This window comes from Platichthys flesus, chromosome 4 (assembly GCF_949316205.1).
Source record: "Platichthys flesus chromosome 4, fPlaFle2.1, whole genome shotgun sequence".
NCBI lineage: Eukaryota > Metazoa > Chordata > Actinopteri > Pleuronectiformes > Pleuronectidae > Platichthys > Platichthys flesus.
Window position 1 is genome coordinate 6,283,685 of NC_084948.1, and position 72,089 is coordinate 6,355,773.

The 72,089-nt window shown below is 41.8% G+C and overlaps 3 protein-coding genes across 3 annotated transcripts; 1 reads left to right on the plus strand and 2 right to left on the minus strand.

Moving 5' to 3' along the window:
• The first annotated feature begins 35,399 nt into the window (after positions 1-35,399).
• Positions 35,400-40,624, plus strand: mrps22 (mitochondrial ribosomal protein S22). The gene is made up of 8 exons (XM_062385510.1): positions 35,400-35,547; positions 36,504-36,652; positions 36,747-36,911; positions 37,242-37,385; positions 38,129-38,212; positions 38,452-38,597; positions 39,360-39,468; positions 40,054-40,624. Exons 1-8 carry the CDS (start codon positions 35,421-35,423, stop codon positions 40,144-40,146), a joined length of 1,017 nt encoding a protein of 338 aa, XP_062241494.1. The 5' UTR covers positions 35,400-35,420; the 3' UTR covers positions 40,147-40,624.
• Positions 40,625-40,662: 38 nt separating this feature from the next.
• LOC133951519 (coatomer subunit beta'-like) lies at positions 40,663-54,451 on the minus strand. The gene is made up of 22 exons (XM_062385508.1): positions 54,342-54,451; positions 53,504-53,641; positions 53,235-53,321; positions 52,014-52,140; positions 51,717-51,865; positions 51,146-51,292; positions 49,748-49,847; positions 49,496-49,638; positions 48,496-48,695; positions 48,004-48,114; positions 47,618-47,706; positions 47,429-47,535; positions 47,196-47,339; positions 46,434-46,564; positions 45,971-46,178; positions 45,484-45,594; positions 44,413-44,627; positions 44,199-44,291; positions 43,808-43,988; positions 43,565-43,636; positions 41,831-42,922; positions 40,663-41,737 (listed from the first exon to the last, which is right to left on the minus strand). Exons 1-22 carry the CDS (start codon positions 54,342-54,344, stop codon positions 41,648-41,650), a joined length of 3,738 nt encoding a protein of 1,245 aa, XP_062241492.1. The 5' UTR covers positions 54,345-54,451; the 3' UTR covers positions 40,663-41,647.
• Positions 54,452-56,192: 1,741 nt separating this feature from the next.
• On the minus strand, positions 56,193-58,599 carry LOC133951978 (retinol-binding protein 2-like). The gene is made up of 4 exons (XM_062386247.1): positions 58,472-58,599; positions 57,153-57,331; positions 56,684-56,785; positions 56,193-56,383 (listed from the first exon to the last, which is right to left on the minus strand). Exons 1-4 carry the CDS (start codon positions 58,542-58,544, stop codon positions 56,330-56,332), a joined length of 408 nt encoding a protein of 135 aa, XP_062242231.1. The 5' UTR covers positions 58,545-58,599; the 3' UTR covers positions 56,193-56,329.
• Between the last annotated feature and the right edge of the window lie 13,490 nt (positions 58,600-72,089).

The window sequence follows — 72,089 nt, forward strand, 5'->3', positions numbered from 1 at the left end:
AGGTTTTTAACTGAGAAAGTTCTTAATGTTAAGTGACAAATTGTTCCTCTAATTGCTTGTTTTGGCTGAAGGCTCAGAAAAAGAGGAGGACCTGAAACTGTTAAACATCTGTGGATCAGCCGAAGTTCCTGTTTCAGCCCCTGACTGAACCCCAGACTGTCAACAGGAGCCTGATACGGGTAAAAGTTTCACTCCATCACTACGAGCCTGCTTGAAATGACAGTAGACCAGTATCCAGACTGTACCATTGTTCATAAACGGTTAATTTTTGCCATTTGTGTGTTCCAAGTAGGATGTTGCAGAATCACCTGGAAGTAGGTTCTAGATGGAGCAACAGTATACAGCTATCCTGAAGCTAATTTCATCTGTATATTCACAAGATGTATCAAAAAATATAATATAGACATTTGTTAAATATTTTGAGCAATCAAAATTTTTGTCAAGTTAACAGGCGTTTCTGTTTGGTCACCTTTTAATTGCCCCAGATCCACTTTACCCTTGGCTTTGGATGTCTCTGCTTTAACTTCAGGGGCAATCGATGTACGACTGCTTGTATCAGTCAATCCTAATGGTTCATGATTATTCATTGCTTTTACTGCACAACATGAATAAAGGTTTAATACTTTACCTCATCCGTGAGGGTCTGAGTCGTGATAGGTAGATTTTCTTCCATGATCCCTCGTTGCTTCACGACATCATCAAACTAGGTCTTTTGTCAAGTGTTTCATTGAGAAATTGGCTCAGGCCGAAGTATGTTTTGCAAATTTTCCGGTATATTTTTAAGTAATGAGACCATAGTTTTAGTGAAACCACATTAATGTCAGGTAGTTGTACTTCAATCCTTCTGCTAGAGGGAAAATAAAGCAGTCCAAGTTAAGGTTGCTACAGAAGAAATAGGGACAGGAGTGTGTGACAGAGAGGCTTATCTGTTACTCATGTGCTGTTGATATATAAACGGTAACCACTGCTCCATGCTAACAGCAAAGCCTAACACCTTACCCAAAGGTCACTTGATGCATTTCCAGCACTTGAACCCTGCAGTGACAGGGAGACATGCTGACGGAGTGGAGGAATAAAACAATCCAGTCTCCTGAGTCATCGTGACGCTGTGAGCAGTGCTAATTAAGACAAACAGGAACTGGGCAGATGGATGGTGGGGGATGGAGGGGTGAAATTAAAGAAGGGAACACAAGGACACTCCTCTCTGGCTCCACACCGAGTGCTTAACAATCTCTCCATCATTGTCATGTCATCACTCAATTAAAAGGTTAGGCCATGTTTATTCTTTCTATTAGCGAGGTTTGGAAAATATCAACAAGCACTTATTACCAAGACTCACCGCCTCCGGGCTAGGCCTCGGCTAATTGTAGTGTGTGTGTGTGCGTGTGTAAGAGAGAGAGGGAGGAGGGATGATTATCTGGAGACAATTCGCTGTTTGCTTTTCTACATTTTACATCACAAAGAATTTCACTTTTAACAATTTATTTAATCATTAAACAGTGAAAAACTGCCAGCTACACATCAATTCATTTTTTATTTGTGTGTGATTAATTAACACACTGAGATAAGCTTTGTCGATCTAAATACCCATGAAATGGTATTACACAGTCTGACAGTATTAAAGGAATAGATTGACTTTTTGGAAAATACTCTCACTAGCTCCAGCAAGGCGACAAATTAGCTTAGCTTAGCACAAAGACTGAAAGCAAGGGGGAAATGTTTCTAACTGAGTAGTAAGTTTATAAACTTTCTGTTGGACTGGTCTCTAAACATCAATGATTTAGTGCATCATTCTATTAGACCCTGAGGCATCTCACTTTTTACGCCTCCACTTATGTTTTCAGGTTGTCCAACCCTGAGAATGTCCACTCTCAAGAACACATGTAGGGAATTTTGTTGTATTAAATACAAGTGTTTTATTTATATTAAAGATGAAATGAATCGATTTTGGGGGTCCAAGGTCAAGGTCATGGTGACCTTATATTATTTCATTACATCGGACATAAACATTCATTTGGGGGCAGACCTGATTATAATTTTCAGGTCCAAGGTCAAGGTCACTGTGACCTCAGAAAACAAAACAGTTTTGCGTGAATGCTTTATCTTATGCCATGTGGAATCCTTTGCGCCTACTTTACTCCATACTGAGCGGTGTAACTTACTGTTCAGAAACATCCTGTTGTAACCGACTGTGAATATATGTGGCTGGTCTTTTCTATAGCTGCAAACATAACGTGACTTTCAACTGTGTTTTCCAAAGATAGTCAATGCGCCAGAATGAGACCGGTGATTGGCCTGGTCATGTGTCACTCAAAGTGCAGTGAGCCAATCAGAGACGGGCTCAAGAGGCAGGCGAAAACAGTCTGCAGCTCCAGAGAGGCAGAAGAGAGGACATGGAGATACACATTGCAGCAGTTTTTTCATCTTTAAACCCCTAATATATAATACCATCTTAGTGGACTAATACCTGAAATTAAATTCCAGAAAGGTGTAAGATATGGGGCCTTTAACACTTTTGACCAGTTGTCACATGGACTCAAAGATGAATTGTTTCGATTTCAGTTGACAGATTCAACCTTGACCAAATATAGTCTTGTTAGTGGAGGTAGGAAACCGTAATTCAATATTTCAATTCTTTTTGTGAAATGCTGAAGCAACGGTGTGTCAGACTGTCTATATATACAATTTGAGACAGGGCAGAGTGACTTGTTTCTTTTGGCTACTTATTTATTTAAGGCCGTACTCAGCTCTGGTGTTCACCCAACACTGCTGTCGGCCGCTTGGCAGAACAGACACTCTGCAGTGCATTAGGATTTCATAACCTATTTGTAGAAAATACACCAGTAAAAATGTTGAGTGTGTAAAAAAACTAAAAAATTTAGAAAAAAGAGCAAAAACCAAACCACAATACACTGGAGATGTCATTATCTTGAGAGCAGTTATGTCTGGTTGCTTTGGGAAGACAAGTGACATGTGGAAACAGATCAGATTATGTAGGAATGTTTGACTCCTTGTTGTGTGACTAACTGGGGCATTGTGATAAGCCTACATTCTGTGGTTAACTGCATATTCCTGTGACACCTCATATCACATCATCATTTAAGGTAGCAGATTGAGAACCAGCTTTCTGGCCAAGACTTGGATGAAATGATGGCTGCCACTGATCCAATCTAAGAAGAGCCCTGCATGAAATCACAACTTGTCACTTTTAAAGTTTTTAATTAAAACTTGAAATTAAACAAACTAACAAACCAAATCCAATAGAATTCCAGGAATCTCTGTCTGTCTATATGTGGCACTCATATCTCGAGAACCATTCATCTTATTGGCTCCAGGGTCAACGTGAGTGCAGTGTCAAGTATGGCCCTCTTTGGAGACGTGCTATGTTCAATACAGATAGATAGATAGATAGAGTACTTTATTCATCCCCAAAGGGAAATTAAGTCGTCATAGCAGCGGGTATATTTGAATACAATAAAACACAATACAATAGAATAAAATAAAAAATATTGAGGTAGACAGAATAAAAACAGAAACACAAGATAAATAGGTACATAAGGTGCAGTGGCAAGATGATGGTAATAGTACTGATGATATGATGGTAATGTTATTGTTAGACAGTATATAAAAATAGTACAGTATATATAGTATATAATATAACATAATATATATGATAACAGTATGGTAATAATTATACCAATATAACAGCAGTATATAGTAATAATGGCAGCAACAGTATAAATAATAATATTAGTAAATATAATAATAATAACATGTACACATATTTAAATATGTGTATGTAGACTTATATATACAAAAAATATACAAAGAGTATGATATAATATGATATGATATATAGTAGAGGTATAAATATAAGTATTTGACTATACAATAGATAATATAATATACTATGAGTGTAAGAATATGTAGAAAGAGTGTGCAAAAGACAATATTATTGTATAAAATGATGAATTGAGACAGGTATATTTAGTGCAGTTCTGTGATGGTGGCTCTGACAGAGGTTGAATGAGTCTGTGGCTGAAACAGGCAACCATTGCTCTATAACAGCAGTGGCAGGGGATCATCAACATCAGCAGTTACTCCTCCAGACAGACAAAGACATAATAGTACACAAATTTGTCAATCCAGGCAGTTTGTGTGTGTGCTTGTGTGTGCGTGTGTGTGTGTGTGTGACAATGTGAGGATATCAACATTACAGGTAAATTTGGAAGCAGACCCTCAGCCCGCCTCCCTCTCTGACTCACTACTCTATCTTTCTATCTCCCTGTCCTCTCTTCCCATCTGCTGTCTGCTTAAATCATCCTGTAGGGTCCAGATAGGCATCTCCAGCAAATCTCAGACAGGGCACACGCACGCACACACGCACGCACACACGCACACACACACATACACCCCTTAACTTACTGCAGTGTATGCCTATGTCTGAGGCTTGTGTGTCACAGTGTGTGGCTGCAGTTATGTGAGATTGAATCTCAGTAGGTGAAATAAGGTTGGTACTGCGAGGATGCTGCTGTTTGTGTGAAAGTCGAAGAATGCGTTGGTGTGTGTGCAATAGTTTGCAAGTAAATATGTGTGTGTGTGTGTGTTTTTGTGTGTGTGCGTGTGTGTGTGTGTGTGTGTGAGCTAAGCAGGAAGCGAACAACTCGGCAGCACAATGCTGGCGATAAGGGCGGGTGCCTGAATGTGTGTGTGCTTGTGCGTTACCAGGGAGGTGGGTCGGGGTTCAGTGGTAGGACATGCTCGACCATGCTGGTATTCGTGAGAGGCTCCCAAATACCAGGGTGGGATGTGGAGGAGGGAGGCGGTGGGGTGGTGGTGAGGAGCTGTGGAAGGGAAAATGCCCAAATCCTGTTCTTTATCTCTCCAGACATAAATGAGGCAGACTCATGACAAACAGTGCAACACAATTAGAAATTACTTCACTGTCTACCTGAGAGCAGACAAACCCATATGGCAGGTTTGCAAGTCCCTAAGTATTTGTCCTGATTTGATTATCAAGCAGAAGTTCAGTACCACCACAATAGAATACATTGATATTCATCTTGATACAATTAAACATGCATATATTGTACATTTTGGTACAGCCAGGGTATGTGAGATTTTTTTATGCAGTTAGATACTTCAAACTGAGCACTTTTCATGAGTCAGTGCCTACCTGTTATTGTCTATGTGCTTGTTTTGACTATCATCTGTAGAGGTTTATCTTTCTCAGTGAGTGTGGGCTTGTCGGGGCTGTCGCAACAGGGTGGGCACAGAGGCTATGGCTTGGGGCTCTGGGCCGAATGGGACCCCAAGAAGACTTCATTAAGTTAGTCCACAGCAATGACAATTCCAATCAAGCAAAACAATGCCCATTTTTGCCCACAGTTTTAGATGCAGCGACCATAACAGCAAGAGCTAGGAGTTAACAGCTAGCGGTAAGAAAAACTTAGCTTGGTATATACATCATAAGAGCCATTGAAGGATCTGAAGACGACGTTTGTTTGAAGAATGGATGAAGCGGAAAGTAGAATTACTGAAATGGTTTGTATCTCAACATAGTTCTCTGTTTTGAGTTATCTAAAATAGTGAATTATGTATCCCACCTGTAGTGGCATAATTGCTCCTGTTTAGCCAGCTATGTAACAACATTAGGGTGTATGTGTGTGTACGTGTGTGTGTGTGTGTGTGTGTGTGTGTGTGTGTGTCTGTGTGTGTGTGTGTGTGGTGCAGCAGGTGTCAGTAGTAACAGGGTGGAATGTCTGAGCAGACTTTGGCTCAGAGCTGAAGTGTGAAGTGACATTTTGTACTAACTAACACTCTCAACATAATTGCTGTTGTGTGCAGCTGTTCTTCATCACACATGCATACATAACACACATACTGCACTGTATTGTATTGTGCTCCTCTAATCATCCAGTTCAACAGTGGATTTGCTTCTACACTGTATACTTTTCACCAAAACCACCAGACACAAAAACAGTTTCTTACAACTCGCTGCTCACTTCTGAACAGCCAACCCACTGTGGTACTGTGCAATAACTCTGGATCCTTATAATAACCACTGTACAGTTACTCCCGAAATTATATTATATTATACATAATATATATTATATTTATATTTAATTATGTTTACTTATTTCACCCTCACTGGATAATTGTAATATGCACACCTGCACTTCTTTTCTTAGACCGTCGCACTGTTCGGACTGGTGTATTGTTTTGTTGTGTTATGTTTGTTTTGTGATGTGTAGTCTTTGTAAGCAACTGAGAGCCACTTTACCAGGTCAAATTCCCTGTTTGTGCAAACTAACTTGGCCAATAAACCTGATTCTTATTCTGATCAATGTGAAGTGTCGTCACATTCACGGGCCACCTGATTCCTTTGACTCAAGGTTTTGTTGTGCCCAAATGTCCCTTCCTGCCCTAAACCAGCTCCTGTTATTCATTGTCAGAGCGAGGAAATCAAGTCTGTGTACTGACCAAGTTAGGGGAAGGGTTGTGATTGGCCGGTGAGCCAATCAACCTCACTTCTCAGTCACGACCAACTTTCAAACCATATACCCACCTCGCAAAAACCGCCAAAAACCACAGGATCACAACATTTGTTGCGGCTTTGGCTCAGGAGGTAGAGGTGGTTGTCCGGGTTTGATCCCCTCCTCCCCTCATTTTGCATGCTGAAGTGTCCTTAAGCAAGACACTGTACGCCAAATTTCCCCCTGACGGCTGCAGTGTGTGAATGATGTCTGATAGATTTGTATGACTGTGCGTGCCAATGGGTGAATGTCAAAACTGTACTGTAAAGTGTTTTGAATGGTTATCAAGAAAAATGTGCTATATAAATACTGACCACTAACAACCACGAGATCCAGCCCTCTTCAAAGAGACAGGATTTTCATCACTAGATTATAAAGCACTACTTTTTGAGAATTGCAGAAAAGAAGAATACATAAACCAGCTTTGGTGGAGGCTGTAAACACTTACATTTGAATTGAGTAAAAGTACCAACATCTGGACAAGTACCACTCTAATTTTTTACTTCTATTAAGCACCTTCTTTTAAATATACTTGTAGTATTAATAAAGCCACCTATTCCCTAATGCAACAGTCTCCTACATCTTTATGACTGAGACTGGGTGTCAGGGATGTAATAATGTAATGGACAAGAAAGTAGATATTTGCATTTATATATATATAGTGGAGTAAAGAGAAAAGTACATGAAAATAAATCTACTTAAGTAAAATATAGATACATGAAAAAAATACTGGAGTCAGTGACAACATCCCAGCACTTCAAGCAAGTGTCACTACTGTGTATTTGCATCATGGTGCATAATGCTTTGCACATTCGACTGCCAAGTAAACAGGGCACCAACACAGACACAAACTCTATCGAGTAATTCATCACACAGATTACGAGCTGGTCCCACTGAACTGCCGCACACCCATTGCTGTATGACAACTGTGCACCTCCTCCAAATTTGTATGCACACAGCAGAGCCCTGTGACACACATCAAAGACACACACAAATACACACACACACAGACGTGGCACAGGAAGAGAATGATGAGGCGGCTGACAGGAGCAAACAAAAGCTGTGCCCCTAAAAAAACACACAAACACAATGAGCATTGAGTGAGCAAGTTGTCCCAGTGTGGAATCAGCTTATCAGCCACTTTGTGCTTACATGTGGATCTGTGCATTGGGCATTTAAAACCACTGCATATCCTTCCTTGTTCCACTTTCTTCTGACAAGCAAGTGTGTGTGTCTGTGTGTGTGAAACAGAGAGAGAGAGAGAGAGAGAAAGAGAGAGAGAGAGAGAGACAGAGAGAGAGAGGTAGAGAGGTAGAGAGGTAGAGAGAGAGATAGAGAGAGAGAGAGTAGGAGGGATAGTTATGTTTTATTATTTTTGAACCAAGTATGAAAACAAACAATCCAGTGATTCCGGGGAATTGTGTGTTTGTGTGTGCGTGGTGTGTGTGTGTGTAGTAGTAGTAGTAGTAGACAAGACCATTATCATATTATATGTGCAAAGTGCAGTACATGTGTGTATATGTGTGTATGTGCACGGGTGTGCAAGAGAGGGTTCATTCATTATTTTGGAAATGAATATGAAAACAAACTATTACAGCAAGCTGTTTAAGGCTTAAGAATGTGAATGAGTGTGTAAGTGTGTGTGTGTGTGTGTGTGTTCGCACCTCTTTGTCATGCATTTTTAATACTTGCTTATACATGCTTAAATGACGACTGCTGACAGTTATTAATCCGCTCACACACAGACACGGACAAAAGCTTGATCCTAAACACTGGGGGCTCTTTATATTTGGACCAAATTCTTGATACAGTGAGTGTGTGATATCCATCTGCCGGCGTGTGGCAAACTGCAAGGTAAAGGAGAAAATGAAACAGAGTGATGAACAGGGGCAAAAGGTAAATATTTGGTCTAGTCAAAGTGCTGGCGTTAAGAGTCGTGAGGCTGTTTGTTTGAAGCCTCTCTCCCCTCGCAGTGTGTAAACTTGGCTACCAGATAAAGACTTGGCCCCGCTCGCCTCCGAGAGATGAAGAGAAGGAGAGTGAGGGAAGGATAACAAAATAAACACAAAACAAATAAAGGAGTGCTTTTCCAGCGGCTGCTATCTGTATCAGAAACATTTACTGTGCCGTGGCACAACAAATAATGAGGTGACAAGTGAACAAAATATAAATAGCTCTGCAACGGCGTGGGCCCTCACGGAAGACAAAGAGGAAACAAAAAATGACGCAGAAGGGGGCGAGCACAATGATGAAGAGATCAGCTGGAGAAAATAGGTCAAGCTCTGTGAAAGTCCACATCTACATCATCTTGAAAAAAAATTTGGCTGAGGAGGAAATGCAGGAAAAGGCGATACAATTTGGTGGCTGTGGGAACAAAATTATGCAGGGATAGATGAGGACAGAAAAATGGGGTGAGAGAGAAGCAAAGAGACGGAGATGTAAAGATTGAGTGCTGGCCAGAAAGTGGAGAGGTTCAGCAAGGCCAAAGATGAAGAGATTACTCCGCCAGTAAAGATCCAGAGTGGGAAAGAAAGAGACTTTCTGTCCAGTTCAGACAGGCTGTCGATCCAAAAGAGTCCAGCAGAATATTTAATCAGCAAACAACTTAAAAAGAGATAGAGGTATAGTTTATATTTATTTTTGTATGTACTAGTGCTGCACAATATGAGGAGTATATACATAATATCTTATTAAGCAATAACCTGATGTTTAATTGCATGACATCCATTGGAAGAAGCTTCAGTTTAGTGGTAACAAATAAGTATGCAGGAGTTTCCCCTTTTACAATTCTTAGAAACTCTGGTGCCCTATGCAGTGTTTGTGTGTGTGTGTGTGTGTGTGTGTGTATCATGTGTCATGTAAATTCACTTTTGGATAATTGTTCCAACTTATATACAGTACACCCACTGAGCACATTGTTGTGAACAGCTGTACACCCTCACCTGTACTGCATTCATGCAAATATCCCATACATCAGTGCAGTGCATTAAATCCTGCAGCTACAGGTCAGGCCATTCTGCTGCACACATCTGAACTGGGGGAAATTAGACATTGGTGACATTCAGCATGGCGTTACTGTTGCTGTCAGATAGGTTGGTTTTCTGTAGATGCTTTTCTCCAGTTTATCAGAATGGTGTGGGGGAAATGAGCAGCCACCCTGTGGACAGTAACGACTTCATTGTTAACGCCTAGAAAAACAGTCTTTCACAGTGATGAGCAGAATGAAACTGACAATACACACAACATGTTGGACTTGTGGTGGATGATCTAGAGACCTGTACCATACTCCCCTCCTGTTGGCTAGAGAGAAACCATTTTAAACTCAACACTGGACAGTTGAAGGCTGCTGTGAAGAATCAGGATTCCTGCTGAGGCTGCAGGTGGCAGGTTAGAGTTGGACATCTTCAAATGTCTCCTCCCCATTCCTCATGCCTGAGTCAATGCCTTTATATAAGTCAATATACATTTTATTGAATAGTTTGAAAACAAAAGTGTAAGCTAAGTAAACTCCTTCATTTTTTCGCACTCAACACTAAAGTAAAGAAAATATTTTTGGCAAATGCTACTGGTAAATTATTTTTTCTTTTTACTAAAAACATTGTGTGGGCTGTAGCTTTTTTCAGCCCTGAGTAGTGTCTGCAGATATTTCTCTCAGGCTGCACACAGCCCCTATACCCAACACCAATAGAAATGACCTGAGAGGCAAAATCCAGGGCAAAAGTGTGTTTGGCATTATTGAAAACACCAGAATATTTCCAACCCTCTAAGCAAATCTACAAACATTGCAATGATCTCACAGATGTGGAGATGAAATACACAGCTACAGCTCAACAAGTTCATTATAATCGCCAGTGTCAATAATCATCAATCAATATAAATATTGCAAAGTCTCTTCAATAGTCAATTTACTCCCCTCAGTATTAAGTCAATGAGAGATCAGCCACTTGTTTAAAGTGGCAGCTTTAACTCTTCTCCGGCTTTATTAGAGGCTCTTTGATGCTGATGTATTTTGATTGGGAATTAGTCCCCCCCCCCCCCCCCCCCCCCCTCAGAGTGAACCAGCTAAACAAGAGCCAGCTGTACAAGCCTGTGATTACATCTCATCTCCCCACTGTTTGCCCCAAATACCCCCCCTCACACACACACACACACAAACACACACAGTAGACTTGTTGCTCCCTTTATCCGCAAATACCAGCAGAGTCGCATGCAAACAGAAGTGTACTGTGGATCAAAAAAAGGGCTTGTTATCTGAACAGGCATTTGGTGTGTGTATCTGTAGTGCGCGTGTGTTTGTGTGTGTGCCAAGAACCATATTGGTAGATGAAAAGGTGAGCAGAGAGGGCGGTTCTGTCAAAGCATGGCTGTGTGTTGAAAAAAAAGGAAGAAGAGAAAGACGCACAGTTAGAGATTCAGCAGATGCCAGAGCCGTCTCTACCTAAATAGACCTATATATTATATATATATATATATATATATATATATATATTATGTATATATTTACACAGACTAGGCAGAGGAGAGAGTATGAGCTGCAGCTTTCACCCTGAGCGAGCCTACACATTCTCCAGATAGCTGGGTAGCTCATATGAAAGGCCCTTGCGTGGTGGGACAGCACGCTGATTCAGCTGCAGGTTATTGTCCCTCAAAGACGCTTTCTTACAGGGAAAATATTATGATACATCTGCACATATTTAGCTCTAGAGGAGACACACACACACGCGCGCACACACGCACACAGGCGCACGCACGCACACACACACACACCCACAGTCCTACCTCACTGTCAAAGAGAGGAGTCCTGGAGAGCTGTCAGACATGCCAAGATGTTGGTGGGCACACAAAGCATTAAAAAGACTCATATCTGCATGTCATCAACAGTCCATCAGCCGGGGGGAGTTTGACGGGGTGGAAGGGGGGGAAGCTACTGATCAATATGGCGGCTAATCTGAAACGGACTAACCCCCCGGTGAAGTCCTTCCTTCCTCGACACAGCCTTCTCTCGTCGGAACCGCAAGCTTTTTAAGGCCTTCTGTCATCCCAAAACAAAACTCACTAAACGTCTAATAGTGCTGGTGGTGGAAATGAGAAGCGACTCTCGATGGGGCTGGAGTTCTTTGAAGTGCACTTGACAGGAGTTCAAGGTTTCTAGACATACTCACAAACACGCGTGCACACACACACACACTCGCGCGCACACATTCTTGATTTGCTAGACAAATTCTCGACTCACATTGTCTCTTTAATCTCTGAACATGACAGCGGGCCAGCACTGACCTTAACCCTTTCCTTCTTTTACCTCATTTTAACCTAAATTCAGATGCATTGGATAAAAATAGCCTCCTGACTGATGTGGTCATCATCAGAATTCAACAAAATTGAACACTTACTGGTTTCTGTGGATGATTGGACCCCATGGAAGAACAAAAAAGATATCTTTAACTGCTCTCTGAGCCACAAATACACACACAGACGAAGCCCTTTGGGAACAGTTAGAGATCTGTAAGCTGAGAGACAAGGGCCTTAAAACATCCAAGCAGCATCATAATACAATGATACACTTCAGTGCATCTACTGAAACTGTATGTGGGGCGAGACCTCGGGATAACCCTGCATGACCCCCATGGCCTTCAGACTGAGGCGCCATCAAAACAAGGCTTCACCAGTCGCCCTTCTCTCCCTCTCCTCTCTTGTTATTTGTTCAGTATGTAGTACAAATTTCCCCCGTGTTGCAGGCATATAGGGATCAGTGCGGCGAACTGTGCCCAACCTCGGCTTACCTTATGGAGCTTGTTACGATGCCACAGAGTTCAGGCCTGACAGATCCAATAACCCCTCCACCGTCGTTCAGGGGAGAAATTGCTCCGAGCGATCCACGCCGAAAAACGCCCCGTGTCTCACCCCGCGTTTAAAGTTATGATCCTTATCATAATTAATTCAATAAAGCGGTAATGTGCTGCAAACCCGGCAACCCCCCCCTGCCTTGTCCAGCGTGCAGGGGGATATAGTCTTTCAGGTCCGGGCTCTCTCACTGACTTCAGTGTCGGAGGTAATAGGGAGCAGACAGGAGTTATTCAGCGATAGGTATGTCTGCACCGGTGTGAGTAAAGAGGCCTAATCGAATTTGTTTTAGACTTTAAAAAGATACTTTCAGGGGTTTGTGTTAATAACCTAATAATAATAAGAAATGGAAAGCTGATCCAAGGTCAACAGTGGAAGGAGACCATTTTTAATTTGGAAAACTGAAGCGGGCTCCAAATAATTGGCTACCATCCTGTGGATGCACACACCGGCTTCCAGGGTTGCAACAACATCACACAGCAGATGGAATATGACCTCAATTACTAAGAGATCTGAAGGTCCACGTTGATACAAACACATCAAATGTAGATTCAGACGGGAAACGGTGACAATCGTTTAAATGAAAGATTGATAAAAAAATTCAAGACTTAAACAAATAGAATCAGAGTTATTTAACTCCAGCATCACGGATTTTGTAGAATTAGAAACAAATATTGGGCGAACTAAACCTATTTAGGTTTAGACTTAGTTAAGTCTTAAACTTAAATCCAAACTCCTGTTAAGTCTGACCATCTCATCCACTTCCTGTGTCGGGACACATTACCTGGAATAATATCAATATTTTCAGTGAAAACACAGAGCATGTCCACGCAACATTTTAGAGTAATTGGGGAACGCGACCTGGCTTTAGATGAAAAATACTAGGCAGTCGTGTGTATTGTTTTACTCAAGCCTTAATTATTTCAACAGACTTCTGGCGATTGAAACACTGATCCGAGCTGTTTTCTCACTGCGAGTCGGGTGTGTGTGTAATGGTGACGTTGATGCATGAGATGCTGATACATTTATCTTATAACTGCTGCAGTGGAGCTGCTGAGTGCTGCTCTCCAAAGTGGCCACAATCTGCTGAGTGATTTATGGTTTTTTATTTCAGATTCACATAACCACAGAGGTTAGTAGTTCCTGCTTCTCTTGCTGTGTATTTGATGTGTAACAACGGACCATCGCACTGCCTGAGCTACACTCACCTCTCTGAACCAGTAGTTGAGGGCTCCAGCATTTCACTTCAATTCAAGATGGAGCATAGATAAGTAAGTGTCTCATAACTAGAGCTCATAACTCCGCCAGTGCCCAACAGTCCCTTTAAATTCATTCAAGCTGCACCAAATTTCCCACTCTAATAGATATCAGTTCCCTAACCATGCCAGATACATATTTTTTAATCTATAGATCTCTGAAGTTTGCCCCAGCAAATTGGTGAAAACATAAAAAAAACCTGCAATGTTAAAAAAGTGAAAAAAATGGGTTCTTTACTGACCCTGAACCGCATCATTTCACCAAGTTTCACAGTAATCAGTCCAAGGTTTATTATGTTTTTGCTAAATAACAGACAACAACAAACATAAACACAAACAAACATGGCCCAAGGGGATTTGATCAAGCTGCACCAAATTGCACACACCCATAGATATTAGTCCCCTAAATATGCCAACGGTTTTCTTTAATATCACTACGCTACTCCTTGTGAAATAGATACGTAATAAAAGATGCCCCTTTTCACAATTCGAAAGAGGGTACAAAAAAAAAATCCTGGGCCCACCCTTTTGTCTGGAACCATGCTTTGTCCCATAATTTTAGTTTTGTGTAAAATTCACCAAAAAACACCTGCACAGACATGCAAAGGCACACTCATGCAGGTAGGGAAATTTAACTTCTGCTTTTGACCCATCTGTTGCAGGACACACAGAGCAGTGAGCGACCATGTACGGCGCTCAGGGAGCAGATGTTGGGGGAGTAAGGTGCCTTGCTCAGGGGCACTAGACAGGGTAGGGAGACTCTTGGATTTTTGGACAGATCAGTCCAGGTTCGTCTTTTGTTGTCTCTCCGTGGAGTCGAACCAGAGACGAACCAGAGACCTTCTCTGCCCATAGTCCAAGTTTCTGCAACTAGACAACACCACCTCTCCAACTACCAACTACCGAGGCAGAGGTATTAATTGTTGGCAGGCATTAGGGGAAATATTCAAACCTCCATGCTTTAAACATTATTATCTGCATAATTTAATCCAGTTGTCTACACAGGTATTGTGATTCAAATGTGACTATTTTCACACTAGATGTCCAGTCCACTGAGTCTGTGTTGAGGGTTCAGACATCAGGACCTAGGGCTGAGGAAGTAAATATACAGTAAAGACCCTAGAAGCAGGAGTGGCCTCTGGATTCCTTTAAATGTTTGCTGAGTTCTTTAAAAGTTCCCGCAGTCGAAACAGTGTCTATTTTTTGACTGAGCAGCTAAATGGTGTGAATGTGTGTCACTGGGATGTGGAGCAGCACTTGTACTCTACTCGTGGTATGCTTTAATAATGTTGGAACAACAGTGTGTAGCTGGACCACCTTGGAACACGGGGGGGGGGGCAGTGTCCAAATACGGAGCCTGAGTGAGATCCAACGCCTCAGGGCACGGAGCTGTGTTTCCCCTGATGGATCTTCAGAGGAGGAAATCGTGGAAAGAGATGATGCGGGAAAATAGAGGAAAACACTTTTAAACAATATGAATTCCTCCATCGTTTACTGATTATTTTCATTTCCCGGTAATCCTCTCCCTGGAGATGGAACACGTGTTTGTGATATCGCAGTTTAAGCAAATATAAGATGGCTATTTGGGAATATTGGACACAAGTTCAGTGATCCATGGAGAAGGATCTGTGACAACATGGGGGTGAGGGGGTATGAAGTGAGGGGGGGTTGTTAGCGGATGGGTGGCGGTGGGGTCAACAGCTCCTCAGTCAGCTCAGGATATTTGACCAACGTTTGCACCCGCCAGCTACTCCGCACCCCCCCACCCCCACCTCCCCTCGCCGAGTCTCCCCTCAGATTGATTAAATTGGATCAAGATGACACCAATAATTGGCTCAAGCTGGGGCCGGTGTGCAGACCCAATGATCCATATCTAACTCCTTTTGTTGCGACGGTGTCCCTTTTCCCGCGCCGCGCTCCATTTGGAATGGTTTACCTTGGCTCCGTCACAAATGTTTTAGCCCCAATCCCCCGCTGAACACAACAGCCCGCTGACATCATGAGAGCGACGGAAAGGTTACATTTTTCGCAGATGTCTGGGAAATGATCAGCACGCTGGCTTTTTATGGTCACCCCATTCATCCCCTTTTGTTCCACGTCCCCCGGGGGGGGACACACAGAGAGCGGATGAGGTGTTTCAGTGTGAAATGTTCCCGTTTGATATCAACGTCCACGATCCCAGGGGGGAAAAATAGATTCATAACCCAAGGAGATTTTTTATCTGAGTGTCTGTGCTTGATCAACGTATAGATAAAAAAAAAAAGGAAACAGTAAACTGGAGGCCTTACAGCAAGAGTATAATTTTGGCCAGAGTAAAAAGAACAAATTAACGTTATCTTCATGCTTTCACAATCTATTGGAAACTTTCTTCTGGTGAGAAAAAATGGCGGATGGTTCAGCGAGCTAATCATCCCTCCACTTCGCTCCCGCCACAAAGCTGATTTATTTTTTATGGAGATGGCAAAGCAAAATGTTTGAGGCTCTAATGAATTGAAAGTAAATTGTTACAAAGTGCAGCAACATGAGCGTAGAAAAGCTTAATCAGAAACAATATACACCACACATCTCTTTCCAGTGACCTGCCGGTTGCCTGCTAAATAGGTCTGACATGTTTGTTATCCTTAGAAATTCCTGACTACTGGAATCTAAATTCATCCTTCAGGTTGCTGATTTTCCTGGCCACTGCGTTCTCCTGGCCCCGCTCCCTCTGCACCCTTTAGAGTCACATAAACATCTCATGACCCCTGTAAAAAAATGTTTGATATTTGGAGCCACAGATATCCAATCATCTGTTGCTGTTACACCGATGAGGCATTAAATGACATGTAGGGCACCGGGGACAGTAAAATCAGGTGAATGGTGCAGGTTATCAGGGCAAGGCCCGCGTCTCGTCAGCTGATGCATTCAATTAGTCTTTCTGGCACTTTATCTAATGATCCAACTCGGCCGCACAGGCTCGAGTAATTGTGCTGCGCTGGAGCCGTAGACAAAAAACTCAGCCTGTCACATCTGATTGAAGCAAAGCCCCGAGGATCCCATCGCTTCATCACCAAGGTTACTAATCAGATTTCCATCCAGTACAGCCACATGCAGGATTTCCTGATCAAACGCTGCAACTTGGCCCCACCGGCCGGCCCCGACCCATTATCTAACATGTTTTCTATGCGCCGGGGTCAAGCACAGTGTAAAGCTCGAGGAGAAACACTATACCTGTCTTTTGGAGCCGGCTGGAGGTATAGAGCCACCGACAGGTTAAAAAGGAAAGGAACTGATCTCAGGAGGGTCAGCGTCAGGGCTCACATTGGCAGAAAAACACTGGAAAATATGAAAAGCTCTACGAATCTGGAAGTTTCAGAAACAATAGACGATTGTTAACCCCTTCAGATCTGCTTAATTCACTGGCCTTCTTCTAATTATTCCTCTTAATTATGTGTATACAGTCCAATCACCCTGGAGATTGAGTAGAATTATAATATATGATATAGGACTCAGATTAATGGAAAAACAAAATGTTTTGCAAACCTCACCAACTTAAAGGTAACTTCTAATAGCCTGGGTATAAAACAATCAGAGAAGGCTACAGTAATGCTTTGAGTCACTGTGGAGTCAATCACATGTCTCCTGTTTATGGACACAGAGTTGACCTCTGAACCCAGCCTGTGCCTGCCAAGAGCTGCAGTATTAGTCATGGTAAATCGAGCGAGTGTGTGTGTCTGTGTGTGTGTGTGTGTGTGTTGAGCGACTGAATATAAGGTACAGCCGTGTGTGTGTGTGTGTGTGTGTGTGTGTGTGAGGGAGAGAGAGGGATAGTTGGCCGTGGCTGAGCCTCCTTCAACAGCAGCCAACAGCAATACCTGTCTAATTTTTCCAGATCCTGGGAATCAGTGGAGGTGTAAACACTCAGGAGTGAAATTATCAACAGATTAAAACAGTGAGAAAGATGCTACAGGCTGAGAGACAACCATCTGCAGCAGGAAGAATCAGATCTTTATCCCTCTCCTCCAGAAAGTATGAGGTGCTGGATAACACTGTCGTTTCTGTCTGTTCAATATGAAGCTAAAGACGAGATCTGTCTAATTGAGCTGAGCTGAAAGACTGGAAACGAGCCGGGAACAGCTGGTTCTCTATGAAGGTCACAATGAGCAGAACCTAAAGCTCATTAATTAGCATGGGCAAGCTACTTATGTAATGGTTATTACTCCTTACATATATCTTAATTATGTTGCTTTACTAAAAACCCAACACTAAAGGTTACATCACATTTGTAACTCATAAATGTTGAGTGTACTAATTGTATGTCGCTTTGGACAAAAGCGTCAGCCAAATGACATGTAATGTAATGTAATGTAATAAATTTGTTCCTCGGACCTACATCGACAAGGGTGACTGTAAAAAACTCCCACACTCACATGTTCTGTGTATAACACAACTGTGGTTGGACAAAAAGTCCTTCTACAGTTTGGAGTTTTTTCTGGGGACCATATCAGGCCTAACGTAGTCTTTCCACTTGCTAATGACAGCAAGGCAGCTAAGAAGACAATGTGTAGATTACTGGAAGTCACGTTCATCCTCTTTGGTTTAAGTTTGAACAAGTAAGTGCATTGCATTTCTTATTGTCCTTACAGAACCAGCATACAGAGTATGCATACCAGTTTCTAGTGGCTAAAAGTTGAAGACAGGATGGCTGCTGCACTTCTTTTATCAACATGGCGACTCTTGCTGTCTAAAACACCAGCAGATCAGTATAGGCAACTAAATGAAAATGTAGCCTCACATAACTATGCCACTAGATGAGCAATAGAAGGTAGGTTTAAACTCCCAAGAACTAAAACCAATTTTCTTAAACACACCGTGGGAGACAGAGCCATGAAGTCATGGAACCTACTACCAACAAAAATTATTAACGTGAATCGTAAATATAGGTTCAAAAAGCAAATAATGAAACACTTGGGTAGAAGCATACTTGTGACCATAGATGGTGAGGTACTGTACATAAAGGAGTAGTACTCTCTTACATGGTTTGCAGTTTTCAATTCTATGGAATTATATATATCAGTGTTTTATATCATGACAAAGGTAATATTGCATAACCACTCAATTTATTTTTGATATCTGCAATATTATATGATCACTATTTTTATGTATATTAACTTTTGATATCTATAATGTAACATATATTTATAATGTAACGTATGTTTTAAATGTTTGATATTGGTATTTAATGTTTGTTTTAAAATGTTTGATATCTGTATGTATGTCTTAAATCTGGAACCCACTAAAAGTAGCTCTGTCCTAGGATAGAGCTAATGGGGATCCTTCTAAATAAACAAATTGTATTCATTTATTTGAGTTGTCATTTTTACAACATAATTAGTTCAACGTGTTACTAACCTTTGCATTACTGGCCGACAGTGTTAATTATAAAATTGTACTTATAGATTTTAATCCCTCACTAATCACTACGTACACTAGTTAGTTTGTCATTTTGTCGAGTATTTCTTTGCCTGGTGCTACGACTTCCTGGACTCAGGTGGTTGCCTGGTATCCTCATAATAATAACCAGCGCTTTAGAGATGCTTTTAGAGGCAGGTTGTCTTTTCTGCAAACTTAAGCAAATGTGTTGACTTATGCTTCATATTTCCTGAACACACATGAGTCAACCCACGAAAAGAAAGCAAATATAAAAGCTGAGCAGTTATTTTTAAGATATAATTTATAACAATTCTTAAACTAGACCCATGCTATGCTATTTATTTATTTTAAGGATAAATTATTTTATTCAAGGTAACAGTACATGTAATGTTGATCACCTTTAATTGTGTGACAAAGAACAAACACACTGCTAGCAAGTGAGCCAGTTAGACAGTCAACTATTTTTTACATTTAATTATTTATATTGGTCAATCGTAATGGTTCGTAACATCAATAAAGATTTAATACGTCACCTCATGAACATGATTTGCACCTGAGGTGAAGACAACAACTCCCAAGATTCTGCACTGGGAAGAAAACAATAATCTTTTGTTATTGTTTTCATTGAGAGATCCTAGTGGCTGAAGTTAGAAATTACACTTTTACATTTCTATCAGAAAAGGGGATGTGTCTTTGAGCTGCAGGATGAAGATGCAGGGTGAATGCAGATGAAAAGCAAAAGTGAAAAAGAAAAAGGTGGAGGTGTGGCGCTCCTGACTCCTGCCAGATGTTGCAGTACTGGGTTCGGACTGCAGGGGAGAGTGGCAGGGAGCCAGAGGAAGGATGCCTGTTTTACCAGTGACAGATGTGATGGTGCCTAAAACAGTTCGGTTGTTTTGAAAGCTCGCTCCACAAGGACTGTTCGAGTTTGTACAGTGGCCCGTTGCTGCTCGAGGGTGATGAGGTTACCACCATCCGCCAGAGAAGGAGCGGCCTGGAGAGCGAGGAAGAGGAAATGGAATTGGCGTCCAAATGATGGTGCGATGCCTGGGTGACTTTGGAGAGCATGATGAAGACTGATCACGGAAAAAGTGTGAGAGAAGGAGGCAGACGGACAAACTGTTGGGACGGAGGAGAAGACAGAGACAGAGAGTGTTGAGTGGTGCGGGTTAGACCGATTCTGTTTCACTTAATGTAACCATGGAGGCCTGGGAGCCCCAGTGCTGCCCGCTCTGGGCTCTTTAATGTAAATAGCTGTCGCTGCCCCAACGCTGAGGCGCATGTGAACGCACCGTAGCCATGTTATATGACTCTGTTTAACTGAACAGCACTCACAGACACAGAAATTCCTGCTCCAGCTCTTTTCCCATCACTAAGGAGTGAGACGAGGGGAGAAAGGGTGGGTGGGGGGCAGACGGACAGAAAAAAGAGAGAGAGGGGGGGGATATGAATGCGGTGAGAGAAGAAACATTTTTTTGGCATGAGGCAAAATACAATTACCAGGGAGACGCAGTTCTCTACGACAGAAGAAAAGCAATTTATGGAAGGAGAGAAGGAAGCAGAGATCTCCTGGAGTGAAAAGTTCATGATCTCTTCAGAAATGTCCTCTGCGCTGAGTTCAGTGGTCTCTCTGGGACCTGTAGTGCCATGACCTGATTGGCTGTCAGCCTGAGATTGAGGCGCCTGATTGGCTGTGGCACATTCCACATTCAAACCCACTCCAACTTACATTCCCATTCATGTCGCCCTATCAAATTATACACGGCTGCTGAAGACAGTTGAAATGTGCTAAATTTAAGTTCAGGAGGATCGAAGCCGCAAAATTGTAACAAAAAAAAAAGTGCCACGGTCAAACACATCTTGGCAGCATCTGCTCAATATTTCACTCTCATAACTTTTTATCCTTTTCCTTCCTGACTTTATTATATCACTGATGACATAACTGATAACAAGCTCACTGTACCGGTCTACTTCCACATGCACATAGTAGGTTCAGCTCCTACTGCCATCAGTCATCGGCCTCATCACATGTGTCAAACCATGATGCTCGCCCTTGGCAGCCCTCGCCCCAATGCCCCATGGCCCAACACAATACTCCACATCCTACCATTGTGCCCAGCGCGCCTGCCCGGGCAACCGTCTGCCCTCCTGCATCACGCCTCCCTCTGCTGTGCCCTGGTGATGTGGGCATATGAGCGGGTGCCCATCCTGCCCCCCCTGGTGCGATGCGTGTGCATGGTCACGCGTGTCTCCGCGGCCGGGCCAGCGGCGAAGGGAAGCGGACGTTCACACATGCATGCATAAGCGGGAATCCATTAAGCCCCATGTAAAACAAACTCAACATGTGCTGCTTCCTTTTCCTATAGTGGAGAGCTTTTATCCACACTGACCCAGGGACCGGCAGCTCCAGGGCCTGGACCTGCGCTGGCAGTTGAAAGACGAGGGCAGACCCCGAGGTCACTCCATGTAGGTGAGAGGTCAAAGACGATGCCACTGCAAATTAGGACTGCTCAAAGTTTGGTGATGTGATAGACAGACGGGTGACGATGGAGTCAAGCAGCGCAGGGGGGGGGGGGGGGGGGGGGTTGGTAACAGAGACAAGAAGTATCTGGTATTTAAAAACTTGCTTCATATACAGTGAATACATCTTTTTCATAAAACCTTTGTTGAAATAGTGAAATAATTAATTTCATAACTCACTATTAACTTTAATAATGTCTAACCTTGTGAATATGGGGTATTGAAATACATTTTTATTTCTGATTGAATATCAGTTATCTGTCAATTATCATGGTGCTGTATGATGTTACAAAAGAATATGTAACGTTAATAATAATAATAATAATCAAACTTTATTTATATAACACTTTTCAAAAACAAGTTTACAAAGTTCTTTACAGACATTGAAACAGAAAAATGACATACACACAAATACACAAGAACTCAAGGGAGAAGCCATATAATAAAATGAGTCTGTAAACGAGATTTAAAAAAGACACGTCCCAGTGGACAGTTATTCCACAGTCGTCGAGCCCTTACAGAAAAGTTCCTAAATGTTAATTGATGCTTTCAGATAATTTTGATCTGGATGCAAGATTATTTTACACATAATATTTTTTTTAGCATCAAGTAATTATAAAAGATTAAATAAAATAAAAGATTATTATGACATTACCTATTTCCACCAGTTGTTTTTCAGTGCAGGTTACATGAGCATGTGTGGACTTACTTAAGCTGCTTCCACATGTGAAGGGAAATTTCCTGGAAATTCACAGAGAGCGAGTGGGCATGTTGATGAGCTTTCTAACGCTTGACAGACTTGAAACTGGAAGAATAGAAATATCTCAGGATGAAAAAAAATTCACGTAGAAGATGCCAAGGAAGTTGTTATCGTTTTGTTCCTGGTGTTTTGAAAACGTCTAAATGGGAAAATCTCCTGTTGCATTCTTCATAGTGACACAGAGACAAACTGGGAGTGAAAAGCTCAGCTTTAATCTGGTGGAGTTATCCTCACAAGGCAAAGAATGACAAAGTCCACTGGGCATTAACACAAATATAAACACTCACACAGGCACTAGCTGTGCTTGAACAAACTCTACTGGTGGAGCTTTAAGAGCTTTGCTATGCAAATGTATTTCTAAATATATCTGCTCTGATCACACCAGCTCCCAGGTGAAGCTCCACTCTGCTCCGTTCTGCCTGACGTCCTCTCTGGAGCCGCAGCGTGGCTGTCGAGGCGCCATGAATCCTGTCCTCTCTTGTTTATCAAACTCCAGCATCAGCAGTTATCCGGCTGCTCATGTAAATTTCCAACTGATCCTCAAGTACCATACGTTGAGGCGCTGGCAGAGCACCAGCAGGGGAGGATGGGCATGGACAGAGGCCAGTCACAGAGGTAGATGGACAAATGAGCTCATGCACGGAGGAAAGTGATGAGAATGAAAGGAGCCCCATGTGGAAGGAAGAGAGTGTGAACGAGGAAACAATGTCTTCCATGAGTCAGGGGTAATGTCAAGGGTAGAGTGCAGCAACACCTTTTTCGGACTGCCCCGCGCCGAACATGCAACTTGTCAAAACTTCACCTTAACAATGGGCCGGTCGGAGCTTTGGTTGCAATCAGAGAGAACATAAACCCCTTCATATTACATCATGACAAGAGGATGAAGAGGTTTAGTGCACCGCCTTCCGCCAGGTTATGAGGAACAGAAACAAATGAAACCCAATAGAAACAAAATGATCTCCACCGCACACTTCCACCATCAGCTTTTGGAAAATTGGGAAAACACTGTTTTACCGAAACCCACTTATGCTAACATCCACATCACAACAAAGAAGCTGTCCACAGAACCCGACTGAGCGTTATTCATAACAGTCCCGAGCTGGAGACTGCGCCTCGCTTGTGAACTGGCCGAGCACAAATTTCCAAAACAGATATGGATCTTATCTATTCCACATTTTGGAATTTGAAAATTCGGAATGCCCGGGAATTTTTTGTCTCTTTAAATAAACACTCGGCAAGCGTCAAGTGAATCCCACTATGTGTGCATGTTACAGTGTGAACTATTAACAAGGCATTTAAAGTGCAGTTATACACTGTGTAGTACTATAGTGCTGTCTCTGTGGTAATCTGAGACCAGAGGGGACTTTTCAGAGGAAAGCAGCTCAAAGCTAAGTGAGAGCAGCTGATGTTGCATCATACTTCAAACATTCTTCAAATTAACAATATGTCAAAGGCTATGGAGCGCTCTCCGGTACACACACACATGCACAAACACTCCGAGCCGCTTTGAGATAAGGAATAACCCGCAAGATAAGTCCACACAGTTCGTCAGGCTGAAATGATGAGGGGCTCTTAAAAACATCTCCCACAACCTTTGGAAATGCATCATGGGATGCAAGGGCAATGGATACTGCAGATGAGAAAAAAAAGAAGGGATGAGAGGGTGAAGGGGGCGGGGGGTCAATATCATTCCTAATCCGGCACCTCTATTATCATAAGGTTATGTTCCGAAGCGGCGAAGGGAGGGTGGGGGGGTTCTCACCAGCGGCGGACGTTGCAGATGTTTCTGGAACAGTCCGAGGCCAGCTGTTGGAATGTTTTCCCACCGCATGAGGAGGCGAGGGCAGCAACACTATTGGCTGCCCCTGCTGGGTCACGTGACCTGGGTCATGTGACCAAGGAGAACCCAAGCGGCGGGCTTGGCAACTGACCTTTCTGCCTCTGCGGTCCATGGCTGCTGATCTCAGGCCAGTGGTAGAGATGACTGTCAGCCACATCAAACGCCCGGAGCCTCCCACTCACATGGGGACGGACACACAATCTGCAGGGCTGGAGATACATCCTGGTGGACCGGCTGAGGTCACACACACACAGATGGACACACACACACACACACACACACACACACACACACACACACACACACACTGTACATTGAGGTCCAGCTTACCAAATTACTTTTTGTAATATGTACATTTCAAAGTTTAGTATTATTCTGCATCACGTTCATGTCCATGCTCCTATCACTTCCTGTCCCGGCGTCCTGACATGAGTTCACCTGTGGCCGCCTGAACAGGTGCTAACTGGGTAATCATCAAAGGAGCGAGGTCAACTGTGCCTGATTGGTTCGAACGCCGGCTCGGCTCTGAGTGATTGGTGCTGACAGACACGTCCAAACATCTTTAATGTTGGTTGCTAATTAAGATTAAACCCTTCTAGGCACTGACGAGCAATCCAATAAATAGGTGCAGTGTGTGTGGGGGTGTGCACGTGAGAGAGAGGGAGAGAGAGAGCGGGTGAGTGATGTTTGGATGTGTAATAGGGAGCAAAATGTGAGTGTGAAATCTCTTGTGACGTTACACTTAAACATCTCCGCTATGGTAAAGATGAAACATTTATCATTATCATGTAGAAAACCTACAATTACACTCGTCCTCACACTGTTTCCAGTCAAAACATCCTGATGACAATTACCACAAAGGTCTTGTTTATATCTGAAGTAACGAAAGTAACAAGTATTCAACTTCCAAAAAAAATATTTTTTTTTATATTTGTGCATCATTTTGTGCGGTCATTTTTCCAGAATTTCTTGAATACTTTCTTGGTTCTTGAATACGACTATACCAGCAAATTTCAGTTACTTCACTACACTGAATGGATCCAGATAACGCAAAGAAAATAATCACGTGAGTTCAGCTGCTGACCAGTGACAAAGAGTTGATTCACTTCACTGGAAGGAGTAATGAGCCAGAAAAGGCTGCGAACCTCTGGTGTAGGCCCTCAGGACATCTGAGCCAAACATAAATGGAGAAACATTATGATACTTGAAAATAATATGTAAAATTAAAACAAAATGCACGGAAGAAGATTTGAAAGCTTTATGGCTCTTTCAAATTCTGGTAAATCCTTTTCCCCACAATATTTTGAAGGTGCCCTGGAGTATCTTTAGAAATCAGGTTCTTTTACCACTATTGGCCCTCTGACCTGACGCCCTCTAGTGGTCTTTCCTCTGTGCAGGATATCGACTCTTGCACAGTACCAGTGTGGAGGGATCCTGGAAGAAAAATCCCAACACATTAATTCGAGCATATGTGATCTTAAATGATAATGATACTAATAAGTAGAGATAACTAAAACTGCAAAGTGCTGTTCAAAGGGTAGGCTCAAGACAAACTGATAACTGTGTCATTAGGTAAAGTATTATATCATAAAGTTAAAATATATAGGAGAAAGTAAAACATTTATATATGTTTGAATAACATAAACTCCATGTATACATGCAGAGACACACACCTATACATAAATGGATATGTTTGCCCGATTAAAATGTGATTTTATTACAAAATAATTGAGTTTTCAAAACAAAGAAAAAAAAGAAAATGATTTTGCAGATGTGGGGTTCTGGGTCAGCTCAGCTCATGATATTGCAGCATTTCTCTGAACAAAGAAAAAAAACCCGTTGTCTCTTCAAGTCTTGATCTAATCTGCTTCCAGGCCATGAAGAGCCTTTAATGTGACAGTGGTGGGGTCTCGTCCAGGATCAATTCCAAAACATTGTGGCAGTTACTGGAAGAAGAGTTGGTTCAAGGTAAAGCTGAAAGTGGGGGTAGACTGATAGGAAGAAAAAGAAGAAAGGAAAACTGAGAAGAATGACAGAATGTGCGACCTGAAACTGTGTGTGTGTGTGTGTGTGTGTGTGTGTGTGTGTGTGTGTGTGTGTGTGTGTGTGTGTGTGTGATCAACGTACAGTCAGACACAAAGCCTACAGCTTCACTATCAAGGAGTCAGAACACATGTGTCCACCTCTATCTTCCTCTCCTCTGGACCGCAACAGTGGAACCAGCTTCATAAACGCAAATATCTGTCACGGACTAAATGGTGACCTGCTCAGTGTTGGGGTTCTCCCATTGGCTTTTGATCTTTGAAATGAACTGGCGTCTCCCTCTCAGTCAAAAACAGTAGACATTATATATATGAATGGAATATTCTATTAGTCACTCAGGTAGACATCATGATCAGAATAGTGTCTAATCCAGAACAAAGTCTAGAGTCAGACTGGAGCTGCACATACGTAGTCAGTGACGTGAATGAGCTCCTGACTTCCTCCGTTTTTTCCCGTAACTATGCAGCAGAAGTCCCAGCACAGTTGTTTGAACTCATGTCTGTGATGATGTGGTTATAAACTCAGGTTCCTAGAGCAGCAGCCTGGAAGTCACATGTCGTATTAACGGGCCGCGTTTCAGTCACTATTCCAAACTCGTAGAAAAATAACTGAGAGCAGCTTTATTGGGTTCACTGTATTACAACACTGTATGTGTGGGCATAGAGAGGAGGGGAGGAGCAAACAGGTCAAGAGGTGAAAGAACACTTTTGATAATATGTTGCAATGATGAATGATAAATACACTAGTCAGTGTATTATCTTATCTAAAGACATGTGGAAACTTTGTGGACATGTGGAAACAGGTTTTAACTTCTTTGCTTCGGAGGAGAACCACAGTCACACATTATTTGACCTGCTCTGGTTTTTGCACTAATCTGCACCGATGCCTTTCATTTAATGGATATTGTTATTTATTCACCCATGTGGGACCCATGGTTTTTCTCAGTGAATTTCCATCAGTGCGTGTCATGTCGTGTAAACAGTCTCCAGTAATATCTGTGTGTTGCATAAACATTAAACTATTTGTGCGACTGTGATCAATACAGCAGCATTCACACACCAGACAATCCCCTCCTTGCACAACAACAACAACAGTCGCTGTCAGCATCTTGCGTGTAACTTCATTTCCCCCCCCAGCGTCAGCGCAGCAGCCCCTCCCCTAGCGTGCACGATCCTGTCGTGACAGACATGACAGTTATAAATCACCTTTTCTTCCGCCTATTCCCAACCGGACCTGGGATGTAAAAGGGCTGCTGGTCGGGAGCTGGAGGTCTGCGGCTAAAATTAGAGGCTGTCTCAATCAACAGGCCGATTTAGTGGTGACAAGTGTGTGCCAAAGATTGTGGGTGTGTGTGTGTGTGTGTGTGTTGTCTGATGTCTGAGTGCAGGGGCAGATCAGAAGCCCCACTGGATTTCCTGCTGCTATGGGACTTTGATAATTGTTACTGTCACTGACAAATACAATTTTCTCTCTGAGGCTTTTTGCTTGAAAGTTAAAAAAATAGAAATGGTCCTTGAAGACCATCCTTGGATTTCCCCCCCTCTCCAAAAATGGACACACCACCCCAACCACCACCCACAGCAGAGGTGACCTTTGACCCTTGAAAAAGCTGGGTATTAGCTACCTTATCAGTGCCACGCTCCCCCTGTCACCCCATCTCTTGCCCACCCCAATTTTGAATTATAAAAAAAACAAAGTGAGAGTGAAAGAGCAGGAGGGGGGATGTGCGGGAGCGTGTGTGGCTTCTCGCGTTGCATGTAAACCCCGTAAACCCGGCCGGCTGGGGGCTTAGTTGGAAACAAATGCAGCAGAGGTGTGTGTGTGTGTGTGTGTGTGTGTGTGTGTGGTGGTTTGCCTTTCAGCTTGTGTCGGCAGGGGGCTATGGCGGATGAAGGTGATGCTGGGGTGAGGTTAGTGTGAGCATGTGCATGTTCTTATGTGTGTAACTGAACATTTTGCGTGTGAGGTACTCCCTACCTGTACTTACTTAAAAGATAATTAAATCACAACTTCGGGCCCAGTTTTTTGCCGTTTGGCTTTTCTGACGGGTGCATTCAAACTGTGCTCAATTAAGTATTAACTGAGATCTGAGGATGCAGCAACATTAAAAGAGAAAAAGGAAAGTGCTGGGACGATCAGACAGAATTTGAATGAGAACAGGTTCACTCAGTGTACCAACTTTTTGTTCATGCACAATATTTGTAGGTGCACAACTAACTGCCTGATGTTATAAGTCTGAGTAGTAAAGTCTCAGCTAATAACTGCTTTTTCCTGAATTTCATTTTAATGGTCTTTTATTCCTATTATCATTTATAATGATATACTTTGTTAATTTTGATAGCACTTTGTATTTTAACCATTTTGCTTCTTGTTGTGCATACCTTTGTATGTTGTGTTTGTAAGTGCTCTTTAAATGAAGTTATTATAGCTATCATATGTGTGCTTGAAGTTAAAATAAAAACTTTTCTCTTCTACATCATAAAGATGAAGTGCAGGGTTATTTAAATCTGATGAATCAACTTCTAATGCTATGTCTGACCTAAGTGACTTTTCCACACTTAGTCATTCACTCAATGAATGCACTTTTAAATCAATCAGTATAAGGATTACTGTTAGTTATCGAATGGAAACCGTCTCAAGCTGATTGGCCATAGAGAAGCAGACACATGTGACTAAAGGTCACTTCAGACATTTCTTAAAAATATGAGACCTTATGCACTTCCTGGTAACCAAGTTACTTTCCAGCTCTGTTCCTTCTGATGAAGAAACGTAGTTTATGCACGATATGTGTCCTTATCTATTTAGAATATTTTAATAACCAACAGATATATTTAACCGAAACCAAAGTGCTCCTTGTGGCCCGGTTGTTAGAAGGCAAACCTGGTGTGATCGTACATTTGTTTCCAGCTAAGGACCAGTCTTACTCACCAAAACGCACAATTTCTTTCATGTATCATCAGTATTACCTTTGCAGTAAAGACAAAATACTGAAAGGAGCCCAAATCAATAAATGAGATCATAGTTTCAAATCAATCCCCAATTTACTTTAGGAGGTACCAGTTTCAATGAACCAGTGTGCGTGTGTGTGCGTGCGTGCGAGAGAGAGAGATATAGAGAGAGAGAGAGAGGGGGGCATAAATCAGTGAATATAAACAGATGGATGGAGGTCAGTGAAGGTCATTCAGTGCAGGTGAACTCTGCTGCAGTAAGCGAAGGTTCCTCCTGCATTCCCCGACTTTGACCCTGCACACAGCCCCCTTTTTCTGAGACACACACACTCACACACACATTCGAATGCACACTTTTCCTGTGCCCGTGTCTTCACTCTTTCAGATTCTGTTTATTCTCTCTTTTTCCATCTCTAATGGTTAAAACGCCCAAAGGCAGGACGTCGTGCTCCATCTTAATCAACATTTAGTCAACTGATTATGATTATTCCACTCACAGTGTCCTGGTGGTCCAGTGGTTGAGACACAAACCATTTGACCTCACCATCCCCGGTCTGGTTCCAGCAGGAGACCTATGTAGACACACCAATGTCTCTCTCTGTCTTCCCTGATTTCCTGTCTCTACACTGTCAGTTTCAAATGAGGAGGCAACATGCCAGTGCACTCTGACTGAATTATCCCATTTCAGGAATTTGTTGCTGAAACTGGATTATGAGAAAGAGATGGAATTAAACGGATTAAATAATATTATGGCACTTGATTTTCTGTTGAAAAAGGATTTTGGTTTAGTTTTTAACTTTGAAGCTGAATGAGACCACAATGTGTTCCACTTTTATTAATCTATAAACTCAGCTAGAAAAATTTGTTTCATTATTCACATGAAGCTATTAACAATCTCCACATTCACTATCTCCTAAAAACTTTGTTTCTGAGAGAGGTCGTCAAGGTCGTCGGAGGTAATGTCACTGTGCCCCCTCCCTCACTCCTTTCCTCTCCTCTGTCTCCCACTCACTTCTCCTATCACTGCGTCTCCTCTGGCCTTCTGTTTGCCCTCTCTCCCATCCCCACTCCTCTTCAAAGACTGGGAGGAGAGTAGGACTGGCCTTGAGTGCCCATTCTCAAGCCATAACAGCTCACACACAGGTGCGCACCACAAGCACATAGACACACACACAGACCCACACACGTACGCACACAGCAATCTTCAAATTCTTTGACGAGCTGCATCAACGTTGCCTGCAGTTTGTCTTAGAACTTAACATAGTACTAAGACAGATTTAAGTGACAGATTCTATGAATAGAAATATAGCAACCTAACAATATGTATGTCTTAACACATAAAACATTTAAATTTCTACTCAATTATCTTGAGGATAATTTAAAGAGGAGATAACCCCATAATGTTCTCCTGCATTATGATGATATTTCCTTTGTTTAGACCCACGCAAATATGTAACTGTTAAATACCCTTCCAGAGCTCTGTGTCTGTTCTTTTAATGCAGCACTACCCATCCTGAATTATTTTTTGGTATGTACACAAACGCAGTAATCAGGTGTGTATTTGGATTTAGAGTTAAAAAAATCTATGTGTGTTTGTGTTAGAAAAGAATGCGATAGTTATTTTATTATGTTTTCATTTATTTCACCATAGTTCTACTTGTGATTTGGTTTTTGATTAAATATTTGCATATATTCGAAACCCTTATAAATAGGTTTTCACATGCAGCAGTGAGGACTGTTGGACACTGAACAAAGACAAGAAGCAAATGTCAACCAAACATGATTAATATATAGGATTATTATATTGAATAGCAGCAATACTATAACCTGAATGATTTCCAGTATTGAAATGAACTACTGTCTGCACCATTTTTGCACACCACTTCAAAGTGACCCCATCACTTCCCATCAACCAGAGATGGAAACAAGGTGCTGAATTCACAGCAACTTAAAATGAAGTTACTTGTTCCATCCCACATATTTGATACGCCAGTTGTTTGAGGATAGACATCCTCTACACACACACACACACACACACACACACACACACACACACACGTGTACACACCTTTCCGTTTCACCCGGCTCTGAACCCATCCAACGCGCAGAAAGCTAAATAAACATATGTGGCGAGTCATTCCCAGAGTGCCCCACTACCGCTCACCTAACCATCCACTCATCCACCTACCGGCCCACCACCCTTTACACCCCCTTTACCCACGGAACCCCTCCACCTCCATCCAGCCCCCCGTCTACGCTCAAGTTTCACCTCTCAACTTCCTTCTGCTCCCAGTCACACTGACACACACTCATACACTCAACCTATTCACTGATGCAGGAGCAGCGTCTGCAGGAACGACTCAAATATTTGGATTGAATAAAGCAGTTAATATTTAATACTTAACGCAATTGCAAGTAAATGTTGAGTATTAAAATTTTTACTAAAAATAAGTTTACATAGTAAACACAGCTTTTATGTAGAATATTTTTTTGCGGAGGTTAATCTTACATCATTATTATTATTAATATTGTAATATGTAATGTTATTCTTTCTATTCTATTTTTTATTTGCATATTATTATTGTTGATGCTTTAGCATATAAGTTGCATTTTGATATTGCAGCTGTTTGGGCTAAGGTTAACTTTTTATTTTTTTTATTGTGATGGCTATTTTCCCCTTAAACATCTTGCATATAATAATATTTAATAAGTTAATGAAATATGTTGTGTGAAACTTTTCACTCTAAAATGTAATGGAGCAAAAGTACAAGTACCTTATATGTGTGCTGAAGTGCAGTAGTAAATGTTCTTAGATATTTTCCAGTTACATTTTGCATTTAAACTGATTTTCAGTCTCAGAAGCCGTTCAAACTTAAATATCTTTATCATTAGTTTAATACAAGGATATTAGTGCTTATACAAACTTTAATTATTTAGTGAGTACAAAATTCGTATCTATTTTTTCATTCTATTTGTCTGACTTGGTTTCTGACCTTGTTTCAGGGATGGAAAATCTGACAGAAAAACACATGAAACCACACTGGAAATTGGTGTTATGTCTCCTTACATAGGCAGGATTCAGAATAATATATTTTCTCCATCTGAATATGACATTAGTTTCATTGAGCATGAAGTATAACATTTTCATATGGTCTGTGTGTGTGTGTGTGTGTGTGTGTGCGTGTGCGTGTGAGAAAGTAGATATGTGCATGTGGATCCAGTGCAGGGTCAATTCAATCTCTTTTCAGGAGGTGACGGGAAATTCCAATTCAGCAGCAAAGATTTCACATTTCATACCTATAGGTTCATTGGGGTTTATCATGGATAGATAGATGGTCCCCTTCTCTCTCTCTCTCTCTCTCTCTCGCTCTCTCTCTCTCTCTCTCTCTCTCTCTCTCTCTCTCTCTCTCTCTCTCCCTCTCTCTCTCTCTCTGTGGGCTGGGGTCGCAGGATTACCTTCTGTCAGCAGCATGACAGCTGTGTACATCTGGTTGTGTTGGGGCCTCTTACAGCTCAATCCACACGTCGTTTCGCCGGTGTCTGGGCCTCCGGACTCGCTACCACTGCTCACCTCATTACCGACCGAGCCACACCTCCATCTGTCCTCCTAATATCTAAATCCCACTGCAGATTAGTGGGGGAGTCATGGGCCTGGAGGAGGGAGATGGGTGAGGGGGGGAGATAGGAAATAAGATCCAGGAGGAGGGGTTTGTGCGTGGCACAGGAGGTATTATTAATGATCTCCAGGGCTGTGTGGTGGTGGTGGTGGTGGGGTGTCTCTGAAGACAGAGAGAAGACATCATGATCATCTAATGTGAAAAAACATCTGTACTCACTCAGTTTATGTTCTCAAAATTGACACAGTATAGAAATCTTCCTTTAAATCATCATCTTCCTAATACTTAGGATAAGGATAAGTCTCTATTCAAAATGGTTGTTATGTTTAACAAGTATCATGACAAGTTCAAAACAATATATTGATGTATATTTCCAAAAAACTATTAAAAACACATCAGTGAGTCAAACTGGACAGAGCTGTTTCTTCATACACCATTCCACTTATTTATATATATATGTATATATAATATTCACTATAGTCCCTCAATATAATCCCCAACAAATTCTCTATGAACAATATTTAAATGTATATGTAACAGTGTTTATATTATAAAAAAGAGTATTGTAAAAGAGGGACGGGTTAATTCACATAGCAATAGTACAGTCAGGGAGACACTTCACTTCAATCACATCTTTTCTTTGATATTGGTTTGGCAGTTTTTTAACAAGAAATTGAAGTTTTTATTTCCAGGAGAGAAGAGGATATTTTAGTCGCCCAGTCTTCACACGTCTGGAGATTTCTGCATCTAAGCATGATAACAGTACATCACAAAACAGTCTCACCACATAACAGTGTCAGTAATATTGTTTACGATTTTTTTTCGAACACTGAAAATATCTTTTCAAATAAATTGCTCTTTCAAAAAACTAAATTTAACCGCCTATGGCTGTGCTGTCATTAAAATGAGTCTTTAATTATTATCTCTTTAATTATGTTTTGCGTCAGGAAAAAAAATCATAAAAAAAACTTTACTGTAGTTAGCGGAAAGGAAGATGCAAACCAGCTGCTGGTTCATAAATCCTTTAAAAATAAAAAAGATCAATATCCTTTGCTGGTAATCTAGAAAAATCTGCAACATGAACCAAACACTTTATGGACGTGGTTTAGTTTCTAGTGGAATTTGGATGTGACTGTGACGCAAAGATAACGTGTGGTTCAGTTTTATGTGTCAATGATTGAATCAGTGACAGGGAAGATTAAAAAGCTCTGCAGCAATGTACTTAACATCAACTTTATGAACTGCACCGAAAAGCAATGCAGTAAGATGGTGACGCTTTTATCTGTTCAGTCATTGTGCGGTTTTTTAATCTGACGCAAACCTCGTTCATGAGTGAGCTGAGCATGTTATTATATAAATGTAGACTTTGTGTAAATACGCAGTGCATACCTGTCTGGTACAAAATCAACAAGAAATGAATAAATTCATTCCCCATTTTTATGTCATGGAGTTACTGAAAATATATTCACTCTATTGGAAATAAATTGGTTATCTTATTAAAATGACAAAATATTATAATCCATAATTCAAAAAGAAGAAAAGAATCAGAAGAAACACCAACACTCGGTTTCATTTGCCTGTGATAATCAGATAGCATCATATCCTCAATGTGGGGTATCCAACACTATAAATATGAACATGTTTAAATTCGGTTTTGTCTTTTTAAATGATTTTTACCCACTCTCCACATTTGGTGTGAGATGAGTTTAATAGAAATCTCTGGGTACGTTGGAATGTTTTGAGAGACACAGGGATATGCAGTGTGTGTGTGTGTGTGTGTGTGTGTGTGTGTGTGTGTGTGTGTGTTCGGAGTGTGTTTTTCTTTATTAGCAGAGTGTGTAACTGCTTATCATCCAGACATGATTACACAGCTATCAGCCAATTGAGGAACACACTGTAATGACAAAGTGAGGAATGTGTCTGGGTTACACAGAGCTGAGCCACTTATCAAACACAGACGGAAAAAAGCCTCTCTGACTTTAATACAAACACACAATGTGTTTTAAATGGGGATTGTGTCCCCCACTGAGAGCAATATACTTCACCTCTGATCTGGAGCTGCAGGCACTGTGCATTTACAGTATAGATGGTAGCATACTTCCACCTAGTGGTCAACTTGGAAACTCAATTTAGTTATATTAGTTTTTTTTTTTTTAACGAGTGATTGTTATAAATATCAACCTTTTGTATACAGTTAATGTTATAATTATGTTATCCATTATTTGTGTTTCATTGCTTCCGGGTTTGGACCAATAGGAGTCTGATAACAATTAAACTAATTTCCTAAATTCCTCAGTGTGCACGTTTTTAAAGATATATACAATTTATATGTAAATGTATATATATTTTTCACTTACCCTGTTCGTTTGGTGCATTGTGTCTCTATCTGGATTTTTTTAATATTTATTTATTAGAAAATGAATGCATTTCAACATGTAGAAAGAGATTGAAAGAGAGAGAACTTCAGGTCTTTCTCTTCTTGTTTGTTCTCTTCCTCTGCTGATAAAATACCCACTGTTAATAATAAATAAAACAAACAGACAGCCTATGGGCTGGACGCACTGACACAGACTACATTTCCCATGAGCGCTCAGCGGCAGCAGCGTGAGGTGAAAGGTCACGTCGTCACGGTGAGGTAATAACAAACATGGCGGGGCTCAGCTCAGCGCGGTGCTTGTTCCGGAGCTGCTCCCGGATCAGACACGTCGAGAGAAGCAGACACACGTTGATGAGATGTGGCGTCAGGACGTTCTGCGGCGGAGCTCAGGACACAGGTTTGTTTCCATCAGGTTCCGGTTCTGGGACTCTTCACTGGGACTCTGACCTTGCAGCAGGTTTCATTCTCCTCCTCCTCCTCTCCGTGCCTTGCAGCTGCCAAACTCCCCTCACACATCTGAGCAGTTTAAATAACCTACATTCAGAGGGACGCCCATGGTACACACTGTTTAATCTATTTTACAACCATTTTAAGTCTTTCTATAAATCTGGCTCTGCTGTTGTCCATGAGCTAGAGTTTAACACCTGTGTTTAGGGGACACACGTGTCATAAAGCTGCTGGAAAACAATATATATATATATATATTAATAATATTCTTTACTTAACAAAATGTAATTATTTTGAGCAGCATCCATCCTGATCACTGTATTTTGTCTAAATACCAAATATGGGAAAATGGGTTAATCTTGATTTAAATCAAGGACCTCTAGATGAAATCATAAAGACATGGTATTCATGGTTTTAAGCTATAATGGCATTGTTATAAAACCACAAATGTAGAGATTTTAATCCCATAGGTACTGATAGGAAGTATTCTGTTTACACAGTGAAAAGAGTCATGCTCAGACTCTGGTTATAAAGGTTTTAAATGGCAGTGTTCATATTCGGGATAGTTTAGCTTCATTCGTGGATAGTGGGAGGAAGTGGAGAGACGTCCTCCATCTTTCTATCTGTGTCTGTGGTATTATTTTCTTCGAACTGTAAGAGGTTATGTTTAACTGTGTTACTTTTTTCCGTATCAACAATTAAACATTGCATTACCTGGGAAGAGTTTGGACTGTAGCAATGTTTAGTAAAGCTAAAGCTAACTCGTTATAGCTCCATTCCAGTGTTGACCATACCACAGCTAACACGTTTTAAAAGAGCACAGAAGGTAAACAAGTGTTTTACTTACGCAGATCTGTACATTGTACAAACCATTAACTAGTGTGATTTCCTCCACTGGCCTCTCAGGCAATGCTAGGCCCCAGTTCACAGATGCAGCTGTGCAGGACATCCTCAGCAGGATAACGGGCCTGGACCTGCAGAAAGTGTTCCGACCCATCCTGCAGGAGCTGAAGCCGCCCACATACAAACTCATGACTGACGAACAAGTGGAGCAGGTGCCTTTTTAAATACACCATAACGTCCCCTGTCAGTCTCAAAACACGTTACAGGAATACTTCACGTCATCCAGTCACTTGTCTCTCTCTCCAGGCCGTCATGGGAGCCACGGAGAAGGCGAAGAAGCTGCTGCAGATGCCCCCCGTCCTGCCGGAGAGGAAGCCCATCAGTGATGTTCTGGCTGAGGATAAAATGCTGGAGGGCATGGACACGGCTAAATTTGTCTTTACAGACATCACATACAATATCCCACACAGGGTACGCACACACTCACACATACACGCACGCACTTTGCTGTTAATATGTGTGCACAGCACATTAGTCAGTCAATTTGTGTATTTTATTTACAGACGCTAACATCATATAGATCTGCATTTAAATGTCAGAAACTTGTTTGATTATAGCAGTTTTTAAATTGTTTTAATGTGTTATTCACTCATGTTATTGATGATGTCGATAACAAATATCTCAAACACATGAATTTAAGTTGATCGAGTATGTGTATCATTGTTTAACGATCGTTTGTGTACTCTGTTGTTGACTCAGCGGTTTTGTATGGCTCATGTTGTGCATGCTGTGTGTTTCCAGGAGAGGTTCATCGTTGTACGGGAGCCCGACGGGACCCTTCGGAAGGCGAGCTGGGATGAGAGAGACCGACTGGTTCAGGTCTACTTCCCCAAGGAGGGACGCAAGCTCACAGCCCCCCTCATCTTCAAGGAAGAGAATATGAAGGTAGGACATGTCAAAATATTATCATATTTATATTTCTGGATCATATTAGGCTCTTGTTAATCCCTTCCTCACTTAAACAGTACCAGCGGTTGTGTCTTTCTTTCCTCTACCTCATGATTTCCTCAATCTCCTGCTATAGAACTTTTCCATAGCATACATTTTGACTGATTGTTGTGGAAAGTATAGTTTATTATTATAAGTGTAGTTGTGAGAAGTATCAATGTCGATGATACCCATCCCTGCCACTTAAAGTAAATTTGCTTTGGCTGAGTATGTAGTGCTGATCTGGGTCACTGTTGCATGTAATTCATTTAACATTAATTATTGCGTTGGTAAATCTCCTACTTTTAATCTTAAAAGGTTAGTTTTCTGTTGAATACATATATATATATCGATATTCCATAATTCCTTTATTAACTAACTACTATATTATGACTACAATATAGTATGTGAGACCAGTAGATGATGTTTTGGTAATCTGTTGTCTAGTATATTGCAGGATAGGAGCAAATACACATTTCTGACATGGATGTGTCATTTTCAAACACAAAGAATTGAAAATCACCCATACTTTTTCTGCTGTTAATCCAGAGAAATGATAGGTTATCCTCCCTGACAGTGAGGCAGAGGTGTATTGTAAAGGGAGATCTGTGAACACCCACACTGTCCTGAAAGAAAGACCCACTTGGGCAAAGAAACTGCAAAGCTCTGTATCTAATCAGTTTATCTTCTCTCTCTGTTAGATGGTGTTTAGTCAGGACCGGCATGAGGACGTGTTGGACCTGTGTCTGGTCCAGTTTGAGCCGGACTCCTCAGAATACATCAGGGTAAGATGACATTGAGCTTCTTGGTATTTTGACCCGATCACCACCTCCACTGAGAGAACGCACTCTGTGCAACCATGAAATTTCCATATTTTCTTTCGGTCATCTGATACAGAGGGTCAAATGGAAGGAGAAGATGATTTGGAAGTTTCTGAATTTCATGTGAAGACCATTGTGCTGAATGATTGCACACGAGAGAAAATGACCATGAAGTGTGTAATGAATCTCCTCCTGGTGTTTAGGTGCACGCTGCCGCCTATGAGGACCTGGACAAGCACGGCAAGTACGAGCTGCTGTGCTCCACCAGACACTTCGGAGGAATGGCCTGGTACCTGGTCAACGCTCGCAGGGTCGACGGGCTCTTGGTGGACATGCTGAAGAGATTGCTGTGAGTTTGTCTGAGGTTAATCTCTATGAACAGATTTTTTCATGTGAATATACAGCCTGTTGCCGAGGAGTAAGATACTGGGGCTGGAAGCCTTCTGCTTTCTGGTTCTAGTTGAACCAGTCCAGTTTGAGCAGGCTTTGGTTGGTTAACGGTTCTTGTGGAGAGCTAAAGAGGTCGAACACATTGACTGAAATGCTTTAGCTGTTTAATTCACCTGCATTCATATGCAGATAGCTGTTGATGAGATGAGCCGAAATGTTGTCTGGACCTAAATCACCTACAAAAAGTAACGGTTGCCTGAAAATCTGCTCTGTTCGCCTGAAACACCCAAAAACATTAGCCGTTGCTTCTGGAGGCAAATTCATCACCAGATGATAGCCGGAGGAGGTGTGAAAGTAATGCCTAAATGTTTAATACAGGTTTGAGGGACTATTTTTGTTCTTAATGTTCAGACTCGGAAATCTGACATTTATTTTCTTTAGTACATTACCCAAGTTTAAACTTAGTTAGGCCATACCACTGTAGCTATGCCTTCCTCTGATGTAAGCCACCAGTATCCATGTGTGTACATGTGGCTACGTCCGCACTACTCTGTTTTTGTGAAAGGGTTTTAGGCAAATCGGGACTAATAACAACCAGGAATCTGGAAGCGAAACTTCTCCGTTTTCCCCAAAAATTCACAGGATTTCAGTGATGCATTTTAAAAGTCAAATGTAGTTGTGTATGTAGCCTGTGTTAATGTGTGGGTTTATCTGTTTCCAGGTTTAAGGATGCTGTGAGCCTAGTGTCTCTGTTCCACATGGTCCACCCCAACAGTGAGTCAGCCCAGGAGGCTGCCAGCAAACAGGCCACTGGTACTGACCTGCTCAAGGTGAGAACAGCTCAACCCTGAACTACTTGCTCTTCTTTTACACTTTGATTCACTCAGCTGCGGGTGTGTGTGTGTGTATATATAAAACATCGCCATTTGATCCAGAAATCGTACAGGTCACATAAGTTGTGTCTCAGAGGCAATGTGGTTCATCAGGAGTCAGGTAGCTCTCGAGAGGTCAAGTCAAGGCCGTCCCATCTAAGGTTTCTCATGTGGGAGGTTTGACTTTTTCTGCAGCGTGGGAACTGCGGGGCCAGGCTCGGGACACATCAGGTCTTATTAGCGCTCGCAGCCCATCAGCCTTGAAGCAGCGAGGAGGGACATTGAGAATGACAGCCTTTTAATGTGAAATGTTAGCAGCAGGAGACACGGGTGTGTGTCTGCTACAGCCATTGTCACGCAAGAACTCTCGTTCAGTCATGGTCGATTTTGGAGCACTTTCTGTTTTTCAAGTCTGCCACTAAAACCTTTATCGTGATTTTTAGTCTTGGAACAGTTAAATGCACAGCCTTAACCTCAAAGTAATTGCCGTGACCCTTTTCTAGATTCCTCCATTTTGCTGACCTCTGACCCTTGTTCCTGCAGATCTATGCCCAGATGGAGTCCCAGAGGTCGGGCTACATTGAACTGGCCCTGCAGGCGTACGAACAGACGGCTGCTGAAGGATCTGCTGCTTGACTGACCCACTCCTAGACTGAAATATACAAATTCAATGAAGAGCACCGGGAACCATTTCCTGAAAGATTGGACTGACAGAATTGTCTATTAATTAACTGTTTGGGGTCAAAGAGTAGTTACATGTGCTCCTCGACTTGAAAAAATAACTCTGTCTCCAAAGAGCCATCAATTTGAAAAGAAAAAGCTTTTAATCATCTTGTCCAATGAACAGTCTGTCAGTACAACATGTAGAGACATTATCTGTATGTGTTCTACATGTGGAGCTCATAGTCAAACCTGAAATATAAAATCTGGTCCTTTTTCATAAAAGTAGGCCAAACTACTTTTCATGCACAAGACACAAAATATTATAACATGTGTACGGTTTGCGACCACGGTTTAGACCCTCAGAAATGTGTAGACAGACAAAAAGAGTGGAGAACATTCGGGTCTCAGGCCCTTATGATGTACATAACGAAATAAAGATCTTTGTACGTATGTGATGTGTTGCAGGAGTGAAACAACTTAAGTCCGTGGTTACATACTGGGGAAGACTTTATTAAAAGCTGGGCATTTGATTCTTTTTTTCAAGTTCAGACACTTGGTTCTGTTTAAGATTATTGGATGAACATTCAGCCAAAAGTCGTGTTGATTCTGGCTTCGTGAAAGAAACATGCACCAGGAGAAGATGTCAAATAAGAATGGGTAAGACAGACCTTTAAACTAAGGTGGGGATTTGTCCTAGTGTTTGTTTTTAACATTTTTCAATATATACTTTGGAAGACAGTCTTGTTCCACATATAATTCAACAATGGCTTTGATAACACCCTGATCAACAAAATGAGGTATAAGAGACGACATTAAAAGGGAAATTCAGTAAAGGCACAGCTGGGATTTGAACCCAGAATCTCTTGTTAGCTAGGCAGGCACTTTCACCATCTATGCCACAGCACTGCTGTAAGGAAGAAGCATAGGAGTGTTATGAGTTGCATGAAGATAGGCCATCAGCCGGTGAAACACCTAGAAGTTGGATGCATACTTCCACCATTTTTCTTTTTATTGTAAACCGATGACACTTCAATACTTTTACAAAACTACTTGACCATAAATTGTCTGAACGGTAGAAAAACTGTTTAATTATGTTGTGTAAACAAAGCCACCTCCATCAGTCTCCACAGGAAAGGATTGTGGTGACTGCAGTGTACACCAGGCCACATTTCAAATACATTTATACAAAACCGCAAAAACACCCCCCCCCCATTTCTCATTAAACTCACTAGCTCCCGGTTTGAAGGCTGGTTCTCCGGTTGAAATGAAGCCTGGATTAATCAAATTTGTTGACACTAACCTCATGGAATCAGAATTTAGTTACAAATCCATATCAGTATGACTATTTCAGCTTGCATCCAAAAAACACCTGTTAATTAGGTTTCAAAGGCGTGAGAGTCTGTTAGACAGCCTATATCATGGTCCTTTGTGTTGTTTGGTCACTAAAACACTGGAAAAGAGTTTGGCTCTGTTCCTATTCACTCATCAACTCGTCGTCCAGGTTGATATCTGTGGTGTCGATATCCTCCAAGTCAAAATTGTCCAGATCCAGATCATCCAGGTCCTACAGGAGGAGAATATTTAGTTTATGTTTATGTCTACAAACAATTATGTATAATATTGCTCATTTTTGACACATGTTTAAAAAGTGCTTTACCTCCTCATGCATATCCACCTCAAGTTCCTCTGCTGGTTCGTCACGTCTGGGCCCGTCTGACGCCACGTTTGTCTCTGTGGGAGCTTCTGTTGCTGTTAAAACCAGTGACTTGGCCTGCAGGGACACAAGAGGCTCCTGGCTGTCCTCTGTCCCTTCTGTGGACTGTCCCTCTTCTCTTGGTTCTTGCGCTGGGTCTGCTTTTAATACTGCCATTGTATCATCAAGTGGGTCCATCAGTGGGCCAAGGTCAAACCCTGTAGAAGTCTCGACTTGCACAGGCGCATCGAGCACTGAGCTGCCTGTGTTTTCAAAGGAGATGAGCTCCTCCACTGCGACCACTGATGGGGCTGTTTCCAAAACCTCTTCCTTAGTAACAGCAGCTTCTGCTTCTACTGCTTCTGTATCTATGACGGGTGCTTCATCGAAAGAGATCACATCTTTTTCCTGCTCGTCACAAACAGGAGTTTCTTCAGATGCTGCAGATTCTGTTGCTTGTTCATTCGTGTTGACTGTTAATGCTGTGTTAACTGGAACATCCTGGGATGCTAAGGTTTCCAATGGTGCTTCTTCTGTTGCCATGAGGGTCTCTACTGCTGTCTCAGTGATGCATGTTTCAGAATCACTGGCGTCAATAGGAGCATCAGTCACTTGAGACATTTCCGGAACATCCTCCTCAACTGAAGATGTGACTTCCTCTGCAGGTGTGGACTGAACCATCTCTGGCTCTTTGGGGCTAGAGTCTATGATGGACTCCACCAAGATGTCTTCCTCCACAGGGACTAAAGCCTCCTCTAATGTAGTGAGGGTGTCTTCCCTTATTACTGCCACCTCTGGTTCAGGTGCAGCCACCTCTGGTTCAGGTGCAGCCACCTCAGCAGATGCAGACTCTGGTTGTTGGGGGTCATCATCCTCCTGAGTCATGGCGATAGGAAGAGGTGAAGGTGCTGATGGAATGGATTTTTCTTCTGTTGTGGAAACGGGATCAGTCGCCTCTTGTTTTACTGGAATTGGATCCTCCACTGCTGGTGCTGCTGCTTGTGGAGGTGCAGCTGCTGCTACTATGATGCTTTCCTTCACGCTTTGCACCTCTTCCTTTACATAGAACACACAAAATAACTGCTCAATTTTATAGTATCAGTATATACTAAGGCAACTCCTACATGACACAAAACATTTCAGGCAATCTGTTGAACCTGCTAGGCAAGTATGTCAAAGTAAAAAAAAAAATCTTTCCAATAGGGGGCGCTAAGGCTGAGACCAAAATGGGGACGGTATATTTCTTAAGGTCCGGACGTTTCAGAAAGATCTGATGACATGGTGCCGGGTTACAAGTTGTTTTGTTTTTCTACATGGCTTGATGTATGGATAATGTGATATTGATTAAAGGATAAATAACAGGGAAAAGTTGGGTTAATATTGTTTGACCAATCTGACATAGTTGTCTCTTTCAGTTTTTCATGCTGTACTAAACAGATTTTTCCTTAAGAGATTAAACTCAAATGATAAATGTTTAGCAGTGCTCCTGGAGGGCAGAACAAGAGTTTTCTCCCTGTCTATTTAACACTGCGCTGCTGCAGCCTCTATGTTGATCCGGCGACATTAAATTTAGACTTGATGCTGTTTCTGGGCCTGACTTCGGAAGGCTGCTTTTAGGAATGTAGTACAATTGACATAAGACTGACATTCAGAACTGTCATAAGACATCTACTATCTCATTCAGACTCTGGTGCTCACCTCTGGCCCCCTGACCTCCTCCTTGGACACAAAACCTGCAGATTCCTCCAGAACATTACGATCCTCATTCGGCTGAAAAGCAGAGGAACAGGAACAATGTCATCTCAAACAGGTATTTGATATTTTGACAGAACACTTTGATGCATTAGATAACTGTACTAATATTAATTTATATCTTTATAGTGCCTTTCAAGGGACAAAAGGACGCTTCATATATTTAAAGCTGATGTGACTTGCACCGACCATGATGAGAGGGTATTCTGCAGCAGGTCTGACCCCGACATGAGTCTCCTTCAGGTACTGCTCAGCCAGCAGGGTTTGCTGGAGGCCAGGGAACAGGTTGCTGTACTGGGTGGGGTCGGCCAGAGCATCTGCCGCTTTCTGGTTGACCTTGGACAGACTCTCCTTCCACAGACTCACCACCCTGGAGGAGCAGAAGTGTGTAGAGCTCACCACTGAGGCGTAATGTAAATATACACAGATATATTGATATTTCTTTTCAGGCGCAGCATATTTTCTTCCACTGATTTTGACCTTATAAAAACTTTCTTACAGTGTGTAGGCAAAGTTCTGGAGAATAAAATATAGATGAGTTTATGGGCATAAGCTGAACACTCAATAGAAATAATGTTACCTTGGCACATGGCTGGGAAGGTATGTTCTTGCCAGGAATGCAGCTTCTGGCAGTCGATCTGTTTTGATCAGGAGGTCCAGACATTTGTCCAATCTGGGAAAATACACAACAAAAATAAATAAATAAGAAAGCTGAAAATAATAGAAGCAGTTCAATGCTTCATTTCCTCTCAACGCTCCTCTCTGCTTTCTGAACCCACTCCTCCAACACTCACCGTCCCTGCATGAAGTAGGTGAGGAAGGCCACGTTTGTCTTGCCCTCCTTCTCGGCCCCCTCAGCCAGCTTGCCCACCATGTCGGTGTTGCCTGAGGCCGTGGCCAGAAGCAGTAATCCCCCGTAATCCTGAGCATGGTTCAGACACTCCTGGGCCAGGGTAAACTGGCACTTTGTGGTCGCCAGTTCTGCCAGCTGCTTCCATTTCTGCTCTGACTGGAACCCCCACGTGCCAAAGTACAGAGGAAACAGAAGAGAGGATTATCACCGGAGGACGAACACGAGCCTCCACAACAACACACTGTGAAGCAGCTGAAGCAGGAGATGTTGTTGCTCACTCTGTCAGACTCATGACTGACTCCATTTACAGAACATTATCCTGCAAATTATATAGCACCTGATCAAAGAAACATTCAAAATTACATTATCATACATTTCTTTAACCAATATTAGAAAGTATGTTTTAAAGTCAATATGTCGCTGTCATTCTTCAGAGCTAACCATTAACAGTGTATTCTTCTTTTTGACATTATCCTGTAACTTTGAGTGATGCTGGCAGCATGGATCTCGGTCTCTATGGCCATGGATTGTAATGGAATTCTGTGAGGACATTCATTCCTCAGGGGGTAAACCCAACAAACTATGGTCTTGTGCCATCCTGAGGCTGGCACTTGTGGTTTTGAATTCAGTGACTCAACCATCAAATATCTCAGAATGAAATGTAAGAGCTAACTTTGGTGACTCCCAAGATCTTTTTTTTATCTATCTTTAACCTGTCATAAACAGCCGTGACAGTGTGACTGGTATTGTTTCACCTTTATTGAGTCCTACTATGGTGAGAACTACCACAGAGGAGGTTGTGAGTATGCAGGCAGGTGTGTATGTGTTGAGAGTCACGGCAGTAGATAAGCTACAGAGATGAAACATTGCAGGTGTGTTGTTGAGATTGAAATGAAGTCCAAGTTTGAATGGGTATGTGAAACACAATTCTGTTCGATGCAAATTGTATACAAAGTGATTTCCAGGGCAGTTTTCTATTTGTAAGCAGATATACATGTATGTGGACTCTGACCTCCGCTTCCTGAGCCATTTGGTAGGCAGTGTCGAGCTCTCCCAGCTGCAGAGCCAGTTCAAACTTGTGTTCTGGGTCTGTGGACACAGCCAGGGCCTGCTGCCGGAAACCCTACACAACAAAAAGAAAACACGTGACAAACAATTAAACACTTTTCATTGATTCTGCTCAGTTACGCACAGTGGACATGGAAACAGTGAAGTGGCAAAATGGACGAAAAGAAGAAAATCTCACCCTGTATTATTATATTTTAAAAGAAACAAAAAAGTCTGCAGAGAGGGTTTTCTCTTTCTGGCTGCCTGATGTTTCGTAAATTATAAATTCATCCAAATCCTGACTCCATTGTCATTGATTTTCCTTTTTTCCTTTTTTTTTATATAAATATATATATATATATATATATATATACACCTAAACAATTAGTGCATATACATAGGCAGTGGTTTGTCATTGATTTCCAACAGCAAAAGTTGGGGCGCAAACATACTTGTTTCTCCAAGAAGTTGGCAACGCGGGTTCTCTGCTCCCTGGATATTGTGGGTAGAATCTTGTCGGCTGTGCTGAAGTCCCTCCTCATGACAGCAGTTTGGTATTCCAGCACAGACAGCAGCAAGGCGTAGCTGATCACGTTGAGTTCCTTGTCTCCAAGGTAGAGACGGTCGTCCTTGGGGATGTACCCGAGCAGATACATGGTCCTACAGCCGAGAAAGAACTCTGTATGAGAATATTTCCTTGTATCTCAAATCCACTGGATAAAAACGGATAGTATGGGGAAGCTGGACGACATGAGGTGATTTGAGTAGATTCAGAGCCACAGAGTAAATTAGTAAGCACTTCATGCAAGGGCCACGGCTTTAAACCTGATGGCACAGCACAGAGACAAATGTATTTTGTTATGCTGCCATACTTCATAAATAAACACTAATTTCACATTTATGAGTGCATCGCACCTGTCCATGTGAGCAATGGTGATGATCTCTCCTCCGACATAATAGTTGAGTCTGTTAACAGAGCTGGTGTACATGAAGCAGTCTCCCACCCACACTCCTGTCTTCACCACCTCTGAGATCTCCCCCAGCACCTAGTGCACCAGGAAGTAATGAGAGAGATAGAAATAAGCATTGGAAACAATAGTTTAAAACAAGAAATCACATGCAGCATCATCCCTCTGAACATTATCTGTATTCTCCAGTTAAATTTCATACATGTCAAAGTATATTACATTAAATAGTAATTTAAAAACAACCCTGATGTTGTCTTTAGCCTAGTGATATTTTCACTACTGTGAAAATCTATTGTACTATTTGTCATTTTGATTTGATTTGATTTGATTTTCTTTACCCTAGAATGGTCTCTTAATACATAAATATATTTACGGAATCGGGTCCTCTGTACGGAGGCCACAATGTTTTTTACACTAGCCCAAACTGGACAAACTTAACACCTTTTGAGTTTAAATGACAACTGAAGGCTACTACAGGTTCTCTTTCATGTTTGGAAGGGGAGGGTGAGGTGAGGGGTATTCAGCTGCAATGTGCAATTTCACAACTAGATGTCACTAAATTATACAAACTGAACCTTTAACATGCAGCAGATGAAATTTTGTTTCTGTTTTCTCATCACGTGGACTGATCGCATTCTGCATAATGAAATATTTCTCTATGTATTTCTGATCTTGTCTTTCCGGAAATATGCTACATTGAGTCTCTGACCTCAAACGCGTCCTCTACACCGTCTTCGGTCATTGCTTCTTTTGATTCCAGGGCTGCTGATACTTTCTCTGGCAGATAGCGGAGCACAAAGAAAGACTCATTTGTGGCGATACACACCAGCTCTCCAGAGTCAGACCAGAAAATCTAAAGACAGGAGGACAAAACAGATTGTCAGAGCATGAAGCAACAGTCGGAGTAGCAGAGATGGTAACAGCCGTAAGAGTGTGACTCACATGTTTGGGTTGGATTTCGATTCGGCGGACTAGGTCAGCGGTCTCCCAGTCGTAGAAGGCCAGACCGTTGTTTGACCTCACTCCTAGTAAGAAACCACCAAATATTCCTGTGGAAACAGATGGGCACTATGCATTACACACACACAGACAGTACACACTTTGTATGCACCCAAAGAAAATGGAGCTCACCTTCAGATCCAAAGTCTGGTTTAAAGGCCTTCTTCTCTTTAAAGTTCTTAAAGATTTTGACCATATTGTTTCCTTCTCTTGTGGCATACCTGCAAATATAATGCACATGTTGAATGAAGCTTGCTACATCAGAGAACAGAATTAATACAAATATTGTATGGTTAGGACAGGTTGACTTTGTGATGCATACAAATCAATTTCCCTTTCATCCAAGCAGACACCTTGCTCGGCTATCATAGCACACCAGCATAGACCCAGTTCATTGTGTGAAGGCAGCTCCATTATTATCTCAGTGTTCCCACTTGTGCCGGTATACACACACAGGTACATGCATGCGCTTTTATTACAAAATGTCAAAGTATTCCTGTGTGGTATCTGGGACTTACTGTGAGGAGTCGTGCGCCCAGACAAACTCTTGAGCTGAGCCAAAGCTCTTGTTTCTCAGGGCCACAGCAGTGTAGATGATGTACTCTCCATCTCCACACACCACCACAAACCTGCACATACACAAAGACACAACTAAATTAGATATAAATATAAAGTTTACCTACTGTAAAGTCCAATTTTGGACTTTGCTCTGTTAGGGATCAGGGAGAAAATGTCCATGCCATGATTCATTTTTTACTCCAAATTATATAAATACAGTTTTCCTTACAGACCAAAACAGCATATAGATAAGGATTATATATAATTGTTTTATAGTGTTCACAATAAGTACAAAAATATTGTGTCAAAAAGAAACTTATAATATCGTCAATGACAAATGTTCTAATACCCAATCAACATCCATTTCAATCAGTGTTCTTTATTTAGTGACGTATGAGTGCCTACTGTGTGAGAGGCAACTCAACACAAACCAACAACCCAGGGTGTCTCACCTCCCGTTGGGGCTGTGCTGGATAGTCTGGGGGTAGATCTCACAGCTGCCCATGTCTTTGACACCCAGCATCAGCCTCTCTCCATCTTTGAACTCAGCTTCTCCCATGGCCTTCAGGTTGGCCTGCTGCACTTCGGAATGGCGCGCCCACATGATCTTCCCGCTGGAGTCCATCGACATGGCCGGCTCCTCCCGACCCATCTGAGACAGAGTGGGAACCAGAGGATGAGGTGCAAGCGTAAGATAAAACAAGAAGAACATGATATCAAGGAATGCAATGACTAGGTGGGCAATTTTTTAATAACACAGGTCAAAACATTCCTTCAGGCTTACACAATACAATCTGCTGTATCATCTACTCCAGTGGAGGTTACATTGTCTGCCAATAGCGGGAGGATAGAGAGGTCTGGTCCTCTATTTCCTCTGGAGATTTGTGGGTATTAACAACCTGAGGAGCTATTTATACAGTTTGAAATGAAATGCTACAGTTCTATTTTATGTAAAAGAAATTAAGAAATTTGTAAGAAATGTTGACATTATTTTCTAGGTAAGTGTTTCCGAGCTGCAGAGACAGAGAAGAGGCCCCCAAGTGCCCATTAAAAGAACCTGAACTGGTAGGAGGGAGAATCTGGGATACTAAGTGCATTGTTGTAAACCTGCCTGTTCTCTTGTCCTGGGGTAAATCCATGGAGCCATTTCAGAATTATCCCTTGTCATTCATGAGTCCTCCTTAAACAGTTCTACAAAATACCGTCACTTTTGTGATGGAAGTTGTGTGCAGTGCTTTTTATAGTCTTTTTATAGTCTTTGGTGCAAAATATTAGAAAACTGTGTGTTCATCCTACCGGTTTATCTATAGTGAAGATTTTATAGTCAATGCTTTTCAGAAATTGAAGCAGAATTTTCGAATAATACATATGCCAGGCGCCCTTAATTGTAAGGGATACCGACCTCTGTCTGGGAGACTGACACACTATATACAAGACCCCAGAACAGTTTACCTTGATGATGATGCTGCCTTCATCATAACCAATTGCCACACTGTTGGAGCCAAGCTGACCAGAGATACACCACACCCTCTCCATGCCATAGTTGAGTGTGTTCTCGAGTCGGTAGGTGTTGGAGTGCCACACTCGAACAGTACCTAAGAAAACACAGGGCTCACAATGAACAATGTTGCTGCACAGCATGAGGGCTGTAGTTGTGTATTTGTGTACGTGTGCGTTTGTGTGCGTGTGGTTTTAACAACTCACCATCCTCAGAGCCTGTGAGGATGATTGGCAGCCCAGGGTGGAAGCTGACACAAGTCACATTCTGGGCGTGACCCTCCAGAGTCTGGACACAGGTTTTGTTCTGGAAGATAAAGGAACACACACTCATCACATGTCTGACAATACTGTGCTGTGCTTTTTTTACATCTAAACTGCTAATGTATGTATGTTATCAGTATATAACAACAAATATGCATTAAATTATATATGTGCTCATGTTATCTGCACTGAGGTGTTAGTAGGTAAGGGTTTCTTTCAGATTTCAAATGCATCCTTAACAAATATGACACTATACTTGACTTTTTTTATTATTTTCAGCTATTGCATTATGCTTCTTTTATCCTTTTCCTTTGCCATTAATTGAGAATGATGTTGTAATATTGTATCCGTTGTCCTTGATTTTAGATTTTGTAATATATGATTTCCTGTTATTGATTTTAAATGCTTTTACATTATTTTGCAGATTTTTTTAAACCTTTTTATTTCTCCTCTTTATAACGCCTGTTTTAAATGGTGCTGTACAAATAGTTATTATTATTATTATAATCATTATTTCCACCGCCACCACTCCTACTGCTCATACATATACAGTATATACAATATATGAAAACCATAAGAGGTTCACTGGAAGATCCAAACATACTCAGTTCTGGAATCAGTCACTTAATATGAAAGACAGCAGACTCACGGGAAAATTTTTTATCTGGGCTAAACAAATCATCGGCTCGTGATTGAAAATTGAGAGCATTTTCTTCTACGACTCGGAATAATAATACAGTATGTTGAGTAATCCTTAACTGCAAATGTGTAGTATTATATTATATTAGTAAAAGTTTTTTTTATTTCTAAAAATCAGAGGTCGATTATATGCACTTCTCACATCTGGTATTGTAATACTTAATGTTGAAACTGGACCGTTTATCAGTCTCGAAAAAGAATAGTGGATTTTTTTGAATGTGCTTAAAAAATGATAAAGCAAATATGTTACTTTTTGTTTATTGATCTTTTCTTTTAATCAGAGATACTTCAATAGTGGGGTAGTAGGATAAATATAGACTGTGTGGATAATGCACAAATGCAGAAGGGCTGTTATTCTCATAACACGTTTAAATTGTGGTCTTCTGGACTTTTCCATATATTTTCCATATATAAATCATTTAGAAAAGCATATAGCATATAGAAAATATGATATTTTAAATAATAGTATTTTTTGTATATCTGTTACTAGAAGATGGATATTTTCTAACATGGCAGAGGAATAAACACTATAGCTACTATATTTAAAAACACAGAGAAGCAAAGTGTTATCCTGCTACAGAATACTGAGCAAAAGAAAATAAATCCCAGTGTGTGTGTGTGTGTGTGTGTGTGTGTGTGTACCTGATAATCCCAGATCTTGACAAGGCAATCATCCGCCCCAGATATGAGGTAGGGTTTGTCTCCTCCACTGTAGTAGTCAATACAGTTCACTCCCTTCTCGTGGCCCTCCAGAGTGAAGTTAGGAGTTCGGGAGCCCAGCTGCCACACCTACAACACGCAGAGTGGAAAACATGCTGAAAGTAAGTTGCATGGGTGTGTGCATGGGTGTGTGCGTGGGTGTATGCGTGGGTGTGTGTGTGTGTGTGTTTCAGTGAGCCAGCAAGGATGGGGGAAGCATTTAACCAGTTATCGAGTTATTTAAGGGTGTTTGATGAAGCACTTATCAAGCAGTTATCTGTAAACAGTGTAAGAAAACAAGATGTTGGTGGAGAAGGTGTCAGTGTTTCACACAACTGGTTCCACATGTCGCTGCCCAGTGCCCATCCCTGTTTTTTTCATGTTGTCACTTTGACATTCATTCAAACAGGAAGAACGACACTTCCCTGAGTTTGTGACCTGCAGCAGGTTTAATTTGTGTGTGTGTGTGTGTGTGTGTGTGTGTGTGTGTTTGTGTGTGTGTGTGCACGCATACCTTGATGGTTCTGTCCAGAGAGGCACTGGCAAACTGGTTGTTGTCTTTGGGGTTGATGACAATCTGCATGACATAGTGAGTGTGGCCCTCAAACACCTGACTACAGGCCCACTTTCTGTCCCAGTCCCACAGCTTGATCAACATGTCATCTGAAAACACATTAAACAAGACAATGAGTGTGTGTTGCTGATTATACTGCACCCCCCAATCCCATAAATAAAATGAAATACAAAGTTTACATGGGCTGTGAATGCAAACGTATTTGTGTTGAAGCGAGTGCGTGCACGTCTTTCCTACCGCTGCTGGTGAGGATGAAGGGCTGTGTTGGGTGGACAGCGATGCAGCGGATGTAGTCAGCGTGGGCCTCGAACATGTGAACCCTCTCCAGTGTGTTATAATTGAACACACGGATCTGCATGTCGTCCTGTAGAGGCACAAAGAGAATCACTGACATATCTGCCCATAAACACAAGAGGGTGGTCACTGTCTCCGAAGAGGAGAGGCAGCAGAGCAGCTTGATCTCCCGACGCACAAGAACAACACACTGAGTCAATGTGGAACCACCGCAGCACTGCACTAACTCCATGCCCCGATCCCTCTGGGACAGTTTAGCTTCATTTCTGGATAATGGGAGGAAGTGGAGACGTGTCTTCCATTTGTATTTTCTATGGAAGAAGCCAGTCCAGCCCATCACAACGGTTATGTTGCACATGCTTAAGTTTTACCATGACAAGATGTGTTATTACTTGTAGAAACAATGGACACAGGATTCCAAATAGCAAAAGGATACAAGAAACTGGGTGGATTTTGACCTTGAATTGCATTTAAATTAGTAAATTCCCATCTTTCAAAACGCATCCCCATATTAAACCTGCTGAGTATTCTGATAGGAAAATATAAAACACCTGGATCAAACTGACTTGAGACACTAGAAAGAGATGGAAATGTATTTCTTCATTTAGACTAACTGCTATGTCAGATTTCTTTTGAGTTTACATAAGCTGCTTTCAGACACGCACTGCAGTCTGGATATCTCCCTGTAATTGTCCAGAGGGGACTGTTGGTGAGAATACAACTGTTGGAGTCAGTTATCCAGATATTGGGTAATGTCTGAGTGTACCCATGTGAAAATAGTTGAGTGGGTGCGTTGATTTTTTTACAAACAACAAAGGCAAAACTGGATGAATTCAAATATCTCAGGATGAATAAGAGGAGCCATTTGAGCTTTGAGAGCTTTTGGTGAAAACGGACCTCACTCATGTCAATGTGTTGAAAACATAAACACGCAATCTCGCCAGTGGAATTTACACGTGATCCGGCCTCCTGCAGGCTCAACCCAGATGCCACTACACGCCTGAAAGTTCTGGGAATTTTCCCGTTGTTGTGAACGCATCGGACCCAGATTATCTCCGGCTGCATTCTTCATATGGGAAAAACAAACTCTGAAAAAGGTGTCTGCACTGAGAAGAAAGCTGGAGTAAGTGAATGTTGGTGCTCCAGTGAAGTTAGAATACTTACTGATCCAGCAATGACCCAGTGCTTCCTGGCTACAAACCTGGCCACTCGGACCGGCAGATCACACAGCTCGAAGGTTTTCACCATCGTCTACACACACAAGTCAAAAATATACAACGGTCAACATTATACAGGCTGTAATACAGTGTATCATCACAGGCATGGTTGTGAACAAGTTGAAGTGATTGTGTGCGAATGAATGATTTGATAAGGGATCAATGAAAGTGATTGAGTGGGCAGGTCAATGTGTGACTGAGAGAGGGGACGCCGACCTGTGATTCATGGTTCCAGACCACCACAGCACCGCTGTAGAGGCTGACCACCATCCACGGCTCTGTGGGGTGCAGGTCCACGCTCTTCACCCGGTCGGATCGGGCCGTCAGCCTCCGCTTGATGTCCAGTCGCAGAGGCTGAGGGGCAGAGAGAGAGGGAGAGAATGAAAGGAGAGAAAGAATAGGGGGCATGAGCCGAGACAAGATGGTGAGAACACAATGAGCAGTTTCATGAATTTGTTTATAAATAATGCTTTTAATGCTTAATGTTTTGTTGGCTGTTAACATTTAAAAAAAAAACATTGTAGGCTGCTCCATTGCTTCAGGGGGCAGTTATGGAGGGGGCGTATCTGTGGAGACTTCTCATGCCACAACTCATATGCATGCCTGCTCCAGAATGACTGTCCTCTCAATCATGTCTGGGTAATTCATTCATTCACTGTTATGGGTTACATGTTCAGCATATCATTCACCATATAGCCTACATTTAATCTATATATCTGTCTATCTGACTGACTGACTGTCTATCTGACGACTGTCTGTCTATCTGACGACTGTCTATCTGACTGACTGACTGTCTGACTATCTATCTGTCTATCTATCTGCCTGTCTATCTGACTGTCGGTCTGTCTAAATGAAAACTTTGTCTGACTATGTGAAACAAAGTGCTGGTGCAGTTTTACCTTGCTACAGCTGTTGGATGTGTTGCATGTGCTTGACTACTGTACGGTGTGCACGGTGTTTACATAATGAATGGAGTTGATCGAAAGAAGTTACTTTGCGTCGAAGTAAAAACAAACAAGCAGAGGAAGTTGTGCTGGAGTATTCGACTTGTTACCATGTTTCCACGTCGCTGGGTCTCTGCGGGTCAGTCCTGTAGGAAGAGTCCGGTCTCACTGCTGCCCTCGACGGGCTCCTTCACCGGATCTCAGCGGGGCAAGTTTCACAACCAAGAGGACTACTGTGGAAGCACGGCCACTTCCGGTGCGGGGTTTCAAAATAAATCCCATAGGGCGCCGAACAGAAAACTAATGACAAACACGCCAAAGGATTGGGAATGAAGAATCATTGTAATCTAATCCAGATCCATCGATCCATCCCATTGACTGTATATCCATCTATGTACCCATCCCTATACTTCATGGGTTGCAGGGGTTGAAACCAAATATCCACTTTTCTTAAATTAATATTCGAAAGTTGTTTCCTGAAGATCACCAGCAGTTGGCGCTCGTTCTTCAAAATCCGATGGATTGAAAGACGCACACACATTTCTCTATTTAATTGTTATTGGTGATGGACGGCTACACTGTTGCACCACGTGTATCAACCATATATATCATCTGTAAGTGATGATGTCATTGCTCTCCCAAAGCTGTTGGTGACTTTCTGGCAAGTCGCACTGCTGTTCACAATTGCAAATGGCCATTTGAGGTTTTATGGCTTATTTTTATTTTGAAGACACAATTAGTCATTTCCGGTTTGCACATCCCTGTCACTGTGTGGACTTGACTCGTCTCAATTTGGCTACGTGGATGTTCGTGCTCTTCCTGTGCGAGCTGCAGAGAAGCAGGACATGCTGTACCTGAGGAAAAAAAAGAGAGCGACGTCACAAGTCAAACAAACCAGCGCGTGTACTCTTGTGTCTTGTTGAAGAAAGTGTCTTGGATTGATTTTTGTTGTTGTGTTGTTGTCTCAAGCTGCTCTTCCTGAGAGTTTCAGTTCAAACTCTAATGTCTCAGTGCGCTCATAACAAAGGCCCAGCAGTCCTCATGAAACCACATTTACATTCCACATTGTTATTTGGTTCTGCACCATATTTCACACATTCGTAAAATGTTAGTCCTGCGAACCAGGAGTTACTGTCTGAGGAAGCAGTGGAAACGATGAAATATCTCAAATAGTTGAAGAAAGTAAAAACCAAAATCCTGGATCCACCTCCTGATCTGGATCTGCACCCACATTAAATGGATATTTGTGGAGTATTTTTTGCCTAAACCGGCCGACTATCAATCAAACAAACTTTTAAAGTGTGACGATAATAAGACACAAGAACAAAAGTACAACAAAGTGTTCACAGCCCGTCAAGGTGTATTTAAGCTGTTAAACACGCAGCAACCTTGGCCTCTTTCATGATAATCCAACCTGCACTATCAGCATGTGAGTAGTTGTCTGAAACCCTCGCCTCTGTGCTGCCTCCTAGTGGATGCATTCTTAATTGAATTTAAATGGACTGGCGGGGCCTTATCAAAAGTATGGATTCTAATGATTTATGCCACATCGCCAGCGACAGCCAGTGGCCACAGTCATGTTTTCGAGTTAGTCCATCTGACCAATCCATCCATCCATCTGTCCATGCATCCATCCGAGCACAATTTGAGGGGGTCCTTGCACGTTTGACACAAATATTGACTTAGACCCTCAGATTAACTGATCTCAGTAGCCAGAGGTCAAAAGTCAAGGTCACGTTGGCCTCGCAAAATATATGTTTAGGCTTTTTTTAAGATCAGCCGGAGGGTATGTCTTTAAATCTGGTACCTTATATGAATCTGAAAACTGTTCTGGTTGGAGGAGGCACACAACCAAACAGCAGTATATATTTTGATGCAGTGCTTCAACAGGAGCCTCTCTAACTAATATTCAAGTCATAATTTTCAGACAAGAGGAAACGATTTTTTCTTTCTTTCTTTATTTCTTTTAAAAGTGGACAGTTAAATAAAGCAGAGTGGTGTTACATGAGTTTATGCCACATTTCCATTATAAATAGACAGCAACGTGCAGCACATGAAAGACAGTTGTGAGCAGATGAAGAGCTTTGTAGTTTCCATGTTATTGCGTCTTCTTAAACACTTGCAGACAGACCTTGTCGAGCACAGTGATTTCCTGAGGAAGAAGACACAGACCTTTAGACCCAATATGATGCAACTAATTGTTATATAATCGCGTTGGGCTTAGGGATTATGGTTCAGATTGTGATTCATTAACTTGTATTACTATTATCACCCAAAGATATGAGACAAATCAGAGTGCTTTAATAGAGGGTTGGGAAAGATTTCATCAAGCAGGTGAAAGTTATTGGTGTTACACTTAGGAACGCTTCATTTCTGACAATTGTGTAAAGAAACATTTTCCATCTCTGTGTCAGTTCTTTAACCAACGTGTCACACTCTCTCTCTTTCTCACCAGGTACAGCATGTCTCCCTCGATCCACTGTTTCCAGCCACGATTCTCCTTCTCCCCCTTTTGGACGCACACCAGCTTGTCCCCATCCCAGGTAACCAGTGTCTGTAGCAATCACCACACAAACACACAAACAATGGTCAGGACTTCTATGCTCACCGCCCTGGCAGGTCTATGGTAACAATCATACAGATAACAATTAGACATATGGGTAAAAAACAAAGAAGTACATGAAGGGACAGAAACAAAGGCATAAACAACATGGATGATTAGTAAAAACAAAAAATAAAGGTGTACTTATACATACAATTCATACATACACACAATTAGTGTTATTAAACAGAGTAAAATAAATACAACCAATAGAATCAGAACATCAATGTTACAGCTGAACCGCTACTCCATGATGACTTTGTGATCCTTGTATCGTTCTACAGAACTGGAATGTAAAAAACACAGAGAGCATCCCCACCATGACTTTTCGGTTGTCCAGGCCCTTTGTCTGCTCCTCGAACTCCTCCCCTATGGTGAAGTTGACCTCGTAGTTCCTGAAGGTGCTCAGCGTATTGGTTTCAAACTTGTCTCCGTTCTGGACGATCACTTTTGTCTGGTGCAGGTGGGAGGCGATCTTTCTGGTGGCAAAGTCGATGTCTGCGTGCACACAGCCAGAGTGGGATGCAAGTCAGTGGGAGCGCTGTGGACCAGTCAGCCACTTTGATCCCTGCTTTTATGAAGCTATAGGTCATTTTCTTGAATCCTCATGTCCACAGGCAAAAACACACGTCCACACACACACACACCAAACACAACAGTCCACTCATTATTATGATTCCTGTCCGACTGCTCCTCTCCAATGTCTCATCTACACTTTAAAAGTGTCCTTCCTCCGAGTCAGAACGGGCCCTAAAGCGTTTCTCGCCCGGCTCAGCACTGGGGCCGTGCCAAAGAGATCATCCTCCCTGGCCGTTTGGATATTCACATCCCATTTGCCCTGAAGTGAAAATTCATTTTAATTTTCTCGCCACCATTTTTACAGATGTGGCCCCTATATTTACTCACTAAATAACATTTTCATAAGGACCATCATTTTGCCTTCCGCCCTCATGGAAATGAGGTTGAGGCATTCAGGATCTCACAGATTTTGTGAGAGCCGAGTGCAGGGTTGTTTTATGAATTGCAGATAGGGTCATGAATAATAAAAGTGTTTCTGGGGCCTGATTATCAACGCGCCGAATGGAAGAGAAGACAAGTTGTGTGCTGGATTCTTTTTTTCAAAAGTGACGACCCTGGTCCGCTGCCTAATCTGGGTCGGAATCTGTCTTCCCTTCTCCGCAAATTAAGAGGATGAAAATGCAGAAAGGAAGTGAATCAATATTTATTTGCCGTGATAACGGACGGCAGCCGCTCACAGACTGAGGTTAACTTGGCCTGACAGCGGCTCAATGAGGAAATGAAGCAGTCCCAAGGCATTCCTGAGACTTTCCTCCCTCCCTCTCTCTCTGTCTCTCTCTCTGTCTGCCTGTCTGTCTCTCTCTCCGTCTGTCTGTCTGTCTATCTTCCTCTCTCTCTGTCTCTGCCTCAGTCTCTCTGCTTCATTCATACTGCTGCTCTCTCACTCTTTCAAACACGCTCATTCCAGATTTTCAGTTCAGGTCTTCCCCACTGCTTGGATGCATCTTTTAAATGTACTCTCCTAATTGATTCCTGATTTGAATGGGGCTAACAAGGCTCATTCTCCCTGTCTATGAAGTAATAACGATTTCTGTCAGGCAGAAAATTATGGCAGCTCACCAATGGCCTTCATGATGTCCTCAAAGTTCTCATTTTTCAGCATCTCCCAGCGTCCATTAAAGTCTGCAGGCATTTTGTGTGTGAGTGGAGGTAGAGGTTAGCCTTTAGGTTCTGCTTGAGGCACTGACAGAGACAGTGCAAGGGCTCAACCCTTTATATAAAGCATGCGCGTGTGTGTGCGTGTGTGTGTGTGCGGACCACAGGACAGGGTCCACTTGATAATTCCCTCAGCACAGTGTGTGCATGTTTCTTTTTGATGTTAAGTGAAGTACTTACATTATGATCGTTGTGAACTGACTCCTCCACCATTGGACCGATTAGCTGCACTCATGTGCCGTCTCTACTCATGTTTCTGCGTCTGCTTATCAAGTGAGTGCACATAGACTCGGATGCACTTAGAGGGTCTGGTGTTTTTTTTATTTCAGTAGGCATTTCCTCAGCTTCATTAATTACTCATTCCAATGCACTAAAATGGAGGAGAGATGGAGAGAAGAGTGCAGGTTACCTCCCTCATTCATGTCTTCCTCTCTGGGCTTATGATAGACACATAGCTCTCTAATTTGTTGACTCAAAACTAACTTCTCTTTAGTGTCCCACACACGTTTCTGACGTCCAATAAGACACCTAACCTTGAATCAGCAGGAGCTACTTCATCGGCAGGAGTGTGAGCGTGTTTGAATATTGGAGTGGCTCCGTGTTGGTTTATGCAAAGTCTCCTTGGTTTGTATAGAGGTTATAGTCTTACCACCAGACCGAAAGTCAAATGTGCGACCGATCTTGAAATGTCTTCCTTTCTTTATCTGAACTGTCAACAGAGACTGTTTCTTATCAGCGGACATGCGCAGTGCAGTTTGCTCTTGGAATTGTCTTTCCGAGGAGATGAAGTACTCTCAAAGAGCATGAAGTTTAAAGAAATGCTCTGATCCTATAAACTTATCAGGCCGATCCACACTGTGACGTCAATTAGATCTTGTGGTGATGTGGCTGCATGTGGTGGGTCAAAGGTGAGGCAGGTGGCCTGTGTCATGATTTATCGGGGCTGATAAGGGGCCATTAACTGAACTAACGCTCTTGTTTTAATCACAGGCAGATGAAAGGCCTTGTCTCTGTGTCGTGTTTTCCACCTGTAACGATAATGGCCAGTATTATCTGATATCTTATCTGTTTTTCCCCTAACACACAGAAAAAAGCATTGAAGGGGCCATGTGTTCCCAGGTGTGTGTGCTGTATATTCTTAAAGCTAACTCATCTGTTTTGTATTTCCTTCCAGGGAAAGGCTCTTCCACCCACGACCTGAATATTACCTTGAAGTCACCTTCTGACTTCATTGTGACATCATGATGGCGTCATTCCTACCATATGTGTCTATAGAATTAAAGGAGACAGACAAACCTGGAGACATGCATCTTTTAACTATTTATTTCTGATATCTGATGGGAAATCACTTTGTGATCAATAAAACTTTCAGCTTGTCGAGATATCTCGGAAAATCCGATATTTAAATACCCTCCAAAGAGATATCGCTACCAAGGTAGCACCAGCAAGTCCATGCATTGTTGAGTTACTTTGAGAAAACAATACCCTGCTTGTGCAATTGTGCTGGTGCAACCCCCTAATAATGTGCATATAGTCAGTGTCCCACAGTAACATAACATGAGACTATGTAGAGATATGCCCCAAAGATAAGACTGCAGGTGCCACCCCGTTTTTGTAAAATGTTGTGTATGGGGTCGCTAGTATCGGCGATCCAGTAGAGAACTACACCAGACTCTGGAGTTCCTCAGCTCTGCAGAGTGTCTTAGCACCATGGTTTTTAATTAAAAGGCCCAAAAAAAACACTGTACCTTACCTGTCGTGCATTAAATGACAGCCGGACAAAGGTTGGTATAAAAGCATCTAGCAGATAAAGAGCAAGGTATATCCCCCAGGAGTTGGTGGAGAACAAAACCGAGCTAAAAGAATGATGATTGAATATTGGACGACACTAGATGGTCGCAACATGTGAGGGCATTGGCAACCGTATGTTTACATGTTCACTCTAACAACCTTTTAATGTAATAAAATGTTGTCTTTAGAGCTTGTTGGCAGCCCTCAAGTGGCCAATACATAAATCAAGGAGATCCACTATAAAGTCAAATTTCCACATGTTATCACTACAAAGTTCTCTTTTATGCTGTAGAAATGTTGATGTATATATATATTAGTATGCAAAGGATACATATGAATCCAGTGAAACACAAAATCATAAATCTTTAAATTAGAGCACATCAGTGATAAAGTAATTTGTTTTTAATCTACTTATATAAGTGAGATAAATTAATTTATAAAACTTCACATTGATGTAATTAAAATCGTCTCTGGCTGTGCAGTTTGTATTTCAGCCGGTTCTCAACACCGAATCTCAGCTTGGGTCAAATAGATGATATTCAATAAGAGACAGAAAGTTTTAAAACCATGATGATATTTCTTCTCAGTAACTTTATTATTATAGGTTACCTCCTACATGAACACATTATTTTCCACCTCCTTTTTTCCGTTGCTCATCTGACTGGTTTGAAGAGGGTTTGGTTTATTTGGAAAAAGATGATGTGGCATACGTCCCTGAACCTATCCCATTCTCACTCGATGACAGTTGTTGGGTTTTTGTTTGTCTCTCCGGCACTGTCAATCAAACCTGATCAAATCCCCCCCCCCCCCAAACACACAGCCCTTACACAACCGCTTAGTTTTAGATTAGTGATATTTTATTTTCATTTCTCCTGATTGACGTAAGGAACATCTTTTGAATAATTAATTTAAGAATAAATGTTTTCTTTCTTAATTATCTTTTTTAATTTAATTGATCCATTTCAGTTCTTGTTTTTTTTTCACACTGTGTGAGTGTTTGAATAAAATTAAATTAAATTTTTTACATCGAAGCATTCATTTATTATTTCTGCATTTTTGGCAACACCATATAATTTATAGATTTGAAAATTCAATTCAACTTATTACATGCAGCTGACCCCTAATACTACATTCTCCACACACATATTTCCATGGCACTTAGAATAATTCATATTCATATTTAATATTAATATTTCTATTAAAAACAGTAATACCATTAAATCCCTGTCACAGAAACTAACGATTAAAGCGATTGTTTTTTGTTCAAGCTTCTTTTTTGAACTTGGTTGGATGAAACCAACCAATCATTTATCATTTCACCACATAGGGGCAGTGTTGCTACATTTAAATCAAAGCTCGTCATAACCAGTGGCAGCAACATGCTCTGCTCTGTGCAATAGGACAACATGTTGTACTGTGGTCAAAGTTAAGATGACCCACAGCCCTATGGCAACCTAGAGGCCAACATGCTGGAAATCAGTTATATTTTATCTTTAGCTTGTGTCAGGTGAATTGGAGTCAATCTGCAACTTGTAAGATCAATTTATATTAAACATCAACAGAGAAAAGATCATATTATTTTATCGATTTAGAGAAATAGCAGTAATCCTATAAGTAAGAGGGACTGTACCTGATGCATATAAATGCCTGCACGTATACGCAGCGTTTAAAACACTCATTCAAATGCAATTAGGTTAGTGTTAATAATGCATGACAGCAGATGTATTTTTAATTCTGTCTAATTCACACCTAAAGGCAAATCCTGCGCTGCATAACCTTGGAGGCACATGCCCACACCCTCACTAGTATGACTTCTTCTGTTAATTGGATCATGCATGTCTCTGTGTTGAAAGTGTCTCAATGTTTCAACACAACTTGGCTTGGTTTCGCAGCTCTCAGCTTATTGTGTCGTGCTGTACGTTCTCTTCGACAGGCCGTGAAGTCGTCCTGCACTGCTCTTGTTGTGCGACTCCTCGCCTCTCTCCCTCTGAGAGTTGAGCTTCCGTCTATCTCCGACTAATCATTTAACTATAAGATGCTGTGCGTTGACACGTGCTGTGTCACTCGCCACAACACACTTTCAATATGTGTGATTCAATTCAATTTAGTTCATTAACGTGCCATTCAAAGCACTGCATTACTAGTTCTTGACATCCCCATGTAGCTCCCCATGTGGCCCGCTCATTTCTCCCATCTCTTCCTCCTCCCCGTTGTTTCAGAAACATCAAAGGTTAGATTAATCACAATCCCCAGAGGAGACAAATGACTGAGAAACGTCTGCTGCTGTTTGTTATGAAACCTAAGTCATGGATTTCAGAACAGACTTAATATATTTGTGGTATATTTTCATCACACCCATGGACTCTAATAGTGCAGTGTCTTGCTGTGTGCTTTGATGTCCCTGTGCGAATTGAAAGAGCCCCAGTGTTCCCACACGATTCAATGTTTTTCTATTTTATCCTCCTTATCGAAGCTTTTCTGAAAAAAAAAAGAAAGCAGACGTGTTACATGCGTCAGTACAAGATGAAAAGTGGTTGTGTTACATAGGCTGCAAAAGGAATGCATACACACACACGCACGCACGCACGCGCACACACACACAAACACACACACACACTCACACACACACACACACACACACACAGAAAGAAAATGACATTTTTTAACTGAAGAACCTCTCAGACAATGGACAAAAGCTCGGGGAAAGAAAGTCCATTTTAAGACTATAAACTGACAAACAGCGTGCAATCCTTGTGAGAGCAGAGAATAATAGGCCTCCGGGTTGGACAGCCTGGATATCAATAGATGAGGACTATTCAGGGGCCAGCAGGTGCTTCACAAGAGATGGGGCTTAGGACTATTCTAGGGGTCTGACTCAGGGATCCTAAGAAGTTAATACAACATTCTGTACTTTTTAAAGGGTATTCAATTATTAACCTGTCACCTTTAATTAATAAAAGAGTATTTTAAATTACCAATCAGGTCTATCTGGACTGTAGACTGGATGAATGTTGTCTCTCTTTTTCTCCTGTTGTACAATAATGAAGTTAAACTATATCCTGGATACAGATGCTGCTACCTTGCAGTTTGGAACCACAGTCTGTGCAGTACTGAGTCTGGAGTGGAGCTGGGATATTGAGATCCTGCCAGTGGCGTCTCCTTCCAAATTTCCCTTGGGGGGGCAACTGTTTCAATCATGGCTAAGGCTACCTGTTTAATGGGTATAAACTCAAGTCAGCTCCACATTGTCTCATTGCATTACGTACATTTGAATGAATTTTTTTTTTTTTTCTGGTCACCTCACATAGCAATACCACCAACCACAATACAAGGATTGTTCCTGAGGCCACATACGCTACAGTCCTTTTGTAGACAGCTCTTCAATAACATTACTTTTAAAAAGGGACTGAAAAATCCGCTGTGGTCAACAGATAAATTGTCATGCATCAGTACCTTTGAATATGAAAAGAAACCTGCTTGGTCATAATAAATAGGTGAGTCTCACAATCATCAGTTTCAGTTATTCAGATAACATTTTATTAAAGATGCAGCAAATCAAGAACATTATTTTGCAGCTAGCTGTGTTCTCCTTACTAAACTTAGCTGTGCAGATCACATAGTTTCGATAGATGGCACCATAAAACATGGATTGTTCCACCGGCTACATATTTGTGGACAATTACAAGTAATGTACTTCTGATACATTTTTAGGTACTTTATGCTAGTTTATACATCTACTGCAGTTCATCTCAGAGGATTTTTTAACTTTTTACTTTTCAGATTCAGAGTTGATAAATAAACCGATAAGAAAAAAAGTTTATTACGATGCATTGCTAAAGAATAAACTACTAAAAGAGATGAGTAAGCTCCACCTTGACAAACAATCATAGTAAAAATGCCAAACAAATGCCTGTTTTTCCTGATTACAACGATGACTGAACGCCATTTATTTTAGGGACAAGCGAGAGTTTCTCCTCTCGTTAGCCATGTTATCTTGAATGTGACCGTTACGAGATCAAAGCCACGGCATGATTGGACCACCTAGGTGCAAGTGTAATAGCTTATGTATGAAGAAGTGAGCCCACCGGAAAGCCATAAAGATTGCATTGCCTGCAATTTGAAAAGAAACGTTGAAACTTGAAATTCTATCTGAGCGATGTGGGCGATTTTCAATCAGACTGAAATCACCCATACTAACAGGGCTTGACGCTGCAGCTGATTGGACTATGAGATTCAGAGCCAGCAGGCAGGACAACATTTCTTGAGAATTTGTATAATTCAATTCTTATTAAAAATAATACGACGATTATGATGATAATTAACAAAATGTGTCATATCAATGGATCATATTTTTTCCTTTGTTTCTTTTGGAGCTCATCGCCCTCTATTGGCCAGCTGCCCCCTGGGTCCTGCCAATGCACATGCTTGACCAATCACGGGTCACTGCAAAGGGGCGAGTAGAGGCACATTTTTTGCCATGACGCAAATGACCCAAAGGTGAAGCAATGTCATTAAATCAGCAACAGAATGATTCTCGATGGAGACAAATCCTGGCATCAATCCGAGCAAGCAGCACTAACTTGGCTGAGGCAAGGTTTATGACCTATTCTGCACCAAGCCACCAGGGGCCAATGTATACGCTTTGGCTTCATTTTGGGAGCCGACATGTCGTCCATCTTTATGGACAGTGGATCGACAAATCTGAAAAAAAATTATAAGAGAAAAGAAAGGACGACTGTATGACACCAACTTTTTACCAAAACTTCAGCTGCTGTACCTTAAGTCAATTAATATCTTCCAGCAAAATATCTGTTTACACTTTGCTCTTTAGCATTATTTAATTAAGCTTGCAAACTTTATACAAGCTAATCATCCTGGCTCAGTTTTCCCTTTTCATTCTTCAGACTCAGCAGCCATGTGTCCCCTACCCCACACCCCTACCAATGAACCAGTCCTCTACTCTCAACGGAATAAGGAGGCTGCAGAGACGCTCTCAAGCTACCTTTGGAGGCTTATTCTCTACCAAGGTCAACCCTTGTGTAGGTCCTGTCATGAATGTATACAAGCACTATATGCACTTGCCTGTGGTTGCTTGTCCATTAATGCATGCTAAATGCCTCGCCTTGCCTGACCATCATCACTCTCCGACACGCCTGCTTTGATCAAGCCTGGTATGCTAGCCCATTCCGTCCCAAGGAGTATAAATCAAATCCCATGTTCCACCTCTGTGTGTATAATCCCATCTCCCGAGGGACAAAAAAAAACTCTTCCAGTCCGATGTGGTATTTCCTCACACATCCAACCTCCTGAAAAAGCATCCAGACGATCATAGGAAGAAAACATATCGTACGCCTTCTGCCATCTTTCACTTTCTTTACACTTTTTTCCCTCAGGAAGTTGGTGCTGGGGAAGAAGGGGATGACAATGCTAAATATTTCATGTTTTCCTCTTGGTAATTCCGTGCAGTCGGTACGAGACCTCGTTTTCCACAGAAACACGAGCGACTGTGGGACTGATTGCGGGAGCCTGGTAAACTCTGTGTTTCTCTCTATTTTTTTCCCCCCTTGCTGCTCTAAAAAAGGCCTGGATGGTGATGCATTATGCATGGGGCTTCCTATGTGGAGTTAGAAAGGGCTGTGGGTCCTGAGGGATCAGCGAGAGAAAGGGTGATCAGATTCACATTCTGCAGTGTGGGACCGGGCACGTCAAAGGAGGGAGATGGGTGAAAAAGATTAGTTTGCCCTGTGCTCCCCCCTGTGTTTATGTGTTAGTGGTTCAGATTACTGTACTCTTTAAATTGCTGTTATCATGGTGTTCCTATATGAATTACACGCCACTGCATGCATATTCTTTGAACTTAAATTTCAAGTCTCTATCGTATAAAATGTTTTATATAACAATGTAATTACAGCCATTAATAAGTTCATACTGTTTTTCTGCATTTTAGTTTTATAATCCCCTTGTCTCCCAGTTTACAGGTTGTCAATAAGTGAACCATAGTCTCACCACCAGGTCGCTCCTCCATCATCAAGTCATGAGACATTAAATTTAGCAACAAATTTCCCAAAATACAGCAAAATAAAAAAGAAATGATCGCACATTTGCATCTGCTACTGTAAAGCAAATACTAGGAGTTGGTCGATTTAGGGTTCTGTGTCTTGCCCATGGACACCTCAGAATGCAGACTGGAATTAAACCATGGATTGTGAGCAACCCTCTCTACCTCCTGAGCAGCAGCCGCCTCAGCATAGTTTGTCATTCTTCTCATTGGAGGCTTCAGTCATTCACTGTCTGTTTCTGTTACTGTATGTTTCATTTGGCTTTTGTCCACATACCATCTTTTCAAGTTCACCCAAGTACACACATATTTTGAAATATTTATATTTCTTTCTTTGTCTGAACTTTTACAGAATTTGCACTCAGATCTTTTGTTACTCAGACTGAAAATATGCATAAAATAGATGGAGGAAAAACCAAGTATCGTCTGTTGTTTTTAATCATATCAAACCACCCATGAGAATACGCTGAGTGGAGTGGTTTACATCACCATCACAGGAAGGTTTTGGTTTCTCCTTAATTGCTGCACGATACATATGAATATATTATGTAACAAATAATAAAGGCTCAAGGAACTACTTGCCTTTTCACCTACATCTTAAGGTGCCAAGTCGGGGAGTAGCTACTTTACAATTAGGATAACTGAAGTAACTACTTAAACATCATTTTTTGGGATCAAGATATTTTTTAATACACTGGATGTAGGAGAGGAGAGGACATGAGATGCTGGTGGAAATGCAAGCCTTTTCTGTTGAGACGGTTAGCTGCCAGTCCATCTGGGTAGAAATGGGAAGTGCCTCAGTTTTCACAAACATTCTGCATTTCTTTCTCTGCCCTGGATGACGAATAGTGAAGGAGGGAGAAGGATTGAAAGGTAATAAGAAGAAGACAGGAATGAGTAGGAAATAGAATAAGACAATGGATAAAATTGGAAGGATGGAGGACAGAGAGAAATAGGGGGAAAACGGAAGGAGGAAATGCAGATAAAAAGGAAAAGGTCAATTGTTGTCTCACATGTATTCCTCACTGTAGGCATGTGAGCACCGTCGGTGCCTCTGATGTGTGACGTGGGAGCGAAATGAGAAAACTTTGGCCCAGGTTTGCGTTAATTTCTATTAGATGTTTGGCCTTTCCACTTGCGAAGCTTTCAATCTTGGAGGCCTTTGGGGTTCCAGATGATCTCTTTCGTTTGGGAGAAAATGAGCTGGGTTGGAAGCTACATTACCTCCCCTGCATTATGTGAGCTCATTTTTCCCGCAACACCATTAGCTCGCTAAAGCCATTTGGAGATGCACAGTGGAGGGTTTCCATGTTCATCAGTAAGTGCCTGGCATTCCTTTAGTCAATTATCACCAGAACTGTCTCTGTGTGATAATTCATGCCTCAGGCTTGTGTTTTTGCGCCAGGATGGAAATACAAGGGACAATTTGATGGAGTAGAGTAGAGATTTCAAACTCAAAGTGCATTTGGTCATCACTTACCATACTCACACTTTAGCTTGAGTGATGTGTCATGAGTTGAACAAACAACAGATTACCATTAGTAGTTTGAATTAATAGGATGTAAATTGAACTATTCTCTTGATTGCATGAGTAGTTGTAGTAAGTATAGGGCATTTTCTTCCTTTCTGCTAATTCATATGCATTACCTCTACACTGCCTTTGATTGTGGCCGTTCAGAACCACCAGTCATGATCGATATATGATTACTGTTGCAAAAGGATTCAAAAACCTTGGTTCTGCGCTAGAAAACTATATATACTTCTCCAGGCTTTGACATAGTTGCTGGTCCAAGGGAGTACGTCAGGAGAACGGTGGCAGTGGCACCAGACTGTCATGATGAACAAGAAACTGGGACTGAAGGTAAAGGTTTAATTTACATGTTGTGTTCTTATGCTCCATCATTTACAATGGAAGTTATTCTCCTTCATGAATGAAGCCAGTTGAGGCACATCCAACAGCCAACTAAGATGAGGCCTTGGGTCATACAGACCCAAACACTCTTGAGGGATTATAAACTGTATCCCGTCTTGCCTGGGAACACATTGGGATCCCTGAGCAGAACTCTGTACTACCTGTACATGGTGCCACTATAACCCTGACTGGAATAAGCTCAAATAACATTATGACCAATGTGGGTAGCAAATAGGTTTTGAGCTCATTCTGCAGAAAACAACTGGGGAAAAGCAGCTCCTACTCGTACTTACTGCATTAAACAGACTACATTCTGTGAATGTCTTGGCTTGATGTGCGGTTTGAATCCTGCCAGGAAAAGGTGAACTTTGATAATGTGAACGTCTTAAGGATTGAAAGGCAATTCAGTTCACGACAGTTTTCAATTTGAGTCTCAAACACGTCTGACAATATAATCAGACATCAGGGATCTCTCTTAGGCTTATTTGTTAAAATGTGGCACACGTCATGTTGGTGTGTGTACATCTTGACAAATAACTTCAACAAGCACAGGTGACGTATTAATATCCAAGCATCCCTCTACTCAGTAGACACATAAGTGACTTGGGTGTATTGTACTATACTGTCTACTGTACATGCTCATAATAATACACTAACGTGACAGAACTGGTGCAGAACCTATTCAAAATGAACCTGTCAGTAGGACCTGGTTTGTCGGCCTCTGTTTATCCAGATTGTAGACTCCCTGAGAACATCTCAATAACTTCACACTCAACATGAGGAGGTTCTTGAGAAAATTAAAGGAACAACAGACAGACAGAAGAAAATGCAATAAAAATAATTTACTCGCAGCAGAATGCACAATAACCTGGCATGTTCCCACAATGATTCACTGTTCATCAGCCAAGTGATGAGTTCTGAGGGCCTTGGTTTGCTTCTGAAGGGATAAGTCATGTTTGGATTTCCTGATGTTGCTGTATGTTTGTTGGATTCAAGCCAGCATTGTTTTCCACAGATTGTCATGCAGTTAAAGAGGCACATCAGACACACTGAAAGGGCTTCTAAATGCCACTTCGAGGTCTGAACTGTAATTGGTTATTCAGCTGTTTTGTCCAGACTTTAAAACTCGGCCCTTTATAACTGCGTCTAACCTTACTTTTGTGTCTATCCCTGGCCCAGGCTGCACCGTCTCAGCTAACATTTATTGCCAGTTATGGACCCTATGAATAATTGATCCCGATTCTATTTAAGATCCTGACGAGGACAAATGGTACAGGGCTACACCGGCCGATATTTCTCCCTTCACTGCCCTAATAGGAGTCCTCTTTACCCGCACTACTGCAGTCCTTTTTCCTCCCTTTCATATTCTCTCGTCTTCCCTTACGTTTCCTTTTCTTTTAGTGCACTGTACCAAGTCCCTGACACTATTTTAAAAACTGGAATCATTCCAGACGGTATGAAGGGTATTATAGAGGCGTAGCTGCAGCACCATGACGGATGATGCCACCGTTGGCCAATAGTGGAGAGCCGACTAAGGATATATCTCAGTGGTTTTGAGGTGGACGTGGCCATTTGGTGTCACAACCAGGGAGATCATTTGGAAACAACGACACAGTACCATAGAACATCTATTAGTGATATGAGGCGAACACCAGGATCAATGGTTATTACATTGGGCCTTTGTGTGTTTGGAGGTAGTCCAACATATACATTAAGTGTGTGTGTGTGTGTGTGTGGCTGGAGGTATGAGGTACATTAGATCATCCACTAGTGTGTCACTGTGCCCCGGCTAGAGAACGGTTTGAATCCAGCCTCAGAAGTGATGGCAGATCATTAGAGTGTGTAGATGCTGCAGGGAAGACAGGATATGGATCCAAAGGACTGTAATTGTCTCTACCACACACACACACACACACACACACACACACACACACACACACACACACACACACACACACACACACACTCACACACAGGTAGGCATGTGATTCACTCCAGCGTCAGCCATAATGAGCAGTTCACCTCGTGTTGCAGCCTTTATCTTGCTTTCTACTTCAAAATCTTGTAATCACAGTTGTACTGTGCACTTGTACTGTGTAATCACAGTACAAGTTCAGAAAAAACACGTGAGTGTTTGAAACTCACTGTGGCGTATCCCTGTAGAAGTTCACACTGTCTGTTTTGGTACATTATGTGGTACTTCAGACTACACTAGCCTCTGCTCGGCAGTCGGATGTGAGATCTAACAGCGTTGTGAAAAGAAGACGGCACACTGACAGAGTTCAGGAACTTGGGGGTTTCTGTAGAGCCAACCTGCCTGGTATCACTCACTCACAGCTGGAATCCTGCACTCACAACGCTGTAAACAGAGATGGCTGCAATGCTGACTTATTCACAGACACTTTTTGCCAGCCCCCCCTCTTCCTCTAGCTTTCGCTTCCATTTCCTCTGTATCTTCATCACTTGTGGATGATTTTTATAACTCCCACTCCTGCTCTGGCTCTAAAGCGGAAATAAATCTCTCAATTGAAGATTTCTCTTCACGGAGATGTAAAATGAGGGGTCTGGAATACAAGCCTAAAGTGGGCAGACAGATGAGAGGTTGAGAAAGTGAATAAAGGACGTGTTTTGAAAGACTTGATGTGTGGAGATCTATCCTTATCAAGCCTCTCACAACCATAATCCAGAACGCAAACTTCTTTATTCTCAATAAATATGCACATTGCTCCTCTCAGGATATTCTCTAGGGGCCGGCTTCACAATGGTATTTGAGACTGGTCTGTAGTGTGGGTCCCTCTTTAATTTCTGCTCTTAGATAAGTCTAATGCAAATAAACACAAACTATACACAGGCTTATGTTGAGGCTAAAAAGGAAACTGATAACTCAAAGCCATGCTTACATGTAAACAGCTGATGAACCTGCATATCAGTGTTGCCATATGATAAGGAAAGAGAAGAACATGAGGGTTTGTTAGCAGTGTAATGGTGCGAAAAAATGAGGAAGGACACAATCAGAAACATACAGCAGCATCCTTGTTTTGGTTTGTTACTACCCGAGCCTGACTCTGAGACTTGCCACGTCAGGAAGACATTGCTATTTTCTGAAACTTAAAGCTTTTGTGCGGAGCAGATCGGTTTGATGTGGTGGTTTATCAGCCATGATTTGTTTAGTTCTGAAAACATCTCAATTTTATGCAGAAGTCATGACAAATTGGTAACACTCACGATAGTCAATAACAAGAGAGGCAGAAACGAATTAACGTAGATGTTGTCTTGACTCTCAGCCACTGTAAAACCAGCCCGTGGGTGTGAGCTTACTTTTCTTGCCAACAGCACTCGGCTACAGAGGCTGAAAGTTTTAGTATGATTAAAAATGTTACGGTAAAGCACCCTCATACATTTCTGATCGTTTATCAGAGTATTTTCCTAACCGTTACCTTAGGTCTTCTACCGCAGGCTTGCTAAATATCCCCAAAATGAACTAGAACATGTTTGGGGAAGCAGCTTTAAAAAAGGTTTGGAACCACACATCAGACAAGTAACTTCTGTTGATAGTTTTGAGAAACAACTCAAGTGCTATTTCTATGATATATATATATATATATAATTTAATTTATTTGATCACCTTTAGGTAGTTTTATGCTTTTATCCTAAGTGTTTGTGTTATCGCTGACGTGTTCTTATTGATCTATCTTATTTCATGCCTTCGATTTTATTGTAAAAGACTTTGAGCTGTATATTTTGTATGAAAGGATCTGAAT

What these genes read in the sequence shown, in the direction of transcription:
- LOC133951519 (XM_062385508.1), bottom strand. An exon ending in TCTGGAACCATGAATCACAG is followed by an intron (nt 53,322 to 53,503) that starts GTCGGCGTCCCC and finishes TTGTGTGTGTAG; the next exon opens with ACGATGGTGAAAACCTTCGA. An exon ending in AGGAGGTCAGGGGGCCAGAG is followed by an intron (nt 42,923 to 43,564) that starts GTGAGCACCAGA and finishes TTCTATGTAAAG; the next exon opens with GAAGAGGTGCAAAGCGTGAA.
- LOC133951978 (XM_062386247.1), bottom strand. Translation starts at nt 58,544, where the DNA reads ATGCCTGCAGACTTTAATGGACGCTGGGAGATGCTGAAAAATGAGAAC. An exon ending in GGACATCATGAAGGCCATTG is followed by an intron (nt 57,332 to 58,471) that starts GTGAGCTGCCAT and finishes GTGTGCACGCAG; the next exon opens with ACATCGACTTTGCCACCAGA. An exon ending in AGGGAGACATGCTGTACCTG is followed by an intron (nt 56,384 to 56,683) that starts GTGAGAAAGAGA and finishes CTTCTTCCTCAG; the next exon opens with GAAATCACTGTGCTCGACAA.
- mrps22 (XM_062385510.1), top strand. Translation starts at nt 35,421, where the DNA reads ATGGCGGGGCTCAGCTCAGCGCGGTGCTTGTTCCGGAGCTGCTCCCGG. An exon ending in ACTCCTCAGAATACATCAGG is followed by an intron (nt 38,213 to 38,451) that starts GTAAGATGACAT and finishes CCTGGTGTTTAG; the next exon opens with GTGCACGCTGCCGCCTATGA. An exon ending in CTGGTACTGACCTGCTCAAG is followed by an intron (nt 39,469 to 40,053) that starts GTGAGAACAGCT and finishes TTGTTCCTGCAG; the next exon opens with ATCTATGCCCAGATGGAGTC.